Source organism: Seriola dumerili, unplaced genomic scaffold (assembly GCF_002260705.1).
Source record: "Seriola dumerili isolate Sdu_G_001 unplaced genomic scaffold, Sdu_1.0 BDQW01000322.1, whole genome shotgun sequence".
NCBI classification, from domain to species: Eukaryota; Metazoa; Chordata; class Actinopteri; order Carangiformes; family Carangidae; genus Seriola; species Seriola dumerili.
The window spans coordinates 2,974,011-3,046,099 of record NW_019174577.1 but is presented as its reverse complement, the minus strand read 5'-3'; the positions used below and the strand labels follow the sequence as shown (position 1 = coordinate 3,046,099).

Genomic DNA, 72,089 nt, shown 5'->3' with positions numbered 1-72,089 from the left:
TTATGGACCTCCATTTCACTTTCAAACAGTGTGGTTTTGTGTCTGTCCCAAAAACAGATGAGTAAAAATGAACACATCAATAAATAGTATTGTTAGCTAAATAAATAAAAAGGGAATGTATGAAGAAGTATAAAGTTGTTTATTTTGCCTTCACCTGCTCATTTTATTTTGTAACTTTTCAATTTTCCCTTTTTTTTTCTCCAATTGCTGTTTTACCTCATGTAACATTTCTCACCTCCCCAATTTGAAATCACTTATTTCAGTAATTCATATAGTTTAAAAATCTTCATGTTTTTTTTTTTTTTTTGTTGAAAGTGATCGTAATAGCAGACATGCTCTTCTCTTCACTGACAAAAGCTTGACTCTTTGTTAAGAGGCGTTTGTGTAACCCAGCGCTGCTTTCCCGCCTTTGACTCACCTGTATGCATCACACTGTGTAGGTGGCCAGTATGAATGAGCCTTTGTAATTGTAAGCCCCCTCCGAACCCTTTCCCTACTTTGCCGGGAGGACTACCGGTGCAGATACTGTCATTACAGGCACAATGGTCCATCGGAGAAACACGCTCATTGTTCGCCGTTGTATCTCCCTCATCTATCTGTTCCCCATTCGTGAAAGCAGAAAGGCTGAGAAAAGTGGTGGAGGCTGACAAAATGAAAGACGCAGAGAGAAAGACGGAGGCAGAAACGGAGATGAAGACAGGCCAAAAGATGAAAGAATGAAAGTTGGAGATAAACAGGTGCTGAAAGAGCAAAGGAAAAGTCAGGGGAGGGAGGGCAAGATGTACAGCCAGAGAAAAAGAAAGCGCCAGAAAAGGAAATGATTGACATGAAATCCTGCTGCCATTCTGCCTGGAGCCTAATTAGAACGCCATTATTGAATCGCTATAATGACGCATCATTTAGCGCGCTGTACTGCTGCTCTGACTGGTGGAGTCGCACCAGTCCAGAGCTCCATTGTTCTGTAACGCCTTTCCCACTTCCTTGTGCGGCTGTGCACCCAGACAAGGACGAGAACAAAAGCTGTGTGTGGGTGCAACTTATTATTCTGAAGGCCAATGTGCGCCTAAGATTAGGAGTCCACCCTCAGGGCTGGAAAGACCAGCTGACACGGTGTTGATAATTTCACTCCTGCTCTCCTGTGCATGGACGGAGATCTTTATGACTAAAACGTCTCGTGCTTTCCTGTTTGATTCAGTAATTCATTTTGTATGTGGACAAACTGATTTTCATACATGCATGTGCCAAAACTAGCATTAAACACATGCACACCCCAAATACACCCATTACCTTATTTTCTTTACCCACTGTAAATTACTGTTTTGGTGTTGTGGAGGGATACTGACTCTACACCTGTACAGGTCATTGTAGATATTTGGCTCAGCATTTGTTTGAACTGCTTTCAACTGATGTCTACATAACCTGTAGCTAAAATTACTGTCCCATTAATATATTCCCTTTTTTTAAATTGATTATGCATGGAAGTTTTTTTTTTTCTTCTAAAGAGTGACATATATGATTCAGCCCCCCACCTCACCCCAGTCATTTTCCTACAATCCCAAATAAACCAAAAATACTAATGACCACCATTTTATTACATGAACTAATAGCTCAGAGGCTCTGAGCTTCAAGAGCGGATGTTATAGACTCACAAGAACATGTTGGATGACGTGAGATGAACCCTTTTGAGCAGGAAGCTACACACACACACACACACACACACACACACTGTCAGTGAAATTATCAGTGAAATGAGAAATTATATTTCAGATGCATTTTCTATGGTTGAAATGACAAAGTTGAAGAGATAAGAAAAGCAGAAAGGAGCCACGATCAAACGCCACTGGAGATGTTAGACTCTCTGGCCAGCTCATACTCACAAAATATTAAAACCCCAAAAAGTTTCAGCTCTGCATTCATTATCGTTACAGTGTACATTTAGAGGATTTGAATCCTCTTCTTTCATTTCTGCTGCACGAGTATTGCACTCCGGCACAGTGCAATTATGTGATGCTCAGGAAGATTGTTACCCGGGGAACCAAAGTTTGTGGCACTCAGGCTCTTTCTGGCTCCCAGGTGGTAGAATACACTGTTAGAGATATCGGCCACTGCATACACACCATCTGTCTCTATAATTCTCATTCCTCCCCTCTGGAAGGAAAGGCAGAACTGTAAAATCGCGGCAGCTTCAAGGCTCACAGAAACAACACATTGTGGATGAGTAAGTGACTTACTCACTAATACACTGAGTTTGTACTTTGCTGTCTTTGCCTTGTTTCACCTCTTTGTCCTCCTCTTGTCTGCACTGACATTTTGTCAGTTTGGCCTATCGGTCACGTTGCCAGATACCTGAGGGTCTGTAGTCATTCCTCTAAGTCTTACGCATTACTGGCTGATGCTCATGTTAACCCTGTGGACTCCATCTGTAAAAAAAAAAAAAAGAAAAAAAAAAAGGACTTATTTATAATAACATGACTTTGTAATCGTGTGTAGAAACAAGTAGAGAAAACCAGTTGAAAACGCTGATGTGGGGCTTTCGTCCTGGGCGGCTCATTTATGTCTGGAGACCATATAACATTTTTAAAACTAAATTATTATTTTCAGTGATTTACAGACATTCAATGAAAAAAGGCACAAAACTGTTGACAGATAAATAGAATGTTGTGGATTTATTTAATGCAATTTTCTCCTGTATCTGTGTACATGAATAGTAAAACAATAGTTTTCCACCCTTGACCTGTTATATAAGATAATATGAGAGTACATTTGTACATTTTCATAGGTGCCTGTGTCATTTTAATGTGTTTTGGGTTCGTGGCGGCTTTAAACTTAGTTAAATTGACTAAATGAGCTAAGTGGAGCTCAAAGGTCTGATTACTTTTAACTATACATACGTAAAGAACTAGTTCAACATTTTTGAAAATACACTAATCTACTGTCTTGTTAAGAGTTGAATGAAATGATCAGTGCCACTCTAATTTCGGTCCACTAAATATAACGCTACAGCCAGGAGACAGTTTGCTTAGCATAGCGCAGAGACAAGAAACAGGGAAACAGCTAGCCTGTCTCTGGGCAAAGGTAACAATATCCACTTACCAGCACCTCTAAAGCTGACCAGTTAACACGTTGTATCTTGTTTGTTTTTAATCTGTACAAAAACCAAAGTGTGAAACCAGCAAGTTGTGGTTATGTGCCAGGCTATTTCTTGGCCGGGCACAGACTCCATGGCAGTCACTGCTCACAATAACTCTTTGTAGAAAGAGATATAACTTGATTCTTTCAACTTGTCAGGTTCGCTCTGGTAAAACCAAAAACAGTGCTGCTACTTTCAGTGCCAGAAGATCTCTTTGAGAGTTTGAGAGTCATAAGATTGTAGAGAGGAAATGAGAGGAGGGTTTGCTGAACGTGCAGGTTTTTGTTGTGATAAGGCTACTGTGGTTATGTGGAATTAATTGTATTAAATGTTAGTCCATGGTGTGTGGGAATTTAGGTACGTAGAAGAAGAAATGTGTTTTTGTTGTTATTTGTTTTGGTTTGGAGGATACAACATATTCTTACCATAAGAAGAATAAACTTCCTCACCTTGTTGAAAAGAGGCCTCGGTGGGTTACTTCAAATCCCTTATGAAAATTTTTTTTTTTTAAAAATGCTCAGATTAAGTTCTGAGATGTTGTGAATGGACAGATAATAGTAAAAGCTGCACGCAGAATAATAAGCAGTGTATAAGCTCCAGACAAAGCTATCTACTGCAGATGCGAAGACCAGCTTTACTCTTCTAATCAGGACTTGTGTGACCACTGGGCCAAACTCACAAAACGAGAAAAACATAATCTGCTGAAGGAAAAGAACATCAGCTAAAAGCTTGATGGCAGAGGCTTAATTGTTCTAATTACTTCAAATGTGTATGATGCCATTTGTCTACAAAGAGGAGTCACTCTCTGAGTGCTGAATTATAAGTAATTACAGACTCATGTAATTAGGTTATGAAAATACGGAAAGTAACACATAACAGTGGAAGTAAAAATGTAAGTTTCCCGTTAAAATAATTATCCGTTCTTTTTCGGTAACCGAAGTCTGAGAGCTAAGGTACAATATGCATCTATGAAGAACCAGAAGTAGTTATTTACATTAAAGTGGTTCACTCAAGAAGTGTCACAGTCTCCTCAGCCTGTAATTGTCCAGGACAGACAGGCAAAGCCGTTGTTGAGGAGTTCTTTCAGAGAGCCAGGGTATTATCTGCATTTTCTACATGCACTGCTGAATGCCATAATTACTTCTATCATATTTCAGTAGCCTGTGCAACACTCACACATGAAGAGGTTTCACTTCTCCTTGACAGCTTTGCCTTTCAATCACACACCCACCTCACATAGGCAATTACATCAATTCATTCACATACGTTCACATATACTGTAAAAGAAGACATGAATGCAAAATTTTATTCTGCAAGTGTAAAGTCAGTCCCTTGTTACTGCATCTTTTCGTCGGCTCTCTCTCACTAGAGTAGACTCAACGTTACTGCTGACCATGTTCTGAAGCGTGCCAGGCGGCCGCTGGTTCCATGGAAGTATGGTGTGATAGTTAATTAGCAGAAGCTGCTTGAAGCTGGTAATCCAAGTATCCTCCAGCACCTGAAATCTGAGCTCCCCGCAGAGGGACACAAGCAAAGATCACATAAACGAGTTATTACATTTGACTGTTCGCTATACTCCTCCTCAAACAGCAATTGTCCAATTGTAGCATAGCAACCGCAGCTATGCACGGCAGATCGAGCTTTGGATTTCTCCACACGTTGATGCAGTCTAGATTAAACACTGTTTAGAGTAAGCTGCACATGAGCATTAGCATGTCCAGCTACCTAGTTTACCAGTTAATTGTTTGGTCTATGAAACATCAGAAAACAGTGAAAAATGTTCATCCCAGTTTTCCAGGCTCCAGGAGGACGTCTTCAAAAGTCTTAGTTTGTGCATCCAACAACATCTAAACTCAAAGATATTCAAACATATGACATTATGAAATATGAACAAGGATGCAGGCTTAGCAGTCAAACAGGGTTAAATGATCTTACAGTTTGCTAAACTGTCTCTATGCTCCAATATAATTACAATGATGTTTCTTTATTTCTTTACTTCAGGTATATATAGTGAGGAAACTGACTTTTGTTTGGGAAATGTAGCAGCCTCTGCCTTTTAGCATAATGCCAGGTATGTAGTCATATATTGCATATTGAAAAACACTCTCATTTTAAAATGAGTCAGCTGGAGACCAAGTCATGGAGCTTATGTTTGCTTAATTAGCTAACTAGCTGTAGCTGATAAAATCTAACTGTGACATTTGTCATTTGCTCACTGGCTAGAAATGAAATGGCAGCTTCTGTCAATCGCTGTGTGGAAACAGGGACCTGTTGTTTCAAAAATAACTTAAGGTTTTGATGGTTAATCTGCCACCGTTATCACTGTAAACTGCATGTGCAGCGTGAGACAGTGGAAAGGTTAAGGCTTAGCAAAAGTGAAGCGGGGGGGATTAGGGAACGGTTAATGGTGTGATTGTTTGAGCAAAGGAGATCTGTGAGTTCATGAAATCCAAACACGATAAGACATTTGATCTAAGAAGCTGTCCTTTTTATATTATCTAGAAATTATAGCAAATTTACAGATTAAACACTCGGAGCAAAAGTAGTTTAAATTTCTGTAAATAAAAAAAAAAAACAAAAAACAGGTACACACAGTGTCCTCCACCATCACTCCAGATAAACCAGGTTACTCCCCTTGGATTACTACAACTAGGAGCTTTTAAGGCATTTTACAGACTGAACTGCTGCTCGAAACCAGACCAGACCAGACAGTGTATTCCCTCAGGGAGAGGAGTGGGCCACAGAGACAAAACCTCTCCAGTTTAGAAAAGCGCCAAGCTGCTGACCCAGTGTTGATCTCATATCTTGCCAGCGCCCCCCCCCAGGCTACAAAAATATATGTGTGTGTGTTTGTGTACTTTTTCATTTGATTTGGTGTCAGTGGTCAGTGACATTAATGGGATAAACAGTGTATAGTTCATTGAATGTCTGGCCGACTGGAAAGAAAGAACTTTTTTGGAAACTTTGCTGTAATGTATTTGTGTGGGAGGAGGAAGAGAAGGTGAGGGAGACTTCAGATATGCTTATGTGGTTACACAATGAATACCAGTGTGTGTGTGTGTGTGTGCGTGAGAGTGATGGGGTATCACTAAGCCCCGAGGGAGATGAGAGAGGATGATCGTCAGTCTCTCTGGTCCTTTTGATTTGTGTTCCATTAGATGAAGTGATCAGAGTGGCACCACACAGAGTGACTAAGAACAGAGAAAGAAAACGACACAAAAGGCTCTTGTGATGCACAAAGACATCACAGCAGCAGAAAGGAAATGTATTGTCCACTATATGAAAATACTTTGAGCTGTTAGGAGCAACTTAGTGGCAACAAACAAATCACTTCAGCATCAGCAAAATTATTCTGTTTTAATTCTTGAGAATTATTCAATCATTTTACCTTATCTGTCCTTTTTAAAAGGGTAAAAATAAAAACATTCCTTTGGTCATAACTGATAGACTTAATCATCTGGTGATAATGAGCGACAAGTAATCATTGCTTCATTTTAATGGGTCATGAGCCAAAAAGCAATTAGACAAAGATTTAACACCAATTAGGCTTTGAAACACTTGAGGTCTAAGCCTCTTTGTGTTGGTTTGGAATAGATATCAATGTTTTACCCCTAAAGCACCTCAGGGTCTGTCTTCAGCATACATTTGTGATTTATTTTCCTCCAGTCAGATGATACAAAAAAAAAAAATATTACTATTAGTCCCCCAGACATAAAAGTAAAGACAATTGCCGTGTGGCTGTTAGGGCCCAAAACTTATTACTTATTACTTACTTACTTTTTTGCTTTTCTGCTTTAGGTTGTGTTTTTGTGCCAGACACATTTGATTAATTTGAGTTACCTTTATGAATGGAGGTGCATTTTCTTTTTATTGTGCAAATAATTTCTGTTATTTATTTTGCTTCTTTTTGCCTCTGTGAAACACTCGGTAACATTGTGGTGAAGTGCTATGCAAATAAAGGCTGTTATTATTATTACTTTTTCAATAATATATTTTTCAATGTCATGCTGAATAGTCAGTTTTATATTGTGTCTGTATTTTACTGTTGTTAGTGTTTAATTGTGAGGCACTTTGTGATGTCTGATCTGTAAAGGTGTTATATAAATAAAATCTTCTTCACTTACTTCCAAATGGCTTTTTAAGATGAGCAACCTCTGTTAAAAGACATAGCTGTTGTCATGTGAAATCCTCACACCTCTCACATCGTCAGTCTTTATTTCTGGAAAGAACGACTGTAGTTTGATACTAATTATAAAGAAAAAAAGAGTTTCCTTGAAACAATTGCTAATTTAAAATCCAGCAAAAATAAATAAAAAAATCTTCAAAGTTCATTATTCATTTATTATTGGAAACATTAATCAACATATATGTTGAATTGCACGCTTGCTTGTAGACACATTTTACATTTATTACATTACATTTATTTTTGCATGCACAGATGACCTGCTGGCAATGATTAAAAGATTATCTAGGTTACATTAGCAATTATTTGGCAATATTCAAGTAGAAGTATAACAACTGAAAATGGTCCCTATTTTCTTCGTAATTCATACACACAAATTAGACAGGCCTTTCCAGGAAACTTCATGAAGATTATTAGGACATTATGCAGCATTACAAACCTCAGAAATCTGATCTTTGGGGATTTAGTCTTCTTCAATTTCAGTGTAATTTGATAGTAAGTTAAGAAAATCCTCCTGCTTTGGTCTTATGAAAAACAAAATGAAAAGAAGGCAGTTCCTGATAACTTTAGGGGATACAAGATTTCTCAGTGCAGCACATCTTTAAGACGCACCATGACTTCAATTATGCATGTTAAGTAATTCCAGAGCATTGGATCTTCCTTATGAGTTCAGTCTATCTGAGCTTCCTCCTCCCTGCACAGCTTTGTGGCACTGGTGTACAGTACACAGAGCTCTCGGAGAGGGATGCGATGTGTTCAGGCTGCGCCGCCGCGGGACCAAAGCAGCCTTTAGTGCTTAATGACCTGTCTGTATGGCAGAGATTTAGAGACACATACAAAAGTAGAGCCACAATAGGGGACCCGCTGCTGCAATTCATCTTCATTTTAATTGGGAACATTTTGTGTTGCTCGCTCCTCCACATTAATAAACCAAAGCCCTACAGCAGTTTCTCAAAAACTCATTAATGCACAAGACACAGTCCAAGCCAGGTGTTGCTGAGCAGAGGACACGCCAGAAAAGAGATTTTTTTTCCTGTTTATCATCTATCTATCCTTGTCTTTTCACCATTATTATCATCATTGCCATAATTTTTCTTATCCTCATTGTTTTCTACAGCTGCATTATTAGAAGTGATGCTATCTCCAACAAGCGATATCAAACAATTATAACAGAGATGAACAGTAGCACTTATTTAGATTTTATTACTGAGCCAAAAAGACTTGTTAATAGTGCTTTTTCAGTTATTTTCAGGTCTGACCATCACTCAGAGACTCCTTGTTAGACCAGATCTTGTGGGATTTATCGATGCACAGTGTTCAGACAGACTGTCTTGCCCCCTCTGAGTTGAGCCATGTGTGGGAAACGGCACACAGCGAGGGAGAGGCAGGCTACAAAGGGCCATCTGCCGCTACAAATGCTGGAGCTGTTTTGGGAAACTGAGTGGTGATTCACGCTGGCAAATTGATTCATTTCTTTTGCTGATAACCACCTTTTTTTCCTTGTGCCCATATGCTGCAATGGCTTTGAAAAGACCCGTTGAAAAACATGTCTCCCTCACCACAGTGAAAAGGTACAGGGCGGGTGCACAATAACGGCAACATCTTACAATATGCAGTGATGCAATCCAATTCAACACCACAAAGTACAGCTTCAGCAATCACCACAAGGTTAAACGTGCACCTTTCTGAATATCATAAGCTTGGCTTTGCTGCAGGGCTTTGTGTTGAGGTTCATTGTGTTCTATTTTTGCACATTAATCCTGGCTGGTTATTGTTGTGATTGCAGCTGCACGACAATCTGCGTGTGTATCTGCACATATGGAGCGTATGTTTGGTAAGTGCACTGCAGGTGTGTATCTGCTTTGAGGGACATTGATGGAAATTGAAAAGCTTTGACCGGCTCTTATCAGCAACAGTCCATAGCAACAAACCAGGCAGCAAGATGGGGTTTAAAAAGCGCACCGGCTAACCTGCCTGTGCTCTGGAGATCACACAAGCTGCTGGACTTTCCACCCGTCGCTCAGCATCCAAGGGAGCCGAGCACATGTGCTCTGAGATGGGTGGGCGGGGGCGGGGGGGGTTGATCAGTACAGCAGCGGTGGTATCTGAGGGAGAAGCTGAATGTTGGTATGTTGTTTGAAATTTACATAAACAAATCCGTCATTATTAGCAAAGGGTACCGAAGCTCGGCTTCCCACCTGTTGTTGTATCCCTTCATCTTCTTCGGCTCTGCCAAGTTTTGGTCTCACACTGTCTCAGAGGGATCAATCATTTTAAATGTCAGCCATGCAAAATTGGGTCTGTCCCAAACTGGAGCTCATTCTGTGAGTCACGGTGGCTTCCTCGAGGTAGAAACAAAACTAAGTAAAGTGAGCAAAAAAAATCTGCACAACAAAAGATTCCTTCATGTGCTCATGTGCTGCAGAGTTCCTCTCAATCTTGCATGCAGTGGGTAGAAGAACCATAATCACTCAGGAGTTGGGATTGCCCCATGAACTGCATGAATAACAAAATGCATGGAAAATGTTTAATATCTTAAGCTGGATACCTCCCTAGGTTAGCTCAGAAAACAAAATTAGCTTTTAGCATCCACTGATCTGGTCAGAGGATTTTAATAAAGTGCTGGATAGTTTTTCACAACTCGTGAGGTGTGTTGGAAAAGTGCATGAATGCATGGGGATTTTTTTATTTTTATGTCAGAAGTAAATAGCGGCCTTCTGCTTTGATCAGTGATCATGAAATGAGTTTTCATGGGAAATTGACATCACTGATGTTGGCTGCAGGAGTTTGATGAGACCGCAGTAACAAGGCAAGTTACTGACAGAGCTGCTGACAGACTGTGAGACTGAGAAGGACTGCCATGGTGCTATCACTCTCTGAGAGGTTTAGACACACACACACACACAAAGAGGCTCATACAGACAGGCACAGATGTACACACAGCTGCAAACATACTGACTCATACACTCTTTACTATGCACAGATGCACAAACATGTACACGTACACACACACACGCACACACACTTGAGAATGTCACGTCGTCTGGATGAGTCTGACAGTCACCAGGGCCACAAGATCACACTCTTCACGCTCCTGTGGTGCTCTGACAGCCACTACCAGCCACTGTGTGTGTGTGTGTGTGTGTGTGTATTACAGTGAAATTACTCAGTGACATGCTTCACTGTCTGTCTATCTGTATAATATCTATTTGATATTTGTTATGTAAATATGTGCCGTGGTGTGTTCAGAGTGTTGTTGTCAGTGCATCGTCACAGTTACTTGGATTCCCGCTCTGAGGAAACTGACTGTGAGTTTTGTTTGGAGAAACAGTTTGTTACTCACTGATGAGGAACACTTTGCGTCTGTCAGCAGGAAGATGGAATAAGACAGCTTAAACAACCGTCAACTTACTGAGTACAGCTTGGACTGCACCCACATGTTAAATATACATTTTCAGACATGGTGAAAGTTTTCTCTTCGTAAAATGTGACACCTTTGTCTACAGAGGGATTCTCACAGTCTGCTACACGTACTGGTTTATGGAAATGAGTGCGGTGTGAAACATTCCTGTGTCAATCTGACGCAAAGCCTGCAGTGTTTTATTTGCAAACTGTGGGTCACAGCGAGTGTGTGATTGCAGCCTGTGAGACCATATTTGTCTGTGTGACAGAGCCTCACAGTGCAGCGGGGAGAAAACGCATCACACAGACAGACGGGGAGACTCTCTCTGGCCATATCTGCCAGGGAAGACAAATAAAAGCAAGTAGAGGAGTATGTGTTCAAGTTTGTTTTTTAATATTAACTAGAAAAAAACCAACATATTTGCCCACTTCCTTCACCCGATTCTACACAAAAATAATTCACCCTCACCGAATGAGAGGAGGTCTCCCATTGCAGAAAAGTAACTCACTAGCAAACACGCTCTCTAGTCACAGTATGTGCTGTTGGTAAACAATATTAAAAAAAAATGCAGCTGTTAAAAATCAATCAAAAGTGTAGTAGTCATCAGTAAACGTAGAGTAACATTATACATTTGTGTTTGAAGGCATCATAAAGACGTAGCTACCACATCTGAAGACATAAAATAGCAGTGTAGAGATCAAAACACATTTTATACATTTAACAACACAGCAGCCAAAACCACACAACGGACACATTCTGAGCTAATGTTAGCTTCCCATCAAGGTCAGTTCATTTACTGAATTTCATTGTCATTTTCCACCCAACACGCACTCAACTCTCAATGACACACACAACGGTGGAACTCACGCTTCTGATCAATATTATAAAATTCCCCTCTCCACACACTGATATAAATAGGACACACAAGAAGATCACACTGCCACCTCATATTAATAGTCTTTACCCTTTACCCAGCAGAGCAGGTCGCCTGTTGGATTTTTTTTCTTTTTTTTTTTCCACCATTGTTGATTAAAGTCGCAGTGTGAATCAAGCTGTTTTCTCGTAGTCTCTGTGTCTTTATCCATGACCTTTTAAAACTTGTCAGCCACCAAGTGTGATTTGTGCCTGAATTCACGGTATTAATTTTAATGAATTGTATTAATTCGCCTATTGAGCTGGCAATTGTTAGAAGATAATGTTGGCTTTATTGCTGGAGCATTTGGAGGCAGCAGAAACAAGTTCTCGACACAGCATCGACATACCTTCACCTATTAAGTTGATATGTATACACATCCAATAGATGCGGAGCAACATTATCATTCATTTGTAGTCCTGTTTCTGGCCACCTGATGAATGTAATGTGTCTAATATTTACTCTCTGTTTAGCTCTATTTTTGGTCTCTACCAGCTTGTGAGGGAAATGTCCGGTTCTCTAGCCACTAAATGCTCCACTACGCTCACCAGTTAGTCTCTAACTGTGTCCGTCTCCTGTTTGGTGCTGGATAGTGTTGATTTTGTCAGCTATTTTTTCATTTAGTCTTAGTCTTAGCCATGTGTCAAATGTCCTTGTTAGTGTTTATAATATTTTGTCAACCTTATCCTTTTTTTTTTTCTTTTTTTTTCTCCATTGTTTTAGTTGACTAAAAGTCTGGGCGTTTAAGTCTTGTCTTAGTCAAACAAAACAGAACTATTTTAGCTTAGTTTGAGTCAATGAAAACTGACATTTAATCTTCTTTATTCTCTTTAATCTTAGTCTAATAGTCACCAGAAAAAATATCACCTTGTTTCTTTCCTAAATTCAATGTGCTCATTGTGTGCTGCCGGCAGAGGAGGCATGTACAGCACAGGAAATGGAACTGCTGCACTACGAAAATAAAGAGAGATTTTAACATTCTTATTTTTTTAAACTACATTTTAGTCTTGTCTTTTTTTTGTCAGCGATATTTCATGTTGGTACAGTCACAGTTGGTGTTTAAATGACATTTGTGCCGTCCTGTATTAGTCATGGAAAAAAAAGGTCATTGACAAACATATGTAGTCATAGTTTTCATTAATGAAATGAACACTAGTGCTGGATAGGTAGTGTATGTTGGGTTTAAAAAAAACTTTTTCGCCCAAAACAGCTGCTTGTAACGTGTGGAAACAAAGTGGTGAGAGTGAACCTTAAAGTTGCTGGCCAGAAAACCAAAACAATGAGCTGAGAGGAACTGAAGAATTGGGTGATTATTTTCTATGGCTTTGACAGTATGAGCGACCCCCTCCGCATGCAAGTAACGATATAAACCTTTTTTTTTTTTTCCCAGTATTTTAGACCTTTTCATGTTCTTATCTTTCCCCTCCTAACAGTAAGACAACAATGATGAACAGCTTAGGGACTGTTAACAGATCTGTTGGTCAGGCCTTTGCCCTTTTACTGTGCATCCATTAAAGTTTGTGGAGAAACAGGAAAGTACCAGTGCAGCAGGTTGCGAATGCAAAACAGATGCATGCCAACAACAGATGGATCCCCGAATCACCAACCTACCAAAAACATATCTGCCTCCTCGGTTCTCAGCTGCTTCACTGTACAGTTTAATTGGTTTTTGGCTATGAAAATGCCAATTCATTAGTCGAGGGGGGATTCATTTAAAAATGGAAACTATGCCATGCAAAACTCTTGAAAATAAACTGAAAATATAATTTTTTTTGAAGCACTTGGTCTCTACAACTATATCAACTTTCATCCACATCACATCCGCTGCGATTCTGTCCTTGTATCTTGGGACTCACTGCTTGTACTGGCTACCCACTCTCCTGTCACGTTCTTCTCTTTTTGAACACAAAGCCTGTCGTCTGGCCACATGTAACACAGAGAGTTGCATAATAAACCATTTAACACGGAAAGAGCGAGTGTCTGAGTGTGTGTGAACTTTTTACAGTCATGGTGGAAAACAAAGACTGGAGGTGAATGTAAGGATGGTGAATGTGAACTCAACAGGTGGTAGCTGCACAGTCCATCTATATGATAATTGATAGACGGTGCAGAGCAGATGTGTTGAACACAGATAATGTAGAAAGAAATATTGCCAGTGTGAGATAACTGTAATCAATAAGGATTTTCCTACGCTGACAGGAGCACAGTGTTTGTGAAATAGGCGAAGACTCTGGTGACATTAATCACAGAGAAAATCAAACACAATCCCTCTGGTTCAGGAGGTCTAATTATAAAGAGCGCAGTAGTTTGAAACTCATGTTTTGCCTTTTAGAGGACATAATGGAAACATTTTGTGTTCTTACAACTTGTGAGTGTAAGCATGTACTACACCTGTATATAACTGGTAGACTCAAATAAAGCACTTAAAATGTGTGTGACATAGGTGGCTTGTTCATGCATGGCCACATCTCTACTTATAAAAGTCATTACTCTGTTAATTGCAGCACAGCACTTCGTAACATCCCTGCTCCTGCTTCAATTATGGATCAGTTCAGTCACTGGATGACCCAAACACTTCTTCGTCTGAAAAAACCCCAAAACAAAACAAAAAAAAGATCAAAATGGGGGGAAAAAGCTGCTGGCTGAGAGGAATGAGGGTGATTACTGCTTTCTCAGTCTCTGATCAAAAGTCACGCAGTCTTGTTATGTCTCCCTGTAGAGTCCCCTCTTAACACTTTGATGTTATCTACTCGAGAGGAAGACAAGAGAGAGTGTGGTATTGATGGTGATAGGTGAGAGAAGAGTACAACTTTCTCCCTTCTTTCTCCACCTGCTTCTTCAGTAAGACCTGATGAAGGAGAGGAGGAGGAGGAGGAGAAGGATGTGGATATGATTGTCCAGGCTTTAGAAAAAATCCAAAGAAGTGACATTCTGGCCTTCATCAGAGCCTTCACTCAGACAAGTGAATAGTGCAGACAGAGACGAGAACACGGAGTAAAAGTTCAGATGACTCCGTAGTCCCTGAGGGACTTGAGCAACACCGTGTCCTTGACGTCGCTGAAGACCCTGCGGATATTGCTGGTGTCGGTGGCGCAGGTGAAGTGTGGGTAAAGAGTCTTCCACTCGTCCCTCTTGTCGCGGTTGATGGCCTGCTGCTCGTACAACTTGCGGATGTAGTTCTTGGCGTCCTCTGGGTCTTGCCTCTTGCCTGTTACAGAGGTGAGAAGGAGACGAGGGATGGAAGTGAACAACAAAAAGGCAAAGGCATCAAAGGGCGTTTTGATAATCGAGTGATTGTTTAAATCATTTTTCAAGCAAAAATATGAGATGATTCCTCGTTCCAGTTATTTGTCTTATATGATAGTAAATCAAGATGTCAACTTTTGTGCACTAAATCAATCAGTCGAGATAATAATAAATAGATTGACTGATAATGAAAATAATTGTTAGTTGCAGTCTTAGTTCCTAGAGAATATATACGTGGGAGGACATCAGAAATTTTTACTTTTATTTAACCAGGTATGTAGATTAGATTAGATTAGAAAAGACTAGAAAAAACTACTATATTTTCAATAAGGTAACACTTTCAGAATGCATACTTTCCGATAGAATGAAGACACAATTACAGTGAAATACAGTCAACATTCAGAAAAATCTGTGCATCTCTTACTACAATAATTTACATTTTCATTTACTCATTCGACAGACACTTTTATACACATCACAAAAGCTTCAGTGCAGCAGGAAACCTAGCGTAAGTACTAAGTAATAAGTGCAATGAGATCAGGTAAATAAGTGCACAGAAAGTCCTTTGTAAGTGCTCTTTTGGTGCACTTCTTTACTTGATCTCCTTTCACTTATTAAATAGATGCAACAGTATTATCATTCAAAATCAGAAGTGGAAAAAGCTGGAATAGGAAAAAAGTATCCCCTCTTTATTTTATATAAAATAGTGGATTCACTTTGATTCTCAATATGAACTGTAAAAGGCTCTTTTAAATCTTCTCAACACAGAGATTAAAAAAATGGTAGACAATCTTGTCATCTGAGAAAAAGTTCTGCTCTATTGTTTTCCTGCTGATGTCATTTGGTTGGATAATCAGAAGTTACTGTGCAGCTCAGGGGCACAAATTGAATAAAAAAACGATTAAAGCCAATTCTCATGAAGTTGGGGCTGATGGTCATTTTAGTGAGATTTCCTGTTTATTTTCAATTAATGCTTCCCACTTATTACTGGATAACTACCTCTGGCATGTCATCAGGGCCTTATGATGTTGTTAAAGCCAAAGCTGCAAAGCACTAAAATAATAGTCTGCTTGATTTGGATGACAAAAACTTTGGACACCATATGAAAAGGTAACAGGAACCAGAACAAGGTTTCCAATGTATTAGTGTTGCAACTAATAATTATTTGCAAATCCTTTATTTTAATTTGTCTTTCATTCTTTAAATTAATTGTTTAATCCTTGTAATGCGAAAAATTAAAAAGTTAAAACCGAAAGATATTAAATGTACAACGTAATTAAACTAGAGCTGCAGCCATAAATCGATAAGAGTAGATTATCTTGTGGCTGTGAGGAATTTTAAAGACAAAATAATCAGTGAATCTAATAAAATTGTCAGTTGCAGCCCTAAATTAATCAGAAAAATAGCAAATCCTGCACTTGAAAAGCTGGAAGCAGTGATTGTTTGTTGAGACAATTAGTTTTATGTCAATAGATTAATCATTTAATTGACTAATCCCTTCAGCGGTAGTCCAATTCAACAAGTTTATCACTCTGTCAATGTGGGCTACTTAACATCAGTAGACTTGAAGTGCGGTTACAGCAGCAGTAAGAAGGGCCACACAGTCTCCTCACAGGAGCACTGCAACATTAGCAGCAAATAGCAGCCAGTGTTAGGAGCTGCTCAGAGTTGGCATTAAGGTTAAATTGACATCAAGGAGCTTGACCCGGTGTGAGTCATTATTTTGCCCTGCTAATGCTGATGGTAAAACACAGTAGGCACAATGCAGATACACACACACACACACACACACACACACACACACACACACACACACACACACACACACACACACACACACACACACACACACACACACACACACAAATAATCACCTCCAGTCACTAATTCCCACCTTGCACACAGACACACACTTCACACATGTGCACCCGGGGGTTTGTGGGGGTTGCAGGGCTTGCGGGAAGCACAGTATCTGTCTGTGGTTGCCATGGGTAACAGAGGGAGAGAGGGTGGAGGTGGAGGATGGTGGGGACTGTTAGGGCGACGCTCAACAGCCTTTCACACCAGAGAAGCTACAGGCTGCAGCCACATCATTAAGCACACCAAGTACCTGGAAGTGACTCATTTGCAATTATGTGTGTGTGTGTGTGTGTGTGTGTGTGTGTGTGTGGAAAGGTGGGGGAGCAGAGCAAGAAAGAAAGAGGCAAACTAGAAACAAATAACACTAAAAAACTATAATAATCAGGCTTTGCAGCGATTGGGGGGGAGATGCTCCAGGGCAGAAATCACTTGGCAAATAATTTTTTTTTGGGTATGATACATTACTTCCAACAGGTTTGGTAGGATGTGATGAAATAGCCACATGCTCAAAGCAAATTGGCCAGAGGAAAACAACATCACAAGCCCTTTTTGCTCTCTGAAATGATTCTGGACACATTGTGATGAGAAAACACACCTGCAGACAACTAGCTGTCAACAATTGTGCTTGTTGATGATGGGGAGATCTGCAGCTGACCAAGCTCCGCCCCCGGACTATCCATTATATACTGTTGTCATCTCTTGTTTGGATGTTCGAACCCTCACTTTGAGCCTCACCCAAAAGTGACATGAATGTGTGTACTGAATTTTAATAGAAACCAATCCAATTTTTCTCAAGATATTTCATAAAAAAAAAAACCAAAATGTCAAACTCATGGTGGCGCTAGAGGAAAAGTTAAGGGATCACTAAAGTCATTAGGATCCATCATCTGGGAACCATGATTGGCTTTAGAGAAATTCATGACAATCCATCCACAATTTTTTGAGCTATTTCAGTCTGAAGCAAAGTGGTGGACAGACTCAACATAGCCATACCTAGCTGCTAGCAGTGCTAAAAAAAATGACTGTGAATCATAATTCCCGGAGCCCAAAGTGAAATCTTTAAATTGCTTGTTCAGTCTGACCAACAATCCAAATTCACAGTGAAAGCAGCAAATCACATTTGAGAATCTGGAACCAGAGAATTCATAATTTTTGAAGAATAATTCAGAGTCAGAATTTTGGGCCATTTTAAAAATAAAATAAAATTAAAAAAATATCACCTGAGCATGTAATGAACTAATTGGTTCACCACTAATCTGGTTTATCCAACACATACTGTTACATCAGTTCAACTTCACTATAAATTAAAACAAATACATGCACATGTATTCACAGTTTACCTGTGAAGCTGGGGAAGTATTTCTGCAGGTCAGAGGTTTGGATTTTGTCCGCCAGGATGTCAGTCTTGTTGAGGAAGAGGATGATGGAGGTGTTGAGGAACCAAGGGGAATGGATGGTGGTATAGAACAGAGCCAGACTCTCATGCATTCGGTTCTGAGGAACAGAGAGAGGGAGGGGACCGATGACATACAGGAGGCGGCAGCGGTTTGTTTTTAGATTTTGTATTAAGTTTCAATATAGAGGGAGATTTTGTTGTAGGTAAAAGAATTACACCAGCAAGTTTTTAAGAGATTGACTTCAACTTGAAGAGAGAAAAACATGAGTTCTCTGGGATGGCTTGGCAGATTCAGGTGGCTGAGGATGACGCAGAGAAGGGGGGGGGCAGTGCTTTTAAAAGAGCAGGGGGGCAGTTTATGACGGTGGTCTGGAGCAAGCGGGCCACTGTGGAGGTTAATGAATGTGTTGGCAGGCTAAAAAGTGGCTGTGAGAGATAAACGGCTTAGTGACAAGATGGGAGGGAGGAACTGGACAGAAGGCCACAGAGGGCTGGAGAGGCAGGGGAGAGAGAGGGGGGAGAGGTTTTCTTGTGCAAGAGTGAGACCTGCTGGTGGACGGATGAAACGACAGTTAGTATGAGACGCACAAGAGACGATGGATGGATGGATAGTAATCAAATAATTGAATCATTGTTGAAGGTCTACAGTAGCACAACATATATATAATGATGAAAACTATCTGAAAGGATCTGAAATTACTATTTTTGATTTTGATACTTTAATAATATTTGCTTGACAATACTGCATTGGTTTAAATTCTTCTGTTGAGTATTTGTACACTGCAGTATCGGTAGGTCAGTAAAGGTCAGGTAGAAACTAAATCCTCTTAACTTTTAGAAAAGCCTTTTTTATGAGGTCGTGGGAGGCTGGAGCCAATCCCAGCTGCCATTGGGTGAGGGCAGGGTACACCCTGGACAGTTCGCCCCAGTCTACACACACACACACACACACGCACACACACATACACCTACACAAAGCTCTTACTATGGTTTCTCTTTCCTCCAGGACCTGGTCGTACTCGCTGAGGGAGGCCAGGAAGATGAGGGAGGTGACGTTTTCAAAGCAGTGAATCCACTTCCGACGTTCTGACTTCTGACCGCCCACGTCCACGATCCTGTCCCCAGCAGAGGAAGAAGGAAAAGACCTATTTACATTTATTCATAAAGGTATAGTGTTTTCTTTTTTTTTACTGTCTATCTACCAATTAAACCGTCTCTTAGCTGGATTGGATGAGAGGGAAAATATGCTCACATCTCACAAGGATTCAAACTGGCAACCAATCAGTACATTGTTTGCCAGTATACTGTTCAAGTTAACATACATACAGTATATACAGAGCTGTAGCTAAGTCTTTAGACCAACACATTTTCTATTGGTTTGGTTATGTACTTTAGATTTGAAATGAAGCCCTAACACGCCATTAAACTTTGAGTTTGCTTACTATGTCTCAAAAGCCAGGAGGAGCACTGTTTACTACTTTGATTTCTTCAGTTTTGTATCAAAAATGTTTATCTCTTTGATTTATGACTTTTGTTGTAAACAATGAAGGTACGAAAATGTGTTTGTGAAAATTATTCAAATTAGTTTTCCCTACTTTTTTTTGAGGTAGTGTTTGAAAAGCCCACGCAGGTTGGACATATGTACGTATGACCCAACAACAAAAACGTCTTTGATTCATTCATTCATTTGTCACGTCCAGTGTGCTGGAGTAAGGAAAATGTCACTGTGTAGGTGCTTACACTCCCCCCTGTGGCTCTCATACAGCTGCTAATAAGCCTGTCTGTGAAGTAGAGTTGTACGAACTCTAATAGCGCGTATCTTTTGTGCGACATGCTTTCACACACATGCTTTCACTCTTTGTACTTATTGACCATTTTCCACAGCTCATTGTGAATCCAGAAAAAAATGTGGCGAAGTTTGATCATGACAGGACTGATTGTGAAATAAAACAAAATATTTCATACATTTGCAGAAGGTTTTTTTTTTTTACCAATAAATCCTTATTCAGTATTTTATTTTGTAACCAAAACGTCAAAATGAATCCTTTCCTCAGTTTAGGTTTTTTCATTCTGAGCTCCACCTCATATTTAAGAGTAGGTGTAATTTCATTCGGGAACACAGCGTCTCTTATAAGTGAACTTTGGTTTTCGTCTGTTCAGCTCTGTCGGAGCGTCCTCTAGTCTCAGAGAGAAACAATACCAACAGGCTCAAAATAAAACACACAGAGCGACACCTCACTTCCCGGCAGGACCTACGTTCAGACGCAATCAGAAATGTGATCCTATTGAAGACAAAGCCTCTGCAACAGTCAATAGTACTTTTTTTTTTCACAGTGCAGTCAACAGTGTCACATTAGAGGTTAGTAATCAGAGGACTGGCCACCTTAGTGTGATGGTCCTGATGGTGAAGGAGTAGTCGTGAATGCCCGTGGTGGGGAATCGAACTCGCAGCACGTCCTGTTCTGTGGGGATGTAGTCTTGGCCAGAGATGCGATCCAGATTACTCATGTAGCTGCAAGAGAGAAGGGAAGACGGGAAGAAAAAGACAGAGAGAGTTTTACAGCATGCTAGAAAGTGTTTCTGACACTAGATGAGACTTCTGGTAAAACATATTGCCTTTGTTTACATCACATCCAGCCTGGACCATGTAAAACAAACTGAAGTGACACAAGAAGTATGATGAATTAGTGATGAATAAAAACAGTGATTAAAATACATGAAGCCAGTGGTGTGAGTCCATATCACCCTGTGTACAGATGACGGCTTTATGGTTTGTGTTGATACAAGCTTTCATTAGCTAATGTTGACTGTACGTCTCTTATCATGCACACACTATGATGATTGAGCTGCTGGGTAAACACAGAACGGGAATAGAAAAGAGAGAAAACAGAGGAAGGCTGAGCCCAGGCTTTGTTCTCTGACACATCACATACTTTGAGCGTGAGGCTCACACCCACTCTGTGTTCAGTCCTTTCATGATGGTTAAACCCTGTCTGTGGGTAACTCTGCTGTGCTTGTTAAGGTTTTCACTATCAGTTTAAAAGCCAGTCTGGTGAGACTGTCTCTTAAATCAGCTGGTGGTTTCAACATGGCTTAGAAATGAATAATTACTGTGAAGAACTAGCCCCCTCCAGTGGTCTGAGTACAGAACACCAAGCGCGAGTGTTAAAGTAAGAAAGAAAAAAGTAAGGATGTGGGGTTAGTACAAAGACAACAATGAAATGCATTAAAAATGTCACTGGTTTGAAAATCTGAAAGGGGTCTGAAAAATGAAATAATTCATGGCCTTATCAAGAAATAGGTATCCTTTATTTTAAGATAATGTCAGAAAAAGCTTGTTTGCAAGAGAACATAATTAACACTTATTCATTATTAATTTATCTGTTTATTGTTTTCTTGATTAATTCTTTGGTCCATAAAATGTTGATTTTTTTTGATTTTCTGTCAATCGACTAATCAATTAATCATCTAATCCTGTCACCTCTGAGCTGATTTATCTCTAAAATCAGAACCAGTGATCACAGTGAGAGGAGCACAGGCTTGAAACAACTTGTCTAAACAGACACAGTCTTTGCCGAGTTTCCACTTGTGAGTTTTAGTACAAAGGTCAGCTGTGGTATAGGTAAACATGAAACAATATGTCGCCAACAGGTTTCCTTGTGATACATTAGCTGGCAACAAAATTGCGATGTTGTTAAAACACTTGTACCAAGTATATTTTATAGCAAATGGAAAGTTGTGTCCTAACTTTAATACAGATATTTAACTGTTGTGCTTTGTTGCAGTTCAGCCTTTTTTTATGTTCTGATTTTTGATATTACAGTAGAATGATGACACGTGTTGTTATCCCTTATGTTATCTAGCCATGCAGATAGTTTTTAAGTAAACTGGCAAGGTATCTGTTTTGTGATTAATAATGTTTAATAAGACTTTATTTGTGGTTCGAAAAGGGTTTAAAAATCACAGTTAAAAATCAATCAATCAACATCAGCACATTGCTCCAGAAACTGTTTCTTCCATGTCAGCAGTGGGACTACTTTCTACCAATGAAATAGTTCCTATAGAAACAGTTCACAGTGAGGTCTGTGGATTATTCATCAGTAACATGAACACTGTTACTGGAACGATGACTGATGCACCACAAACAAACTTCTATTCATGTCTATTTTACTGTTTATCAGTAGAAATTTCAGAGATCTGGACAAATAAACCCAAAAAATATATTTGAATCTGCTGCTTTTCTTTTGCTTTCCTTTGTCTTATAATATTGTGAATTAAATATCTTTGTGTTTTTAACTTTTGGTTGAAATAAACAACCAGTCTAAAGACATCACTTTGGGATTCTAATCCCAATTATTATCTAATCTTTTTTCATAATTTTCTGACGTTTCACAAACTGAAAGATGAATCTATGAATTGAAAATGATGACGTGATGCACTCACAAATTGTTTAATCTCAGATGTCTCTAAAGTAAAGGGTAGAGTAAATTAATACACAGTATTTAGAGGTGTGCTTTCTTCTGTTTTTGCTATGTGCTTTTCTTGCAAAATTCTGTCTACTTCCTATCACAGATTCCTGTATTGTGATATCATCTTTGGTAACTTGCTCTGACAGGGTTTCATCACGAGATACTCTCAGATTTCCAACCCTAACTCAGGATGTGGTACAGTGTAGAGAACGTCCACTACAACACAGATACTCACTATTCTGTGGAATCCAGGAGCTGGTACTCGCAGCGGCGGCTGTAACAGACCCGGATGCCCGGGTCTGCCCAGAGCCGGCGGATTGCGTCAACGTAGCCCCGTTCCAGCTGGGTGATTTGCACTGTGTTTATGTCCTGCAGCCATTTAGCAAAAATCTGAAAGACCGTAAGAGACCCAGCATATCAGAAGATTTTGTGATATACAGAAACTCAAGTGTTTGTGAAGTTTAACAACATCCGCCTTGCTCAAGGATTCAGTTTGTGTGTGTTAATGGTGATACTCCCAGCTTCTATTTATAGACTTTAATGTGGGTATTAAACTAGGTTAACTTACCCTGATGCCCGCACACCTGTGCTGGCATCTGTCTTTGTGAGTAACAGTTTGTGTTCATGTGTAACTAGGCATGTCCTTGTGTGTTTCTGCTGGTGGAGGACTGTGTGCTGTATGTGCAAGTTTACCTCGTTCTCCGGGTTGGAGTAGGGGATTTTGAGCATGGTCATAGCGCCCGTCATAGCCTTGATGGCTGTTAAGATGTTCTGGAAGATACATTTGGCAAAGGTTTTCCTCTCCTCTTCTGAGAAGCCTCGCCCGTGGATGATCCTCATCTGTCGGATGAAGGTGGTTTTTCCACTCTCCCCAGTTCCTGCACCGACAATTAGATAAAATATGAATTGCCAAAAATACTTATTTGTGGTATGATTCTATCCACAAGGCAAATCGGAGGTTAACAGCACAGCATTAAGGTCCTCAGTGTGAACCCACATGCTGACTGGGGCCTTTTTACTATTCATGTTCTATCTGTGTCTGCAAGGTTTTTCTCCACGTTTTCCATGTTCCTTCTCAATCTAAAGACATGCGGAGGAGGTGAAGTGAAAACTAAAATGCCTGTAGGTGCACGTTTGTTTGTCTTGCCTCCTACGACACGGACTGGATAGGTTGTATATAAAACAAATAACAGTGGGATTTAAAAACAGTCACTGAAAAAAAAAAATGCTGGAAGTTTTTCCATAGTAGAATCCCTGGACATTTCACAGCAGTTTAGATTCCAGTTTTTCTGCAGCTAAATGGTCTGACATACTAGCAATATTCCAGATTTAACTGTTATTAACTTTAAAAACTGATCATAAAAAATCATGGAAAAAACCTTAGAGCTGCACTAAACAATATTATTATGTTAACAATGGATCAAACAACGAACAAGGTGTCACTGACAGTAACTACCCCACAGAGAATTACTAGTCAACTCTTCAGTTGCCCTTAACTTTACAAAATATTTTACCAACTTTCAGCTCATTGTTTTGGTTAAATGCCCAGCAGCTTTAATGTTTTGTTTCAGTACCTTGTCTAAGCACCTGTTTTCAGCATAAAAGCTGTACACTAACTGCCCAGCTCTAAACAGCAGACAAACAAAGTTAATGACTACCTTGTGAACATAGTGGAGCATCTAGCGGCTAAAGATCCAGATATTTTTCTGAGGAGTTGGTGGAGACCAAAACAGACCTAAAAGGAGAGTGACTATTGGACTTCATCCTGGTAGCCAGAGACATGGTAGCCAAATGAATGCTAATGTTACTTTGCGTTTGCTGGATGTATAAATAAGCAAGTGTTTTTGAAAAGCTCACCATGACAACTTTCACTAAAGTGATGTCAATGTTTACTACTGCTCCTGCAGCCCCTAGTGGCCCAAAACCGTAATGCAGCTTTAAAGTGGCACATAAAGAATTTATATTTTTAATGTAATGAAGGGAGCACATTTTGAAACTCATAACACTGATGCGTCATCGTCATTGATAATCGTTCCACCTGTTAATTTCCTGCTATAACAAGTCAAAATGTTTTCCACGAAAAAGCTTTTATTAAACTTAAATGGAGGGACATGCTCTGAGAATAGAATTAGCTTTGTCTGTAGTCAGTTCAGAGAGGTTCTAAACCAAAACAAAAAAATGGAGGACTGATGTTTCAGAAAATGGGTCTAAAACACTTCCACCGCTATTGATTTACATGTTGATTAATCGCTCTTTAGCGCAGAAGACTGGTAGTAAGACCCAAGTTACAAAAAGCTGAATTTCATCACCATACTGAGAGTTATTACAGCATCTATTTCTGTGGTAAAGGGATGAAAAACCATCAAATTACAATAGAGGAACAAGGAGACATACGCATTTTCTATTTGCTGTTCATTTTCAGTGTGAGAAATTCAAATTCAAAGGAAGTGCCTGGTTTAGAGATAAAAAGAAAGACAAAAACTTTTTTTTGATTGCCTCATTTTGATATATTGCCCAACATTTCACAACTTCCTTTATTTTATCTATATTTCTGTATTTCACATTTTCTGGTTGTATGCGGAAACAACAGGCTGCAGAACCTACACCACTTCCAGTCGTGATGTGGTTGTTCAAGAGGACTGCCTGATGCTTTCTGGATGTGAATCATTCATTCACTCAAAATCTTTTAGGAAACTAAATCTTTGCTTTGTGTTTGTGCCGAACACTTTACTGTAATTTCTTGACACTGCTTTCAAGGAATAACATCTAATCCTCACACTGAACTGTGTTGAAGACAATACTGTAAATCTTTTATTGACAGGTCTGTTCCCGTACTCAAACATTTGTTTTCAGTAATCTTACACAGTGATAGTGAAGGAAATAAGACTGGGCAATTATTCAGTATTATTGTTTACTGTGTCTCCGTATTATTGAAGGGTTTCCCCCCCAGGAAATTGTTTATAAGAGGTGGTAAGCCTCCAGGATCCTGTTGCATTTTGTCTTGTTATTCATTAGTTTTCTGATAACAGACTACACAAAAACCACACTCATTAAATGTGTGTGCCATTTACCATGTGAAATAGTGCATCTGCTCTTTTTCAATGAATTTTTAATTTCAAGAAAGTCTATACTTTCGCAAAGTAATCTTTATTTAACCACTCCACAGATTTCATGTTATCAAACTATAGTTTTGGCAAGTTGGTAAACGCATCTATTTCGTGCATGACACGTAATTCTTGGGTAATTTTTCATGGGAAATTCAAAATAAATCAGCCAGAAGTCAGAAAAAAAAAAAGTACACCTCCGCAAGTCTGGTTCAACTTTGGGAGCAATTTCCAAACACCTGAAGGTTCCACGTTCATTTGTACAGACAACAGTACACAAGTGTAAACACCATGGGACCATGCAGGTGTCATACCGCTCAGGAAGGAGACCTGTTCTGTTCTGTGTCCTAGAGATTAACGTACTTTGGCGGGAAAAGTGCAAATCAATCCCAGATCAAAAGCAAAGGACCTTGTGGAGATGCTGGAGGAATCTGATACAAAAGTATCTATATCCACTGTAGAACAAGTCCTATATCAACATAACCTGAAAGGCTGCTCAGCAAAGAAGAGGCCACTGCTCCAAAACCGCCATAAAAAAAAAAAAAAAAAAACCAACCCAGACTACAGTTTGGAGCTGCACAAAGGGACAAAGTTCTTACTTTCTGGACAAATGTCCTGTGGTCAGATAAAACAAAAATTAAACTTTTTGGCCATAATGACCATTGTATGTTTGGTGAAAGAAGGACAAGGCTTGCGAGTCGAAGAACACCATCCCAACCGTGAAGCACGGGGGCGGCAGTGTCATGTTATGGGGGTGGGGGGCTTTGCTGGGCGAGGGACTGGTGCACTTAACAAAACAAATGGCATTATCAGGAAGGAAAATTATAAGGACATATTAAAGCAACATCACAAGACATCAGCCAAGAAGTTAATGCTGGGTTGTAATTGGGTCATCCAAGTGGACAATGACGCCAAGGATACCTCCAAAGTTGTGGCAAAATAGCTTAAGGACAACAAAGTTATGGTATTGGAGTGGCCATGACAAAGCCCTGACTTCAATCTAATTGGAAATTTGTGCGTGGAACTGAAAAGGCGTGTGCGAGCAAGGAGGCCTACAAACCTGACTCAGTCACACCAGTTCTGTCAGGAGGAAATGGACCGAGATTCCAACAATTTTGATATAATTTTAAAGGCAATGCTACCACATACTAACAAAGTGTATGTAAACTTCTGACACACTGGGAATGTGATGAAAGAAATAAAAGCTGAAATAAATCATTCTGTCTACTACTACAATTTTACATTCTTAAAATGAAGCAGTGATCTTAACATACATAAGTATATCTGACTTTGTGAAAGCATCAAAGCAAAGGCACTGCTGCTGCCGATCAGGTCTAAAGTCATTAGAGCAGCTGTACAATGGGCCTGTTTCTGGGCTGTGCATCTCCACATTGAGTACCTGTGGTTTTCAGGTATAACCAATCCTAAGATGGACCATTCTTAACATAATCACATGGTGACACATGCTTTACATAGTTTTCTTATTTGGCTGCGGGCTACCAAACAGGCCAAGCAGTTTTAATTTGTATGGTGGGTGTTTCTTATAATAGGCTATCTCCTCAGATTTCACAGTGACCCAGTGTCAGTTAGATTTCTTTCATTTGCTTAATTAATGTATTGAATATTGTTGATTGTCTGCTCTTATAGGCCTCATACTGTATGTTATCATAGAGTGACACACAGCTGTGTCTGGTTGTGTGTATGTGTGTGTGTGTATGTGTGTGTGTGTGTGTGTGTGTGTGTGTGTGTGTGTGTGTGTGTGTGTGTGTGTGGTCACGGACCCAGCAGGAGGATTTTAATTTCCCTTCTCTCCTTCTTCTTCTGCTGCTTGAGGATCCTCTTGATCTCTTTGTCCACAGCGATGGTCCTCTTCTCCTCCTCAGACAGACAGCACATGCAGGTGCGGTGGCACCACTGCCAGCAGCTGGCCATGGCCAAAACCACTGAAATGATACTGTTAATGAATAATCAGCTGTAATAAGCTGATAAGGACTGACAATAAACTCGTTGTCAAGCTGCCATGCAGTGTCCATTTGATGCCCATTAGTTTTTAGTCGTGATTTATTCTGACACACCCCTGGTCCCCTGAGAACTTTTCTTTGTAGCTAAAAACATAATCGCTGCTTTTACAGTGAAGCAAAGCTCTGCCGGATCTCAGTATCAATCCTGCAGCCCTCAGTATCTTTAAAATATTCACCTGGTTGAGTTATTTTTAATCAGTTCCGGCTGTTGTGTCAATAGAAGTTTGTTCGAGAGGAGTTTGGGAGTTACGAGAAAGCAGTAGAGCACCTTACCTCCAGTCAGTCTGTCACACTCCCTGAAAACGAGCAGGTACAGACTCTGATTGCCTTTCGCAGTCCATTTCTCACCGTGCCCCCTGTCCACAGCAACTGTGGCTGAAGCGCTGGGACAGCGTCATTAGTCCACACTCAGACGGAGTTCAAACACGTATTTATATGAATGTTTTTTCAGCTCACAACGACACAACCAGTAGCTCGGGAGAGTCCACCGCGCCTACAGAGGAATGTGCAGTCTCTGTGGTCCACTGAAAACACTGTAAGTGGAATGCACTCTGGGCGACGCTGCGGCAAGAGAGCGGCAAAGCACCGCAGCAGCGCCGGAAGTTAGGCGGCTGTGCCTATAAAATAAGAGCATGCTGTTGTTCTTTGACATAGTTCTTACCAATTTAAAAAATAAAAGAAACATGTAGATGAAGAAACTGAGTAAATTGCTGGGTTTGACTTATAAAAAAATTTAGTTGAAAATATTGCATAACCAGTGATATAATGCAGCCTTGTTAATTATATTCACAAATATAGGCTAGGCTGGCATTCTTAACAATTGTATGATGATACTTGTACTTAACCTGAGTTGTTCCTTTTTATGCTTACATTAGTACATTTATCTAACATCTATTTTGACTATGTTTATCAAATTGTAAGATGGGCTATAATGCCAACTGACTTTACTTTTAAATGAGTTACTTACTTGTAACAGAGCATTAGAAAAGAAAAGGACTCAAAGACGTCCACCGCTGAGTGTTTTCTCACTAAATTTCAAATCATGTATCTGGAACAATCATTGAAACTGTTAGGATAAAGTTAGAGTCTGTTTTTGGTTTTTGGGTCAGTGACAGAGTTTATCTCAAAAAGGGACAAAACGTTGGATAAGTTGAAGGGTTGATGTGTGTGTAAGTAAATAATGTATATCTTTACAGGAGTCAATATAAATAATAGAGAGGAAAAAAGCAATAAAGAAAAAAATTGACATCTGTAAAAACATGCTTACCACATTTTTGAAAAGGAATGTATCAAGTGATTGGGTTGAATGGAATAGGTTACAAGCCATTAAATGGTCTAAAAGCAGTCCACTCATAATTCATAAAACATTTTTATACATTTCCTTTTTAAAACACAGAGAGTCTGACTTCCATGTTTAATTCACATATTTCTTTGTTTTGTATGAGGCTGCAGCAAAACATGGTCACAAAAACAGCATTATTTTGAAGGGCCAATACCGGAAAATGACTTTATACAATTCAGTTTCGTTTGAGCAGTATGAATGAGAGCGGTGCGCTACGGATAAAGTTTCGGCTGCGGTAGAGGTTGACTGCTTCATGTTTCAGCTGAGCTCAAGTGAAATCACGGCCACAGATAAGTTCAACTGAATTACTACTAGTAGGCCTACTATTTGATAGTAAAAAATTAAAATTGTCCTTAGTGTAGGCTGTATTTGTAATCTTTATTTGTCGTTGTCAACTCAAAATATTTAGCTACCTTATGTCAGTATATTTATTGGCTACTAGAAAACATGCGAGCAATAATGAGTGTATATTATACTCTCGTGGCAAAATGTGGTAATAGAAATATCAGTTATTTTTCAGAGTGCAGCGGGTCATCCGGTTTTTATGAGCGTACAACAGGTATTTTGTCACTCCTCCCCGACTGGATGTCAGTCTTTTGTCTCAGCCGGCAGAACCGGTTTGTTCAGACTTTCATGGTCTCACATATTGAGATCACCTGAGCTCTGCATTACCATGGGAACAAGGTGAGGTGAAAGAGGTGTGTACGTATGGAGGGGTCTTGTTAGTTAATTGTATAAAGGTTTAATACAAACCTTCCTGTACAGTGTAATTACTGCATTTCACGCGATGAACAGCCCTTTACATACTTGTCAAGCGTTTTAGAAATTTTGTGTGTGTGTGTGTGTCTTTGATAGTGATATATATATATTGTACATAACACAAGCATAAATTGAAATGAATTTTTATACATGAATTTATGCGTTTTCCATTTTATGTGTGTGATGCTTTACTGTGTTTAGAGCCATATGCACATATATTTTTAAACGTATGCTCTTTAATGAATGATAAGTTATTATTACAGTATTATAGTTAGTATTTTTTCATTAATTTGATCACAATACATTCATTTTGTTCTATGAAATCAACATTGCATCACAATTGTCTTTAATGACAATATGTCAAGATGAAACTGGTGTATTGAAAAAAAGAAATTCAGAGTGGAAGCGGGAAAGAGAAGGACACAAGAAAAGTAAAGTAAGACTAGGTTAAAACATAGAAAGAAAGAAAAAGACAGAGCAGTGGGGAATCCTGCATAGTAAATGGGCGTGGACTGACTAACAGAAAATCACCTGCCACATCCTTCCAGTTACAGGGCGTTAGACATCTGCAGTGTTCACCCGCCGGCAGAGGTGACGCTGAATTATTTCTAGATGAAACCTTACAGACAGCCACAGTGGCTGTGAGACCAGAAAGGAAGAGGAGCGTGAGGAGACTTTGTCCCCTGTCACTGGCTGCTGTGGGAAACAGAGGATGATCAATAATTAATCTGACAACAGCCATCAGACATTGAGACACACAGGAGACGATGGATCGCGGCAGGCTGTGGCCTTTCATGTAAACATGACTTCAAACAACAGATTAACACACATGAAAAATACCATATGTTGTTCTGCGGTGAAGAGTTCTTGAATATTATTGTTTGGAGAATGAACAAAGAACCTTCACCTTAAAATGCCAAGTAGAGAATTTGACAAGGGGAATGAAAAATCCCCATGCTGAGCTCCCTGCACATCCTGTGTTCTTTTTAGCTCCATCTTCAACAAAAACTGTTTGACTGAACGTTACACATTTTTGTGATTTTTCCATTTGAAGTCAGACAGGTTAAGGTCAACTGTACAAGACTGCAGAAATGACATTTTTTGATTTTATTACTTAACACTATATAAAAGTTTTTTTGTTGGTCATGGCAGTTAACAGATCGTTCAAAAGAGACTGAATAAAGTTGTTAGTCACTTCAGTGGGTGGAAGCTTGTGGCATGAGTTTCCGCCCTGGGAGGTGTGGGCAGGCAGGTCAGGCTGTAATCTCATGTGTCATGTTTAAAGATTTTCCTGGTCATACCAAACATACCAACTATGCCTTTGGTGACATCTAAAGCACTTTGTTCTTTCAGGTTACAGTATGTGTCTTTGCCATTTGAGCTACAGAAGATTAACAAGAAACTAAGATAAGATCAGAAAAAGATCACAAAGCCTTTATTGATCCCACACCGGGGAAATTCTCTTGTTATAGCAGGAAAGGAGACCGAGGTAGAAGAAGTATAACAATAGAATAAAGTAGAAAAATAACAACTTGTTCATAAATAAGAAGGTATGTACATAAGCACTTGCATTTGTAGAGATGTTTACAAAGATATTTACATAACTGGCAGCCACTTAGCCAACTTTAAACTTGAATGTATTTTTTTCTTAAATCTAATCGATTTGGTTAAAGGGACTTGATCTCTGTATTTCCGGCCGCCACACCCCACAGACTAATGTACTCCATTTGAATAAATTTATGCGATTTAGGTTAGAAATGTCTTGTTTTTAAAAAAAATAAAAGGAAGAGATTCTGTTACAGGTCAAACACAGAGAGCACTTCTTTGTGTAAAAAATAGTGTTTCTATAGTGGTGTTTTATTGAACCTCACTCTTGCGACTACATCACATGTCCACAAGATGTCACTTGGCTCAACAGCATTGCCTGCTGGCTCATTCACATTACAGAGTGAAAGAGTTGTAATGTTATTACCACTGGGATGATGATGGCAGTGAACACCTAAGAAATAATATGCTTTTTGCTTGGTCACCATCATAATCATCATCATCGTCATCCTATGCCTTATTCTCAGTGCAATAGTAAAGTTGACTGAAATCACTGGAGTGATGGAAAGCTACATCAGTGCACAGTTTTGAGGTACTTGGACTTGATTGTTTCCATTTTTTGCTACTTCACCATTCCACTTCGCTATATTCATTTGTCATCTGTCAGCATTGGAAGATTAAGATTTTATACACAAAATATGATGCAATCTTACAGATTAAACTTCCAGTATATAATATAGTAAAAATTTGGCTTCACCTTCACCAGCAACATTAAAATGCTGCTTTATGTTAATGGCTCAATAATGATTAGAATTTTTGAAATGGAGTGGCCAAGTTGGGGCTGAGTGTTGTATTATGAAGTTGGCAATTCTTTTTTTTTATTTTTGCATTTTTTTGTTTCTTGAATTTAGTTAGACACCCAAAGTTCCTGCCGTGCAGAGAGGCCACAAATTGGCCACCCTTTTCGATTGGATCGATGTAATATGTGACATAATATAATGTCCCATACAGAAATGTAATATATGACATATATGCCCCTTTATCAAGACAGATGTTGCCATATATATATATATTATTATCACATATATAAATCCTCTGGATATATGAAGATATAAGTATCAAACATATGTGAAATACCCATAGTAAAATGCAAGTTTATCAAAACAAAATACTTACATACTTATATACATATATGTAAATATATTGTTTTACATCATATGTATATATATGGAAATTCAATACATGTACATATATTACATTTGTGTATGGGGTATATAATGATGCTTTTGCCGCTTAATGCCCATTTTACTGACAATACTTTGGTACTTTCAGGTAAATAACATTTTGAATGCAGGACCCTTATTTTTAACAGAGTAGTTTTACATTGTGGTATTACTGTTTTTACTCATGTAAAGGGTCTGAATACTTCCACTGTATATGGATCAAAACATGGATGAATATTTTTTCACAAATTGAACACAAAGTGCATTTCCCAAACTGATTTTATAATCCTCCAAATTATTACGTAATTAAAGCTTAACCACATCAAAACACATTATGCTGAGCTTATCAAGCATGATGCATCATAACAGACCAAACTACCCAACAGTATAATAAAGTAGCTGAAATGAGATGAAATAAATCACCAATAAAAATGATTTTATACAATAAACATAAAAATGTTACCCACTAAAAGGATTATCATGCACAATTATCATTTTTACTTTTGACATTTGAGCACATTTTGCTGATAACAGTATTTTTTACTTAAAATGTTTTACTCAAAACCAGACAAAAGTTAACTGAGGTTACACAGCTACACCCAGGTGCTACATGAACAAGGGTCATGACATCTGTGAAAAAGGGGAACAACTGTTAAATACTGTAAGTGATGGGCACAGTGTTTCTTTTACTCGATCCTGCATCGTACGTGTCACATTACAAAGTAAATAAGAGACTTTCTGTTTTGTTATACCAGCTGGAAAACATGAGACACTTTACCCCTATCATCCATATAGCAAGTAGACACCCTTTGGGTGTGTTTTGCTAATTTTGGGCAAGAAATGTTGTGACAACCGTTGTGTTTCTGACATAAAAAAAATCAGATCTATTGAGTAAAAGTACTAATACTACAATATAAAAATATCCAATTACAGGTGCATGACATGGATGTCCTAAAAGTACATAAGTGTTATTATCTAAAAGTAGCAACTAATTCCATAGAAATTGTTGCTTGTGAGTGACACATATTATTTCTGATGCACAAATGTGTTCATACCATTATTGTGTATCCCGTAGCTGTGGCTGGTTTGAGCAATTATACAAACTCTGGTATTGAAGTCTACATGTTCCCTCCATATAGTCACAAGATGAATCCAAGGGTAGTGAGATGAAACTGGGGCAGGAATGAATGAGAAAGTAATTTATATGACGCGAAATTTTTTCATTTTAGGGCTTTTCTTGAATCATTTCTGTTATTATAAAATTTTAAATAAATTTTACCTCTCTGGGCCTCAAAGGTTATTTAAAGGAAACCAACTGATAAGTTTGGATGGGAAATATGGTGGAAATGACAAGAACTCGTAGACATCTGAAACATGACAAGGACACACAACTAAACACCGCTTTTTAGAGAAGCGAGTTTGGGACAGAAAGGTCGCTGGTCGAGGACCTACACCAGCAGGAAGACATGTGGTCGGGGGGAGTGAATGAACAGCGCTTTCCCCTCCCTCAACATCTGTGGTGGAAGTGCTCTCGAGCAGAGCAGGCGGATGGGTTAAATGCAGAGGTCAAGTTTCTTGTGTGTGTAAACATACTTGGAAAAATAAAAGATGAACTTAATCCTGCTGTCAAAAAAATGTAGTTGAGTAAAAAGTATGATATTTCCATCTGAAATGTGGTGTATTAGATGTATAAAGCAGCACAAAATGGAAATAATAAAGTACCAGTACCAGTACCTCAAAACTGACAAAGCCTTTTTTTTTCACAAGCCAAACAGGTTGGAAACCATTGGTTTAAAGCTTATTGTAAATTAAGTCATTTTAATGTAAAATCTTAATCTGAAAAGTAACTATTGTAGGCCTTACCATAACTGTCAGATGTAGAGGAGTAAGAAGTGGAGATTTCCCTCTGAAATGTAGTGGAGTAGAGATATAAAGTCATATCATAAAATGGAAAAAACCAAATAAAGAACGGCCTACTTTAAATTGTAGGCTACTTAAGCACAGCACTAGAATAAATGTAGGCTACTTAGTTTCTTTCCACCACTGCTTGTTTGCCTAGTTTCAGGTGTGAACTTGAGAAGCTCTTGCAGGCAGCAGCAGAGACGAAGAAAAACAAGCAGCTCTGGAGACAGTCAGGATGAGCGTACAGTGAGGGGATGTGCAGGTCTTTGACAGGAGATGGGCGTTGCCCGTCCAGTCAAATGTCAGCAGCTTTCGCCGACACGCCTCCAAAAGGAAGACTTCAGCTCAAGCAAACTTGGGAGGTTAACCATCCAGGAAACGTCCCTCCTCAAACGCCTACAAGCTCTGTTTTCATTCGCTCTGCTTCCGTCAATCAATTCTATTCCAAGCGACGTCAGCAGCAGCGCCACACCGGGGCTGAGGAGTGGGTGACGAGGAGCGGTCACCACCACCAGGAAAAAATACCAGGAGCCATAAAATGCACGGACTACAGGGGTCCATTTGACTGTCAGTAAGACGTTTTCGTACTTTGAGGGTTTGGTCCTGGCGAGGTCTTTGGAGAACTCGAGTTTAATGCGATGGAGGTCCTCTGTCAGGCCGAGCTTTCTGGTTTTTAGCCAGTCGGCTGCAAATCCAGGGATGCCTAGCTGAGCTAACCTAGCCAGCTAACAATTAGCCTGTCCATTTAGCTATCCTGGTCACTGGAGCCTCGGTCTGCGAGAGGATACCTGCTCTGAGGACAATTGTGAAGCGGTAGTTTCATTGCGGCTGTTACAAGGCTTATTGTTCGTCGATTGCTGCAGACGCTGGGAAAGCCTTTCTGTTTGTTTAGTGGATGGACAGTTTGACGGGCGCTCATTGTCACTGCGCGGGCGTACGGTGTTGGTTTCGGGGCGGCTAGGCTTGCGCTCGGCCGGGCAACCAGCGGAGGGATTGTACAAATGTGGCAGTGGCAGCCAATTGTGTCCCGCTGTCTCTGGGACCGAAGTTGGTAGCTTAAAATTAAAAACCGTATTTTCGATGAGTGTTATTCTCACGGGATATCTAGCTACGCGGGAAAGGGATTAAAAAGTGTTGGCACGCTGAAAATTCATCAACTTGTCACAATAGCTTGGTTGTAACATTAGCTGCGTTTAGCTTATAAACTAATATTAGCTTTCTTGAAAGAACATCAAATAAAATGGTTATTTACACCTTCGCTATTAATCTAAGATGTTTGCAGACGTGTTGCATTGCAAATTTTCTGTGATCAGCTGTCAGTCCTTGTAGCCTAAGGATTTACACAAGACTTTGACTAAGCTGTCAAATATTTGACACTTGACAGCAGTTTTACCATCAACAAGGAAGGCCAGATTCTGCTACAAGCCTATCAAGCTCGGTTATCAGTGTCTGGAAATAACTTGCTGTAAAACGGACTGTTGCTCAGAGTGGGTTTATTTATTTGATACTTTGTGTGAGGTGTAGCCCGGCGCCCCTTGTCAGACGGGCTTTTCAGCTCATGCGGTGATGACTTTAGACTCCATGATGGCTTGTTGCCTGAGTGAGGAGGCGAAGGAGTCCAAACGAATCAACGCTGAGATCGAGAAACAACTCCGACGAGACAAGAGAGATGCAAGAAGGGAGCTGAAGCTTCTTCTGCTGGGTAAGCCTGCATGGTTTGTAAAGGTTTCACATACTGTCTGAGGCTGGCATGGCTGGAGACTAGTACTTGATCTCTACCTCTGACAGACACACACACGCACGCAAAGCTAGCTTTGATTGTACTGTATAGACTTCACATGCAAAACACTGCACCCACAATTGCCCAAGACCCATTGCCCTGATCACCACAGGATTTGCCTGTGATGTGATAAGGGAAATCAAGATGTGGTTCAGGTGCTGTTTCCAGCCCAATGGGAGCTAGTAGTGGAAGAGCTAAGAGCACCCATGAATTTAAATACGCTTCTTAAGATATATATACATTTGAGTGTATAAAATTTACCCAACCATTCTACATATATGTGCTGGGTTTCCTCAAAGCTACCATAGCTGTCAATCTTTGGTCACAGAATTTAACAGGAGAGATTATTATTATGCCTTTGCTGCAACTCACAGTACACAAATATAATGTGTTTTTTATGGCTTGAGTAGTCTCTTGCTGTAAATGAAGACTTTCGTTAAAGGTCACAGAAATCTGTGTTGTGTCCTCTGAATTTAAAAGTGTTGATATTTGTTTGTTGTGAGTAAAAACCATTTGTTTTATTCTGAATTATGTAAATTGTAAAGTGTGACTTTGGTTAAGAAACGCCATTCACAACCAGCTGTTAGCAGTTCCCACTTATTAACACCTTTCCTTTAGTTGTGTTCCACTTTCCTGTAGTTTTATCTGCCTGTAAAACATGGCTTAAATGATGAACAAGAGTTGGTTTTTAATTAAGTCTGCTACAAGGGGGACAGTGCTCTCTTGGAGTCTGGTCTAGAGAGGGCCTCCACTGAGGTGGCCTACTCTGGGAAATAACTGTTCTCCAGATAATAGGCTGTGCCATTCACAGTCTAATTTTCATGTTTATGGAAGAGTAGCGGAGCCATTGAGCATTTTTTTTATTTAATATTACAATGACAGAAAAGGCTGTTCTTTTGTGAATTGCACGCTACAGTGAGCTAAAAATTTAGGTTTAGCTACAGAACAGTGTCACTAGGATTGGCAGGGATTCAATATCATGCTAAATGACACTTCAGCAACTCTGTGGTTTGTTGTCACAGGTGACCGAATTCACACTTCCTGGTTTTAAGGATGATCTCACCTATAGCTTCCAACACTGTAAGAAGAAGCAGCTTACAATAAATGACTGTTTTTTGTCTCTGTTCTGAAACAGTTCCTATTTATGGGTTGTACTATCTCTGCCAGAACCTCAGGGGAGCTGCACTTGTTGAATGCTGATAGAATGATTATTGTTATAGCTTTAGTGTCAATGATATAAAATGTTTTATTAGCAAGTAGACTAGTGGATGCATATTTATCTCAGAATATGACCAGAATAGCTTTCCAGAAAGATCCATTGAGAAACCCTCTAGCTACAATAAAATAGTCAAGTAGATGCCTGTAGAACAACAACTAGTCTGGCGGTGGGATAGAACAAAACAAGATCTCCATTCACGCTTCATGCATTTTGGATGGATTCGACAGCATGAGAGGGATCTCTTCAAGATGCAAACTTCCAACTTTAATTACATCAGTAAGTGATATGTGGGAGCTGAAATGACAAATAAATGCCTCAGAAATGAGCTGTCATTCTCCCCCTCTTATTAAAGCAACAGGAAGAAAGTGGTCATCGTCATACAGAAGATGTAATAAAACTTGTTTATCTGATGCTAGCTTGTGAGTATGAACAAAATATTTGTCTCACTTGTAATTCACAAATGCGTCTTATCAGTGAGGTTTTTTTAGTTAATGGATAGTTGCTGGCTATATAGCTAGGCTGTATTGTAATTAAACTGCCAAAGTGCGCAGGTCATTTTTATTTTGGAGTTTGTGGCATTTACCAAACAGCTTCAGGTGCTCTCAGGACCCTCTGGAATGGAGTGAGACAAACCATAATTTACATGTAGTGAAATGATGGTGAAAAATGCCAATCACAATTTCCCAAATCCCATGGTGACATTTGCACAGATCTGTTTTATTCGACCAACACTCCAAACCCGAAAGATATTCAGTTCCCTATCATAAAAGACCAGAAAACCAGAAAAGTTTGGCAAAAAAAAATGGCTCAAATCAAATAATGGATTATCAAAATAGTTGGAGATTAATTTTAAGTCAATCAGCTTATAGTTGCAGATCTACTCAAATCATATTTGGATTTCCAGACATAAGACACTTGAAATGACAATTTGAAATGGGGCCTTTTGATTAGAGGATTGTTAGTTACTTCTACTGTCGAGCTGATACTGGATTTTTGAGGCCCATACCAATATTGCTTGAGATTAATCACATTTGAGTGGTGAATCAGTGGCCCCCTTTACACAGAATGTTGGACGTGGGAATGTTGCACCTTTATTCTGCCACAAAGAATAAAATTATGAAGATGGAAAGGGGGGAGGGGTGCACGCGCATTGTTGTTCCGCTTTTAAGCCGGCAGCGGAGGTAGGAAGTAATAGTCTTATTGTCATCTATGATCCGGGATGGTGGGACAGACAGCGATGCTGTCACTGGCATGTTATCTAAAATCACACATTGGCATGGCAATGTACTGGCTTTGTTTGGTTCAGTGTAAACAAGCCAAGGCTACATACTGAGGGGTCTTTTTTAATGGCAATAGAGTGGGATCTCTATTTAAAAGGGGCTGGTTGGACTGGGTTTTGAATATTGCTAACCACCAATGTCTGAGTCTCCAAGACCTCAATTAGGCATTGTCAGTTTGAGTAGAGTTGTCCAGCTATATCTATGCAAAGTAACAAATATGAAATAACAGGTATCAAACGGTCGGGAATCTGTTGATATTTTTTTGTGTATTATGACGTCTCTGTCGACGCACTGCTTCTCCGCTTATGGAATTAAAGGTTCCAAGTCTTTTGGCCTTGCTTGTGTGTTAATGGTTGGCATCACACAAAAGGCATCTGTTGGTTCAGTTGGCCAACATATTGCCAAACATTGATTAGAATATAAAAGTGTTGTTGGCAGAGAAACATTGTTATTGTCCTGCTTTTCCTGCTCACAGATGAGATGCTGTAAATGTGACTCATTGAATGAGATGGATTTGGAAGAGATCCCTTTTCTGTCCTCGCAACCCAAATTTTTTGATGAAAATGTTAAAGCACTAATTGCAGAAGCCATTTTTTGTTTTAAAATGTGGTGGGAGTTAGCTGTCACATTATTTAGGCTTGTGTCAAAAGGATGTAAACACTGTCTAGCTACAGAGTGAGTTATAGTGCGCTCTGGTTGTCTCACTTTATTTGGAACTCATTATGGACCTCTTTGATTCTGTTACAGGCCTTCACACTTGATGTAGCTTTTTATTGTGTTTTTGGCTGCATATGTCTCAGGCTTAAGTCTTTTAAATGCAGTGGCTTATGACTTCTTAAATTCAGTGTTGATTTTATATTTTTATCACTTTGGGGAAAAAAACTTTGGCAAAGTTTTTGTTGTTTGCTTACCAGTGTTGCTGGTAGATCATAAAACACTATAGCTGTAACCAAATATATCAGTTTTCAGCTTGAAATAGTCAAGCTTGGTATTGCTCTGACTCACATTAGTTGATTATGCTGTTCTGAACTACGTAAGAAGCTCAAAAACTTTTTATTTAAATGTAGTGGTTATACTGTAGTTGTTTGAAGTTTGGTTTGAAGCAGTGTGAAATGCTTCTATGCTATCTATAAGGAGCATTGGTGGTTTTGTCTGATGTTTTAAGCAGCTGCATTTATTCCAGCTGTTTATCAGCAACAGGCTAGCTTTTCTCGATGGTGTGGTTAGCTAATGCAATGGTAGTCATGCAGGCTGAGGAAGAGTCAGGGTCAGAGGAGTGCTCTGCCTTCTGCTCTGTAGCTAATGAAAGCCACAAGTAATTAAATGTCTACAGCCGGAGCCCAGGGAGCTGCAGTAACGACACCAGTTTGTGAGCTTTCTGGAGTAAATAGGAGCGGAACAGTTACAGTCATTTGCATATATTTTTTAAAGTGCTGATGTCAACTTTTACATTATTTTCACTAACCAAAATTATCAGATGAACACTGAAGAATGTAGAGTATCTGATGATGAGTTAGCTTCCTGTTCACTAGCAAGGGTCAGACAGTTATCAGAAATAAGCCTCATTTCCCTTGATCTTGAATTTGATCATTTACTATAAAAATCGCCTTTTTCTTTATGACAAAATATTCGCATATTTTTGTGATATATTTTTCTCAGGACTATGATGTACTAACTTATATATTTTATATTATAGCAAGAAATTTAACCACATATCAATGAGAGGTTTTTGTTTTGTGTAAACAAATTGAGCTGGTATGTTGTAACAACTATAAAGATATGTCATAAAAGTACCTTGTTAAAATGAGAACAAAGGATAGTATTTGAGACAGAAAGTTTATGTTACGCATTGTAGAAGTGTGCAAACAGTGACTTGTGACAGTGAGACACTTCTATGTAGATCTACTGTTGACTGAAGGTTAAGTCAATTATATGGATGGAAAAACCTGTAAAACGTGTACTAATGTGTACTGATGCACTGCTCCACAAGTGTGACATATTTTTTTTCTAATGTTTATATGGTAAAACGTGTTTCATAGCAGGCAAATCAGGAACATTTGACTAACTCCTTAAACACAAATACACCAATCAGCAACAACATTAAAACAGGTAACCAGTTACCTGTTTTAATGTTGTGCCTGATTTGTGTATATTATTGTTCTAAAACTGTCTTGATTAATGCATTTTACAAGCTTTATAAGAGGAGGTGCCACCTCTCCCTGCTTCTTACTAAATCCAAAACTGTATGTTCAGCATTGTGTATGTTTGAGGCCCAATCGCTGACAAATTAATGATTGTCTCATAATTTTATATTCTTAAAGGTCAAATCTTAGGTAACCAGACAAATGTAGTCTGCAGCAGGAGAGGTATGTTGCCTTATGTCAAATAAAGACCACCTTTTGCAAATGTCGGAGGATTTATAACAAAAACACAAACTCCAACATTCCCTCTCTTTTAGCTCTACAAACTCCAGAGAGGAAAATTCTGGCTGTTTTGCTGCTAAATGTTCCACTGTATTCACCAGCAATTCACTAACCTTGCCTGTCTGCTGTTTGGTTTTGAGCAGGTAGTGTACAGTGGGGTTTGACACTGAGAACAGTAAGAGTGAATGAAAATAGTGAAATTGCAGGTTAGACAGCTGAACCATGAGCAGAAAGATGCTACAAAGCTCTTTTAGAGCTGAGGAGAAGCGCGGAGTCAGGTGATAGGAACTGTTGGTTCAACTGTGGGAATTGGCAACCCACCCCTTTCATATGCAAGTTGTCACATGGCCCAATTTTAATATAAAAAATATTCAATACAATATTCAATACGCTTGAATGTAACAATAAAAAAAAAAAAAGGTCTACTCTTGTAACTACCCTATGATAGACGGCAACCTGTTAAGGGTGTGCAGGGTACAATGCCCAATGTCAGCTGGATATGGCTCCAGGATAATGATAAGCGGTATGTGTAATGGATGGATGGATGGATGGATGGATGGATGGATCTCATAACTAAGCTTTTGCTCTCAGTCAGATCTCAGTCAGATTTGCTTCATATTCGAGATTCAAGATACAAATATATAGGAATTTGAGTCATTTTTTATAAATACAGCATACCTTTTCCAATGAATTTTTTATTTCATCAAGTGCATAGAAAAATAGTTTAAGGAAGGATGGTGGTTGCACAACTCTGCAGCAACCACCTAAGAAAAATATGAAGCTTGGAGCAAAAATAGAATCTAAAACTTTGATCTAATTTTGTCATTCACCCTCTCAAACATAGCTACCTGGATTCAGTTTCTTCTCGTGTACTGGCTGCTTGTGTGGGCAGTAAACACGGCGTTCGTCATGTGAAAGCTCCCCATGAGGAACAGTAGAAAAAGAGGGCACCTAGCAGCGGTTATGAGCCAGATTCAAATCCACGACATCAGGAGCACATTCTGTACACCTGAATGAGCTAAGGCACTAGGCACAGGATATTTACTTGAACTCGTAATTGAAATGGGAGTCAGGATACAGTATATACACACACGCACACACACTGAGCACACACTTCATCTGTCAATGTGCACACCGCTCAAACAGGTTGGTAGTTTCTGGGTTAATGAGTGTTTGTTTTTTGGCAACACCCAAGGATGTCTCATGCATGGAGCCTACCTACGCCTATTATGGTTTCTTTTAGTAAGTCTTACAGTAAGCCAAACAGATAAGCCCTCTATTAGCCATATTTATTTGGATCCCTGTTAGCTGCTGCCAAGGTAACGACAGCCATGGCTGGCTTCTGTAGAAATAACAAAATTTCAGACAATACAGATGAACAACCCACACACACAGTGTTAAAATAACCCAAAAGAGATTTGTGAGAGCCTGTGTACGTACAGTAGCATCATGGGTCATCATTAGGGCTGCCCTGTGCTATCCCAGCTATCCTCACAGGCACAATAGCAATGCTGAAGGCAGAGTTGGCAGATGCCTTCCTGTATCCTTACTCCCACAGCTGTATGTCTACCAGCACTGACTGACTCTCAGCCAAGGTTGATAATGCTAATCATCACCCACGTGAGCTTATTACCCAGAAATCTCAAATTGCTAGACTCGTACAGCCTGGCCTGGCTCTCTGGTGTGACCAAAACAACTAAGTGCCAGTTATTTTAGCCAATATCATATTGTTTATATTGAAATACTTTCTGTTCTGTTCCACCTTGCAGTAAATTGTGTCTAAACAGATCAAACCCTTTCAACCAGTTATCCTGCCTGTACGTCACGGCTATCAGTGGGATACTGAATACATTTTCATTACTCTGCTTAATAAATTACAGCCAGGACATCTATTTATTTCTTGACCCAATGTAACTTGTGTGGCACCTTTTTCCAGTCAACAGGAAGCATTGCCAGCCATTGGTGGTCTAACATTGCATTGATTGTGTTGGGCATCAGGTGTTTATAGTTGTCATCCAGTGTATTGTTGAAATTACTAGTTCGTTAAAAGTTAAGTCAATTAAAAGAAAATGAATCAGTGATAATAAATAGATTATTATTGTTATTATTATTATTATTATTATTATTATTATTATTATTATTATTATTATTAAGTGTAAAAAAAAGAAATACTATTTGCTTGTTTTCAGCAGCTGAAATTTTAGGATTTGCTGCTTTTCACTGTGTCATATCAATCTGAGGGGAATAGATTAGGTTTTTTCTGTTGATAAGACAAAATAAACTAAAAAACTAAACTGAAAAAAAAATGAATAGACTGTTAAAATAATCAGTTGCAGCCCTAATTTGATCTTAGTTTAGCCTTTTACCAGAGAGTAATGATATAATCTTTTAGTAAACTTGTGCTGAAAAAGGCTCTTAATGGCTTCGTAGCTGTGTTTTATCTCAAGTCTACACTTGCTTCTTTACATAGTTTACGTCAATTCTGACCATTTATAGATACAGTGCAAAAAAAAAGTGTAAGTATGTGGGTATGTCAGGATCATAAGACAGTTGCCTATGCTAACGTTGTACCCCTCTTTCGCACTGGAAACCCAGGATATTGCTGAGTTCAGTTATCTGTGTGTGACAACAAGCAGTCGCATTGTGAGAGTTCCATCCTAATATATCGCAATAAATACCTTCATTAAGTTTATAATGCTCAGTTTTAAAACATTATAGTCATTTTGGAGGCTACAATGTGTGGTGCGGTTTAATTGTTCAGCATTTCACTGAGAAGTGTCTCAATTTTTTTTTTAATGTTTTTTTCCTCACACTATATCAATGGGTGTTCCATGCTGTGAAACATACTGTGGATGAATACAGAAATGGATGAGATGGACACAGAAAGGCTTTTATTACCTATTTTCATCTTTTTATTTACTTTTTAGAAATTAAAGTGATTGAACTAATTTGTCATGCCCCATTGGTATTGATAATAATTATGACGTAATGTATACATGACAGTCAGAATAGAGCCCATGATCCTTGCTCTGATATTAAAGAAATATGTGTTAGTCCAGTTTGCCTCTGTGGTGTAAATATACCAGCACTGTGTCAGCCGTGCCAACCATCTCTTTTTTCAGAGGTATACATATGCAATCCTAAGCTCCAGTGTCTGGTAGATGAAAAAATTGAGTTTCACAGTGTGGTACGAAGGCAAGGCAGGTAGGTGTTTGTAGTTCTGCACTGTTTGTCTGGCGGCTCTGTTGGTTGAGCAAACTGATGTTGACACACCCAGAGTTTCGGCAGTTATGTGGCAGTCAGGTCTGTGAAAGACTGCCCAGTCCTTCTCATGTCACTGCCTGTCTGGCTTGTTATTGCTGACACATATGGCCCTGTTAAAACCTTCTCATATTTTTTAATGTCTTGATTCATTTCTGAGCTTTATGTATTTAAAATAATGTTAATTATTTTAAATAAAAAGTAGATGACTGGTACAGTTATGAAAATGACTAAATTGTTGAATTTCAGTTTCACTTTGTTGACTTACTCTGAGACATACTAACCACCTGATCTTAACCACGTGTGAATGATTATATGTATAAGTTGTAGCACTTGTTTTATCAGTTCAGTCACTGTGTGTATTAGTGTTTGTACACGCGTACATATGAAAATGAACCAGGTCTAGATACCTAAAGACAAAAAGCTTCAATGTTCTTTTGCATATTTACACAGCAACACATCAATGGTGGGCAAGTTCCCAACTAAGTGAGGTTGAAGACAGATCACAATTATTTGAGGGTTTGAAAACTGAAAAACCTGTGTCCAGTGGGAAATACTGCTGTTCCAGTACAAAAAGCATTTTGATTAAATGGGAACCAAAATAGGCAAAATGATTAAATTGACATCCAAGTCCTTTAGAAGGAAAAGTATGCCAGGAATTTTCTCAAAACTGGAATAGAGATCCTGTGCTTGCTGCCCCCTCTTTCTCTGTCTCTTTTTTCATTCTTTCTCTCATAGATCTAGATGTGCTCTTACAGTTCGCCTGCTCAGTGCAGACATGTTTCAAACACCCAAATGCAGCACAGGAGAGACCTGGATCCTCATCACTCCTACCTATTCCCTCTAGTCTTCCTCTTATTAAGAAGGCATGTGAAAAATGATGGTCATTCAGACTGTCTTTGAAGTGAGTAGATGAAGATGTAGCTGTAAATGTTACAACATGGACAGTTAGCTGGAGGAATGGTCTGGCCTGGTAGATGTTGGTGTTTGTGCCTGGTGCCCACTAGTCCATCCATTTCTTTTCTATAGATGGGCCAAAAATAAGTAGCAGATTCAGGATATTTTACAGCTGCAAAATGCGTCTGTTTTTAACAGACTGGTGCCAGCATTTTCTCAGGTGTGTGATTTTGCTCTTGCAACTCACCTGCTGCAAAATATTGTAAACAGCCCTTTTCTCAGCAGGAGAAATGGACCACTAAAAATGAGAAGCCTGCAACACCATACTAGAGCTGTGTAATAAATGTCTGCTTTGTGAAGGCATATATATACAGGAGCACCTAACATTGTAATGCAATCCAGGAACTTTCATTCAATACAATTCAATACAAAAGAACTGCAAATTACTAATAGCCATGTTTGAATATCATGCTTGTCAAAAATGTAATATTAATTTGTGTTTATAAGAAGAAAGTGAAGATGTAGCAGTTTTGATGTTATGTCAAAGACTTCTATGTATTGTGTTGCAGCCCTGGCCCATCCTAGAGGTGATAGTGACTGTAGCATCCAAGTAAAGTAGGGCTCAGACTCAAGAGTTTTAAACTCCTAACCAATTTTGAAATCGGTTTGTATCACGCACGTAAGAAGAAACTTCACAGATGTTCTGATCTTTGATTTCAAACATGCACACACTGCAGGATTTGAAAATAATGTCACATCACACACTACTATACACACTACACGGCTGTTATAAAGATTGTCATGCCACAGGGAGCAATGCACCACCACATGTGATCTCATCTCACGTGATCTCATCGGGAAAAGGATGTAAACAAAATAGAGACTGTAATGTTAGTAGTACTGTGCAGTGAGGAAAAAAGGAAAAAAACAAACCTAAATGAGTCACATTATCAGATAATCTGGGCCAAACATTGGTACCCAGACCAGATTTATCCTTCGATTGTCAGGAGGGAAGAATCAGGGATAAATTGGCCTAAAACTCCTGTAGTCTGAGCCATCACTGATACTGGCATTATGCCATCAGTCAGCCAGCCAGTCTTGTCAGACAGTAAAGTTAGCAAATAGTGTTTTTAGTCAGGAAATGGATGTCAGGAACTAAGTATCCCCAGGATCTAAAAGTCCCTTGTGTACATTTGTGTTGCCACCACATCTCAAGAACCACAATTATTAAGCAAATTAGACAGTCAGTGGTTTAGCAATGGTTTAGGTGTTCATGAAGCATTTATGGTGTGGTTTGTGACTCAAGGTTGTGCAAGCGTGATGTTTGAATTAAGGAAACCAGCTGTAGTTGAATGGGTTGTTGAAAACACAGTAAAACAGTATAGACTAGCGAGGATCTGCTCAGTGTTTTTCGCGTACCTTATTACACTGAATCAAACATGCCGACAGGTAACAAGTTAAAGGAAAGATCAGAATAAATGAACGGAGATCATAACAAATCGTTATGCTTCCATACAGGGTATGAGGAGGCCCTTTTATAGTGTCATGCTCATGAAAATAAGAATCATACTCTGGCCTTCGTAGTCACCCAATTGAACACCCATTGGAGATTTTTAACTCTTAATAGAAGACTAATTATAGTTTTTAAATAAATCCAGTGGAACAAAAAGTACAGTTGTGTGGTTTAGAGCCATGAAGTAACAAAAAAGCAAATACTCGAGTAAACCACTCCAGAATTGTACTGAAGTACAATACTTAAGTAAATGTATCTGGTTACTTTCCACCAATGCCTCATATTGATACAGTTGTTGTGTGCTTGCTATCAGAATAAATGCTATAAACAAACTGCAGCAATCGTGAACCTTGTTTGCCCAGTCAGTGACGCTCAGTATGACAAGGTTAACCCCAATATGCAGAAACTATGACCCAGGAACTAAACCTAGAACTTGGCTCTTCTGGTCAAAATAGAGCTTAGGTTCTAAAAAATGTTATTGGAAAAGTTCCTGCGGGCAAAACAGGCCTCTAGACAGTCATTCAGTCATTTAGTTCCGTACAGTCAGACAGGCCTTCAGCAAGCCTTTCCCAACACTGAGCTCAAGTGGACATAGCTTCCTGTTTGATGTGCTTGGGGAAGTTTTAAGGAATCATTTACTCAGCGCGCCCCTCTCCCCCACTCTGTCACACTTTGCACCTCCTTCCTTTCCCTCTTGTCTGCTTGACTCCCTTTTGTTCTTTCCCTTTCAACGTGGATGCCAAACTCTGCTTCAAGTTATTACTCTTCATGTAAACCGGAGCTGAAATGTCTGCTGTGGCCTCCAGCTGGCCTGAACCGATGAAACAGATCTGTTTCAACTATTTTCTCCTGTTCTTTGTGAGTTAATGGTTATTTAGCAGAATGACTAATACCCTGGTCAGTGCATGATGTGGCCAGAGTGACACGGTTCTGCCTCGGTTAACGGTCACGGCTGTGTGATTATTGGGCTTCTCCTCACTTTGCTGTGTTGGGGATTTCAAAATGGCTCAAGGTCTCTGATAAGCCTGTGTTGGTTCTCTGTGCTCTAAAGTTGTGAAGTCTCTACTTTATCAGCTAATTCTTACATGACTTTTGGCCTCATTTTATTTGTTTTGTATATGAATCTTAATAAGGAGGTGAGGCCTGTAGGGACCACCTCTTCTTGCTATTAGGAAAAGCAGAGATGGCTAGCTGTGTTTGTAATTTGAGACATGATGTACAATGTTGCCCAATGATGTTTATTTCAGAATGACATAACCTTTTCTTCAGGGATTATCTCAAATTATAGACTACAAATTTGTAACAGAAAGCTTACGTTTCAAACTGCAGTGACAACATGGAGTTTAAAAGAGAATTTACCAAGCAGTGAGTTCTATGAAAAGATCCGATTGGATTGCATTATGGGAATTGTAGGAGCTAGTGCTTTTAGAAGTTGCTTCTATTTGATTTAGTTCCTTTTTTAAAATTTTGTGCTATTACATTTCTGAACTAGATAATTACGCAATATGTTTTTAATATTGATACATGCCTTATAAAAAAAAATGGAAAAATGCTTTCATTTTAGCTTTCAGTACTTTTACTAGGGCAAATAATAGCCATAATAATTTGAATCATCTGTCGACTAATTACCTAATTGTAACTGAACATATAATGAACTGAACATATAATGCTGAAGCTTAAATACGACTGAATTTATAGCACTGAAATATTTTACTTTTAAAACCGTCTTATCTGAATATATGTGGTCTTAATTCCCTTCTTTGAAATGATCAGTAATCCATTTCAAGTTGTGCAATTTCAAAATTCAGATTGAAAGTTCAAGAGGTCAATATTCAGAGGAGAAGAAGATGCATGAGATTCAAATCTTTATTTGTGTTGCTTCCATAACTTTGTAATTCCCTTCGCCCGAGAGGAGAATAGTGGCTGAGGATGTTGTAGGATTAAAAAATTGCACGCTATAGTTGCATGTTTGGCTGGGCTCTGTGGAGACGTACTGAAGCCTATCAGCTGGGCCCATCAGCTGGTGTTTTGTGCCATGTATTTATGAGTCCAGAGCAGGAGTTGCCATGGGAACTACCATTACCCCTCAGGAGTAGCTCCAGTGAATGTACAGTAGCTTGTCCATGAGAAGTGCTTCTGCTGGGTTTTCCAGTTAGGCAGAGGAACAATGAGATCTGTTGAATTAAGCTGATCATGTCTGCAAGACAAGCCCCTCTCCTCTGTTTGTGTGTCTGCTTGGAAAATTCAAATACACACAAATACGCACACACACGTACACAATTAGCCCACAAACTTGATGTCTCTATCCCATGTCTACTCCTTCCATTCTCTGCTTGTCAGTTTTAAACTTACCTCTATCTACTCTGGACACTGAGTGAGGAAAAGGAAAGCAGAGAAAATATATTTAGTATTTTTCTTTTTCCTTACTCCGTTCCTCACATCCTAGTAACACCCCTCCCTTCTGTTCAGCTCTTTAGTCAATGAGAAAGTGAACTCTCCAGTGCTATTTCTTGACAACTGCTATTTATGTCCCTCTGTCAAAGACGTACTTTGTCTGAAGGGGAAACTCCAATGTTGCCTGACCTGCTCTCCACAGTGAAAGATCCTGTCTGGTTAGAGGGCAAGCAGCGCTCAGGGCGCTCCTTCACTGTACACTCAACTGTGCTCTTCAGTCAGTGACAGTCAAACTTGACTCTAGTCATCCTTGGAAGACATTTCAGCTACTTTGCCTTGGGAATACCAGCTGTACTTTATAACACAAAGCACATTCCATTATCTAATCAGCCACTACAGTTCTTCCCAGACAGTGTGGCTGTAAACATTATCAGTGTCACTAGTACGCTAAGCTGAGAGTTGTGGCATTGAGTGAAATATCAATTGGCCTGCCAAAATTTTATTTATTTGTCCAATACTTTTTTATACATTATGACTAAATATCTTCAGCTGTACTTTGTGTTTTAGCAAATGACAACATGCTGACTCACTAAACTAAGTTGGTGAACATGGTAAAAAGCACTGCTGTGCCTCACAGTCCCGCTAGAATGGCTGTTGACTCTTTGTCTTGTTTCACCTCCCAGCGAGGAGCTTGAGTAGTGGGGTGAGATTCATGTTATTGATCCTGTGTTTTAGTATCACCTACTGTTAAGGAGACGCATATTAAGCCCCTCGAGGACACTTTAGTTACTTGTTACACTTTGTAATGTACACAGCTCTGTTTATACTCCACTGGATCTGTGTTTGTGTTTCCACACCAACAATCCGTGCAGACCCTCATGGACATGGACAAAATTTACTCCATGAGCACTAGGAATGTGTGCGATTAGTTGACTAGATGATTAAATCATTTCTTTCATTCAGATTTATTGTTTCCCTTCAGAAGCTGTGATCCCACTTGTTCTGAAAACATAGTACAGCTCACCTTGGCAATTTTGACTGTTAAATAAGTGTTTTCTTACTTTCGGACCAGTCAGCTAGTCAAAATTTAAATTTCCATTCAACAGGGAAACTAGTCATCAGGAACATCCCTAATGAGGACACTCACAGCTGTACAGATGCAGAAACTATGATTTGTGTTTTGGTGTGCACTTGTTTGTTAATTAACCTGTCATTTGCATGAAATTGTTCTTCAGGCTGCAGTCTTTTGGTCTGTGGGAGTAATACATTGATGCTGAAAAAAAACAGACACAAAAACAGGCCATGCAAAATCATCATTCTTAAAGTCTGTCCATCACCTCTGAGCATATCTTCTCCATATCAGTTTTTTTTATTGATCAAACTACACACATCACTGACATCTCTATGGGTTCCATAAACCTGTGATTGGCATGTGTCATTTTAAAAAAAAAAAAATGTATCAACTAAAGAGTTATATGATAAATAGAAAAAGTATAATAACTAATTGTCAGTTGCAGCCCTAGTTTAGATCAGTAGAACAAAGACATGTGAAAGGTAGAGACCAGAGAGTGTACTGTGGCTGAAACTGCAGTGACTCAGACATGAATGTTGGGAGAAGTGAGATGGAGAGATGAGCGGTGGAGAGCTCGAGTAGGGTTGTAGAGAATAGGTGGTGAAATGGGGGTGGAAGAGAGGAGGATTGTTCTGGAGAGAGCTGCAGAGTGAAACTAGAGGTTGAGTTTGGGTTACCTGCCTTGTCTTCTGAATGTTCCTCTGTGGTTGATGACCACAGTATAAAAAATTCTGATGCCTTCATCCTGACTCTGGCATCTCCTAAGCCTAGAGTGGTAGTTTGCTCACAGAATATGCCCATATAAAGATACAGATCCTGCAGTGGAAGCTCTCGTGGAGAAGTTAGTGTGTGTTAGAGGGATCTGTGGGGCTCAGTGTGTCTCTGTCTCAGCATGTGCAAGTTTTCTTCCCTATGACTTGGTCTTTCCGTGTGCTTTATGCACATGTGCATATGCATGGTCACTGTGATACAAAATTGGAGGAGTGAACTCAGTTTACCCAACTCTTTGTTGAGCTGAGGTGAGCCATGCAGCCCTCATCTGGTTACTCTGGGCTGCTCCACTTACCCAGACTGTCAGTCAGGCCTCTGTGGTAACCACGGCCAAAACAATGCAGTGCACATCTCAGGACACTAGAACCAAGATGACAAGAGACTTTTTGACTTGCAGGACAATGGCTAGACCACAATTAGACCCAGACAAACATTTGTCATATATATTTTAGGCTTTTAGTCTAAATTCTTATCTAGAGTCACTTACACCAAATTATGCAACGCTCACATTGCTTGATCATCAGAATTTCGGACGCCATTCTGCCTCAAAGTGCCCCAGTGTAGTAACAATAAAACAAAAACTTGAGGATACATTTTTTCTCATTTGTGTAAATACACATACAGAAAATGGGAACATTTTACTGTTTTCATGGTCATCAAAGGTAATTTCACAGTGAGTGAACCAGGACCTGAGACCATGTGAAAACATGACCAGTTCAGCTGAGCAGCCTGTATGGGTAAAACACAGAGACTGGGGTTAGTATTGAGGTCTGGACTATTGCCTGGGGGCATGATGGTGTGGATTCCTTCACAGTCTTGTGTATCAGCACCAGGGTGTAGGTGGAGAGACAAGGTCAGCCTGTTGCATGGACAGGCCAGTTTATTACCACAGAAATAAGTTATATTAAAAGGCCACAATTTGTCTTTTTTATTTTATTTTGCTTAGTTTGCTCTTAGAGCAGCAGAAGCACTACATGATTATATGATACATTTGATTGTATTTTTAATTCATTCTCAGGTGGAGGTGGGATGCAGCTTGCCTTTATTATTATGCTATTGTGGTATTATGGTATTGACCCATTTTTCAAACAAATGTTATTTTCATTACTTGTTCATTCCAAGCACAGTTTGCCTCATTTAGCAGGTTTCACATTATATCTATATTTTTTTATTCTATGTATTTATATTATATCTTTATCTGCACACAAGAATTATCACCACATCTCATTTTAGTTTTTACTGTAGGTGACTATAATGTTGTATTTTGTTCCTGGGGCTTGGCAAAAGTGGGAAGAGAACTTGTAACTTTTCACCCTATCAGCAATGTAGCATATCTAATTCTGACCACTAACCTTGTATGTCTTTGTCTCTTCCTTTCAGGTACTGGAGAGAGTGGCAAGAGCACTTTCATCAAGCAGATGAGAATAATCCATGGGTCAGGCTACACAGACGAAGACAAGAAGGGCTTTACCAAACTGGTGTACCAGAACATCTTCACCTCCATGCAGGCCATGATCCGCGCAACTGAGACCCTCAAGATCCCGTACAAGTATGAACAGAATAAGGTGTGTACTGTCAAGTGCTGGGGTGAAAATGTTAATGCGTGATCAGTTAATGAAACATAGGTACATCCAAATACTTTCTAGTTTGTGAGGCATGTGTACATTGGTTAGAGACCCAAACTTATTTTCTCCATCAACTCCTTCGTATGAGTAATGGGATCGTACAAGAACAAACTATTTGTAAGATGATGTCATATAGTTTTGTGCACAAACCAGGATTTTGCAACATTTGTTTTAGAATCTGAGGTCAGTTAGAGCGCTGTTTGTTTAGACACGTCACGTTTTTGACTCTCAAAGGAGCACTTTGAAGTAAACAGCTGTTGCTAACATGGGCTATGTAGCAACGGCAAAAACTACATAAAATACATATTGGTCCTTTTTAACGCTTCAATAATAAAGTAACACCTAAAGATATTTTATTTTAATCAATGCTTAGTGTGTAATAGTATTTTTAACCACTGACATGGTTAAACAGGAACTCCAATTTTACACATCAAAGTCTGTCCCCATACAATTGAATCTGGTCTCAGACTTAAGACTTTTGGACCCGACTGTATGTGAAAAGAGGATGTGTAAAGCTTTGAAGGTTTGCGCAAAATCTGATAAATTACCTCAAGTGATGTCACTTAAGTCAGCGTGGGTTGGAGCATGAGGCTAAATTAGCTGCTGCTAGAATAAAACACCCGATTCTGGAACCCATTTGTGGATAGTTTAGGTGCCAGGAAACAGAATGTGTGGAATGAAAAGGGTGATATGTCTGATTCTGCTTATTAATTTGATCTTTTTTTTTTCTTTTTGTCCATTGTGAGACTGACACTGTCATATATCAAATCAGAGGAGTACTCTTTTACTCGATTTACTCAGATTAAATGATTTCACTTTAACCAAACAAGAGTCCTCTCAGTAATGTAAGAGCTGTCATGATGCACGATGATAAATGGTGGCCGTTAAGCTATGTTTCACTATGTTGTGGGTGGGTTGGGTGAATCAGTTACTACTTTCATTTACGTTTCAGCCTTTCAGTTGAATGACTTGAATTGTAATTGGTGAGAAGTTTTTGTGTCTTCCTCATGGTGACAAATGACTTCATTCAAGCAACAGAGGCCACTCTGTGTCTTAGTGTGAATTCTCAGTCGGTCTCCTATGAAATGCCGGGCTACTGTCAGCATGGCCAATAATCACTGTGCCTGACTGCTCAGTCCAACACTTGTGTGTCCAGTTTATCTCATGCAAACCACATTTAAATTGGTCATAAATCTGGTAGTAAAATAAGATGTAAAGTAAATTGAACTGTTCTTCTCCAGTGAAATATAGCCAGTGAGAATTTACCATTATATCTAAATGAAAAGGACATTTTAAAAGTGGGGATGTACACTTAATTGAATGTAGCACTACAGAGGTTGCGATTGTGTTCACTACATGAATATATTCCTCAGGATTTTGAAAATCAAACACTTGGGGATTTGGAGATATGTTGTATTTGGACAGCATTACATGTGGATTTCATTTCACATAAAATCCAAAAGCACTGTGTCCAAATGCTGTTGTTCAAAGTTTTCTCTTTTGCTTTGTTACTTTTCTCTTAGAATAATGCCCAGGTGGTGCGCGAGGTGGACGTCGAGAAGGTGTCATCATTCGATCAGCCGTACATCGGCGCGATAAAGATGCTGTGGGCTGATCCTGGCATCCAGGAGGCCTATGATCGCAGGAGAGAGTACCAGCTCTCCGACTCAACCAAATAGTACGTCTGCAATGAATGACTGGTTATTTAGTTTATGTGTAGAAATGGCGAATTAGTCTCAAACTTTTTTTTAGTAGTTTTCTGACTGTTACACTCAAGCAGAGGAAGGGAAGCGAGTTCTTGCAGATGGGGAGAGCCAGGAAAAAGAGGTAGTGTTGGCAGGTTTATAAACGAATCATAATAATATCACAGAAACCTTCATCAGTCCATTTCAGACTAATGTGGCTCTTTAAAAGGAAAAATGAAAAGACTGAAAGAATTCAACTTTATGCATAGAAGTATTTGTGTATTTTTTATGAGCTCCTGCTGCCTGTATGCATGTTTATTTTGTAATTGTATGTTTTTGACAGAGAGCAATTGTTTGGGTGTCTGTACTTATCATATAAATGTGTGCAGTTTGCCTACATGTGCATCTCTGTCATATGTTCCCTCCCCCTCCACAGTTACCTTAGTGATTTAGAACGAATAGCAACACTGGGGTACGTGCCCACTCAGCAGGATGTGCTACGGGTTCGAGTACCCACCACCGGCATCATTGAGTACCCATTTGACCTGCAGAATATTGTTTTCAGGTACTGGCGTCAAGTGCTGCCGATGATGTCACTGGCTGGCTAGCTGCTTGACAGTTGGTCAGTCAGTTGGAAACCGTCGATGCCGCTATGTCCATCTACCCTGTGCTGCACAGCAGGGCTCAGCACTTTAACACATCCCTGATGGTGCACTCTCAAAGACTGGCCTCAAAAACAGGCCCCAGCCCTCCTGTCAACACTCACTAGAAAGGCAGTTTTATTTTCACCCGGACAGTCAAAGTTGGCCTCTTCGTGCTAAATCATCAAGTTAAAGGTTCCTGCTTCCCTTAAACATGCAAACCTTCACAATGAGCACTTTGAGGGGGAGCAGAGGGTTGTTTTTGTCTTTGAGAGCTTCCATCAAGGATGAAGCTAAATTTCTAAGAGAAAATTTGTGGGGTGATGGTACTAAATGGCACCTAATCCCCTCATAACTCTTGGGAAAGTCTTTTGTTACATCTGGACTGTTCCACTTGCTTTTGGAGGGGGTGTGCTGTATCTGCTGTTATGCTTCACTTTCTCTTTCCTCCCTATGTCTTTTGTTGTCTTTCCTGTCTCTAGCTATCTAAGTGATCTGGATCGTATTGCTGAACCATCCTATCTACCGACCCAACAAGATGTGCTTAGGGTTCGAATCCCAACCACTGGGATCATAGAATACCCTTTCGACTTGCAAAGCATCATTTTCAGGTAGAAGAAGAACTACACTATTTTTACTAATCCCAGTTTTTCATTCATTTAAAAATCCAAAAGGCTCTCTGAAGTCTGAATCAACATGTTTCTGTGTTTCCTACAACGTGTTATGCCCCCATCTGTGCATTTAAACCCAATGTCTAATTATGTCTCCAATCTATTTTGATATTTACAGTTCATTCAATGTGTATTATTGCAGTAGATTCTACCAAAGCTGAAATGATTAGTCAATTAGATTATCAACAGAAAATCTGTTTTGATAATTGATTAGTCGTTTAAAGTTATAAATCTTAAGATTTAAGTTCAGGTTGATTTTTGCGACACCCATGGTTACCATGGTAACAACAAGTGTGGTTTAGTACTAATGCAGAACATTCCCTGAGCATCTACTTTGTCAGAAACACAACAGAGGAGTAACTGGTGTATTCGTTTACAGCACAGCCAAACAATTTTGGTGTGTTGATAAAGAATTACAACCATGATCTGATTTCATGCTGCGCACAGTGCAGTGTGTTTTCCACACATTTGTTACATTTCTGAGAAGATGGAGGTGTACAGCCTTTCACCTGCAGTTCATCATCTAACAGCTCACTGTGGCTGCTCCTTCTTGTTCTGCTACTGCCTTGTAAAAATATATCATATATCAATAATAATCATCCCCCTGAAAAAATAATTGCTGAAAATGACCATTGTATTGTTTTGTAGATGCCTGTGAAATTTCTTAACAATAAAAGCCTCCCTATTTTTTAACCAGTAGCATGCTTTTAATGTGAAGCTGCAGCAGTATAATGTTCTGTTTGCATTAGCAATAATTTAATACAGCTTTGTTATTAAGAGAGTGAACAGCGAGGTCATTGTCAAAAAAAATAAAAATTGCACCAGATTAAAAGCATGCATTGTGTCCTATGAATCCGTCATGCATAGGCGGGCAGTCTGAATCCCAAAAAAAAGCAGTTCAAGCAGAAATTCCAAGCAAACATTCAGGAGTTACAGTCTTAATGTTTTTTTTTTTTGGGGGGGGGGGGGGGGGGGGTGTTGGCTTATGTGATAGTGGACCATCTTTGGGTTTTGGACTTCCAGTGGGATAAAAAAGCACCATGATCACTTTGAGCAATTTTGATCGGCATTTTTAACTATTTTCTGACAATTTATAGATCAGACAATTAATCCAGAAAATAATCGGCAGATTAATTGATAATGAAATTTTTTTTATTGTAGCCCTAGTTTCTATATGTATCTACATTATCACTCAACTTCAGTCTGTTATTTGGCACGATAAAAACAGGCCTTGATAATGAGTAATTGTATATGGATGCTTCATAAAGATTCCCAAGCTTAAAAGGTTGGGAACATGCAAACCTAGAAACTAAAATGCTCATAAAAGGCAGTATTTGTATGTGATAGTCCCAGCTTTTCTGTGTTGCCCAGAGACACATAGCGACAGGATTTGGCACAGAGACAGTCGTAGGACCTGCCATCAATACGCAGAGCCCTTCCCTTCTTCCTTCTCTTGCAAAAAAGAGAGAAGATGAGGAGATAGAGATGGACCCATGGAACAAGAGTGATTACAGAAGAGTGCAAATCAATAGGAAGCCATCATGTCAGCCCCCTCCTACGCTTGGCAAGGCTAGAAATAACTCTGCTTGCAATGACGTTGTGCTGAAGAGGTTCCCAGCTGCCCTGCTGCAGCTAGCCGATAGGCTCTACTCTGCTTGGTTGGGTTGTGCTGCTGAGGGTGAATCACTACATCCTCTCAATGACATCAATTTTGTGTTAAGAGACCAAAAATCCAAATATGTACTGGGAGTGAATGTGAGGTGTCAGGCTTTATCGAAAGAAGAGCATGATTATTGAGGTTTCTCAATTTCGTGATTTGTGTATGTGTTGTCATATTCTTGTATTTAAACATGGAGCACACTTGATGCAGGACGAGAAGTCCCCCAGCCCAATATGTGGATAGTAACAAGCACATGTGGGATTAAACCACTTCTGCTTGCAGCTGACAGGGCCGTAGCCGCAACAAGGAAGCCTTTCATAGACAAACATCTCCATTAGGCTTGCTTCCTTCTCTTTTAATTGGCTTTTGAAGTCACAGAAAATGTCATTTCACTTGGCTTATCCAGCATAGGAGAGCTTATCGTACTAAGTAGGTCACTCATCCTTGCTAGAGGAAAAAAAGGAGGTCGTCTGATGTGAAGGAGTTTTATTTTAGGCCGGCTCTTCTAGAGGACTCCATTTATCAATGCCTTCCCTCCTTCTGGCAGACTTACTGACTGAGTTCACCTTTGTGACGTGTGATCAAACTTCCACTGTGTAGTTGTAGAGTGATATTGAGTACTTAGTGAAGTTATCTGTGGAATTGAAACTTAAACTCACATAACTGATGAGTAGTCAGAATTTTTTCAGTTTCTTTATTTTTATTTTCTGTCGCAGTTTAATTAGTTTAAATGGATAAACCAATCAACCAATTTAATATCATTAATGTCCATGCGCTTGTTTTAGTAATTCAAGGATAAAACTCAGTTGATCAAGGTCTTTAGCCACAGAATCAAACCTGTATAGCATGCCTTACAAGCCTTTGTTTTATTTTCTTGCATTCTTCAGTGCTTCTTCCCTCATTTCCCAACTCTTTTACATTCCTTTTTCCTCCAACCATTCCTTTTGTCCTCCTCCAACCTTTATCTATTGCTCCACTTATTAATCCCTCACATTTAGAAACCTTTTATTGGCACTTCTAAACATGGTAATATTTAGCAGATTTACTTTATCTCTTACGTGGACTCTCCAGCATCTGCTTTGAGTAGAGGGGAGAGAAGGATGGCATTGTTTGTACACACACATACACTTCCTTGTAGTTATTTTGGTTCACCTAAGGGAAGCTTTGCTCTGTCCTCTCTGTGATTCACGCTGCAGATTCTCTGTTCACGTTTTTTCTCTTTTATATTCTCAGTGCAAAAAGGGTGTTTGGCTTGAACTACACTAGACTCTTTAGATATTATATTGAAGTAATCTTCTGTCTGTCAGACCACAATTGCCCTGAAAATATATTGACTGGCCACGACTGGAAGCTTAGTGTAACTGAAAATAAAGAAATTTAAGTGAAATTTTTGCAAAGTGAGTGTGTCTTTGCACTGATAAATTTTCTTCTGGAAAATCACTCTTCTGTACTGAAGTGACTCAGATCCTTGGCTTGTTCCTGTATGAATCACTTCAGGGTTTCCTCTGTAGTGGCTCTGTTGCAAACTTTAAAACAATTAAAATTAAATGTAATGTTTGATTTAGATTTGGGACATTTTTACATGATATTCTGTGGTTCAAGTTTAATTTGTTTGACACCCATGTTAGTTCCAAAGATTTAGCAAAAGTTAAATCTTTGTTATGATGATTAAAATGCATGCTCATCTTTTAACTTAACTTCTAAATTGATTAAGTGCTAATTGTAATTTCTCTTTCTTGTCTTTTTATGTGATTCTTTTTGGCCAACCGTTTGGCGGCCCTCCATCTCATCTCATCATGTTCCAATCAGGATGGTGGATGTTGGGGGTCAGAGGTCAGAGAGGAGGAAGTGGATCCACTGCTTTGAGAACGTCACTTCCATCATGTTCCTGGTGGCGCTCAGTGAGTACGACCAGGTCCTGGTGGAGTCAGACAATGAGGTGAGACAGAGACACGGAAATAACTGTGATTTCAGAATTGTTGAGTGCGTACACAACATTCAGCACATTCATACCAAGGCTTCAAGTCTAGATGTATTCACCTTCTTGAACAGCGTGCTGAATTTCTTCCTGCTGAAACTGGATATTCAAACTTGATTCGCCTGGACACGTTCACAGTTAAACAGTTGAAAGCAGCTGTATTCAGCAATAAAGCAACCTACAATAAACTCACTTAATGCTACCTGCCAAGCACGAAGGCAAAGTTAGTAAGTAGTTGGTGAACGTAGTGGAGCATTTACTTTCTAAAGAGCCTGATATTTCCATCAAGAGTTGAGAGACCAAAACAGAGCTAAAAGAAAAGTGAATGTTAGCCTTGAATTCATCAGGTGGCCGGTAAACACATCTCCAAATAGAAATAAAGGAATACAACCTCAGCTGTCCTGCCGGTTTGTGGTTAACGGCAACTTTTATGCAATGAAAATGTAATTTTACAATTTCTGTATTCTAGTGAACGACTAAATATCACAGTCACTAAAAAAACATTTTTTATTAGAGCAAATCAGTAGGTCAGCACCACTGATGCTGCCCCTGCAAACACAAACACACAGTAATGTATCGAAGAGTCTCTCACAACAATCAGAATAGAGGTCCTCTTTCAGTTTACTCCACAGATACTTTGTTTGCCCATGTCGTCGGCTCTGTCTCCTCTGACTGTTGAGATAGAATTATCGCTAATAGAGCTAATGAGATCAGCCCCTGCATGCCCTCTGCTCCTCTCCTGACAACAAACCCTTTCTCTGACCTGGTCATAACTGGGTTTCATAAACCAGGCCCAGCTGCCAGCTTGACTCACTGTATCTGCTGTACATCACTACAGCTTCATAGTCGACATTTTACCAGGGTTGATATTTGTCCACTCAGTTTGTTGATTACACACGCATATACTGTACCTCATCTGCACTGGGCCTGCTCAGGTGCGATGCCTTATTGAACACACAAGGACAGGAATATGTTTTCATTCTTTTCAGGTTGTCATTTATTTGCTTTTCATGCTTGTGATGTGTATATGGTCACACATATAACATATGACACCATTGTTAAACTCTGTTTCTTAACGGTTGATGGCTGAGACAAGGCTAGTCACCGTTCAGGCTTCACAGTCTGCTGAGATTATCCTTTCGTGGTGACAGGCTCAAGACCAAGACTTTGACCAGTCAGAGCCTGATGAGATTGTTTTCAAACATCTTTGATTTCAGCGGGTCAAGTCTGGCCAGGATGATATTACAACTTGCCAAGACGAAACCGCAGGAGTGATGCTGGCAAGGAGTTTAAATCAGGAAGAGGAAGAAGCGTCATGTTTAACAGCAGTTCTCAGCTTTAAGTAGTTTACCAGGCTTCCAACTCCACTTGTTTCACTTTTTATGTTTGCTGGACAGTTTTGTTGAAGCAACAAATCTTACATTAGGAACAGGACTGGAGCAGTTAACATAAAGGGAAACGTGTCATGTGATTCTTGAGTCTTGGTTTCTCTTCTGTTACTGCAACACCATGTATTCACCACAATGCTGTATTCCAGCTGCCACACCATGCCATTCAGTTATATCCATCACTAAGCTAATGTTTGTGTGTCAAAAAAGCACTTTGTCTGACAAACGTAAAAACACAGTATCTGATATAACCTGAGTTTTATTTTTATTTATTTATTTATTTATATATATATATTTTTTTTTTTCCCCCTATGCCCTATGAAGGTTTAAATGAAAAAATGAGCATGTTAGCTTTACTAACTGGCTATTGATTGATCACAGCTAAGTGATGCTAGCAATGTAAGCAACCAATAATAAGATAAAGTAAAGTATCATATAAAAGCAGGTTTAGCTGCTTTTTTGTTTTGGTTGGCATTTGTCTTTGAAGAGAAACTCAATGTTGGTTTCACTTGGCTGCATTTTTATTATCCCTGGTTGTATTTTTGCTGCTGTCTGGATTGTTGCTTGTTTATTTTTTAATGAACTTCTAGTATGGCAGCAATTCAAAGACCCCCGTGCCCCTCCACCCAAAACAGAAGTCGACCAAAAAACGGCCCATGGTTAAGTTTTAGTGGAAATCACTCAGGCTCTGCTTGTTCTGTTATTAGCTCTATTCAGCTGCATCTGCAAAGTTTCATCTAATACAGATACAGATAGACAGCAAACAAAGTCAAGGTTATGCCTGCAACATTTTTGCATTCATAGACTCAGCACCAGTAATGTAACTGGCAGACGTGCACCAAACACAGACACACAAAACACTCCTCAGTTTTGAGGCTGCTAATTGAGTGTTAGCCCAGAGTTCTTTAGAAGTTATCCTTGAAATCAAATGCACACCTTGTAATAAGTTATGTAATATGAATATTAATATATATTCTGTACATGAAATAATAAAACCCCTGTTTTAATAATTGCATTTACAATGAAGAGTGAAGCACGCAGAATTTGAAAAGTCTTGTATTCTGAATGTAATCTAACCTTGTGTTTCTTTTCTTGTCCCTACCCCTGTCCTCCTCGGCCCGTGTCAGAATCGTATGGAGGAGAGTAAAGCTCTGTTCAGGACCATCATCACATATCCCTGGTTCCAAAACTCCTCTGTCATCCTCTTCCTCAACAAGAAGGACCTGCTGGAGGAGAAGATCATGTATTCTCACTTGGTTGACTACTTCCCAGAGTTTGACGGTAATTTGATTATCCTTGATTATTTTTTTTAATCTTTAGTTCATTAATAGCTCTTAATAGCATTATAGATTTCATGTAGTCTCCATGTCCCTGAATAGTTGTGTATTATAGGACCGTGCTGTTAGCTGAGTCTCAGAAGTGAATTCAATTTAATTATCCATACAGGTGAGAAGTTGAGACATCGGTCAAACCCTGGCTCTAATGCTGTGGCTGTGTTTTCTTTGCATGTTTTTCTTTGTTTGTTCTTGTCCCCAGACAGACCCTTTTTTTTTTTTTTTTTTAATGGCCCTATGCCATTTTCAAGATTAAGCTTGCTGGTTTTTGTCATAACATTGAAAGTGGCTGTGTCCCAACACTGTCAGCATCAACATCTGCACACACACTTTTTTCACTCTCAATCTCTAACTTTATCTATGCAAGGTCCTGTCACTTATATTTTTGCTTGTAGAGCGACATCTTCTGGTTATAATGTTGTACTACAATGTAACCTGACATTCAGCTTGAAGTGTGACTGAACACAGCAGTTCTCAGTTCTTCTTTTTGGCTTTCGACCATATAAAATAAAAGCAATACCTACTCACCCCTTCATCATAGTCATATCTAGAATCAGCACACGTCATCCAGAAGAATTTTTTTTCCTGTTTAATCATAAGGATGCTCATATTTGAACCCGTACTGGGAAATGCAATTACAATTACATAATGTTAATTTGACACTAAACAACAATAAAGGCTCAATGATGCTAATACGATGCCCCGTAAAAGCTAAAAGTAGTGGTCTATTCTTCTCCTAGGTCCCCAGCGAGACGCTCAGGCGGGTCGAGAGTTCATCTTGAAGATGTTTGTGGACTTGAACCCAGACAGTGACAAGATCATCTACTCCCATTTCACATGCGCCACCGACACGGAGAACATCCGTTTCGTCTTTGCAGCGGTCAAAGACACCATCCTGCAGCTCAACCTCAAAGAGTACAACCTGGTGTGAAGGAGAAACGGAAAGAGAGGGAGAGAGGGAGAGAGAGATAGCAAGCAAGAGACCTGCAGCCCCACACACACACACACACACACACACACACACACACACACACACACACACACACACACACACACACACACACAATGCAGAGTCCATTTGTAGAAACACACATCTGCATGGAACATGCTGCTGCTCAAAGAAATAAGCATTGCTTAACACTTTATCTGACCAACAATAGCCATGTTCTGTCCTTCATTCAGCCCCTCAGTTGTTGGTTTGCCCTTTTTTTTTTTTTTTTTTTTTTTTTTTTTTTTTAAATAATTTGTTTTGTGGTTCTATTAATTGCTTTTCTTGCACAAACACACATGAAACACACTCAAACACTCCCTCCATTTGTCCCCCTCTATTTGGGGCTTTGGTCTGCTCCAGGGCACTTTTTGGTTCTCTTTCAGCCCTTGGCGTGGCGCACATTTTTTCTTTCTTTCCACTACTTTATCACCAGTGCTTGTGTGTACGAGGTGGGTAGAGGGCCTTCTCTGGGTAGAGTAAGTTTTCACGGACAAAGGGCTCTCTCCCCTTCTTCCTATTTAACTCATGCATGCTATACACTACAGAATGAGGCCAGGCTGCAGATCTTGGACTGTGCTCATCTGCAAAGGGTAACTAATGATGATGATAGAAATATATTATCAGGCAGTGCTGGTGTGCAGTGAGGTACTTGGTTCCCCGTGGGTCTTGAATTGTGCATTTTTATTTGCTAACCTTACCCCAAACCAGAGCACAGGAGCTCTGTTGAATGTAAATAAAGTTTTCATGCTGCTCACACAGAGTGAGGGCTAGACAGAGATGACTATTAAGTTCTCTGTAGACTTTAAATATTAATTACTATATTAATTACATGGTTACTATTGTTCTCCAGTTAAAATTGAAGATGATTACACAAAGAAATGCAACGCTCCGGAAAGAGTCACAACATGTTCCTTATACACTGCCCCTCATTTTAAACTGCTAACATACATCGTGAAACAAAAAATTAAGAGACAACACTTGTAGTATTCACATATTTTATATCAACTTCGCCAAATTCAAAACACATACGTTTGTTGTGTAAATATAATTACGTTGCCAATATCCTGTTCATCCCTTAAGTGGTTCAGATACTAACAAAACATATTTGGGAACTGGTATTGCCAAAAGTAAGTGCGAATTTTCTCTCATGGTAGATCATTCAGATGTTGATGGCATAACAACTCACTTTGTGTGGCATTTCTTTTATGTGGACAGTTGTCTGAAACACACATGTATTGGTACTGTGATTTATTTTCTTTGTTTCCTTCGATGGTGAGAATAATCTTCCTGTGCACAACGTGTGAATGATGATACCAGATTAGTACGGTGCAATAGTCAGTTGTAGATGAAATAAAGCTTTTGCGCTGCCAGTTAGCTTCACGTTGGTCTTGATCATCCAAATTTCTTCTCTCTGTAATCTCTTTTTTTTTTTTTTTTTTGTATGTCTAATTTATCAATCAGATCTACATATTGTTGACACAGTAAATGAGACTTCCTCCCTAGTTTCAGCGCAAAATTTTTCCAACCAAGGAGATGGGAGGAGATTTTATACTGCTGTAAAATATCAAAACTATTTTATGGACAAGTGGTCTATCTTTCTAATGATAATTCATGTATTTAGTTGTGGCAGTTCTGTTTTGAAATGCTTGACAATGGAAAAACATGTCAGGTTTGTGCTTTATGCAAATAGGAAAATGAAAACAGACAAAAACTTAGTTGTTAAATATTTACTGTTCAAGGATGCTTGCATTTTTTTTTTTTTTTTGTAATTTCGAAGGATATGTGTTGGCTCTGGTACCAATCCCATATCGTGTCTCTTGCCTGATAGTTGTTTAAATATTCCATTAAGCTGAAAGTTGATAGATGGCTATTTTTGTCTTCACAATGTAATTCAGGTAAGTTTTCATAACTTTTTCATCACAAGGGCTACTACTAGCAGCTTTGGTAGAAATGAAAGGTCTCTGTGGATGGCATAGAGCAAAAGGTGAAATTAATCAACGAGGGGTGGGAGGGGAGTGTGTCGACATCCTTTTGAGGGTGATGGCCGCAGGTTAAGTGAGGGAGGAATGCAGCAGTCTGCAGAAGCCTACATGATATTCCCGAGGGAAGTCTGGTGGCTGTTTGGCTCTTTGTTCGCTTTCTTTTTGCCTTTTAGAGAAGGAGAATGGCTAATGTCAAAAGAAGCGGGGTTTCCCAAGGTGCAAAAGAACATTTTTAGATTTTTAGTGTCCGAGTTATCGCACCTAAACATCCTTTTTGCTCGTCTCATGACTTGTGTGCTGATCTTCTTGGCTTTACAATCATTTCTGCTATGTATTTCTGCATATTTGGCTTATCTTTTCATTGGTAGTGTTTCCACGATTGACTTTGGCATTCCCCCGTGTTGGAGTCAGAAAAAAAGGGAGTGCTGGGACATTTTGACTTTTTGTGCACATTTAATAAACTGGGTCGGATGAACATAAAAAAAATGATCACTTATCTTTAATTGTTTGCCAAAAGGTTAACACATCAAATTTTCTTGTGAATTTTCTATAGAACATACGTGTGTTCTACCTGCTTAGCCTTGATTTTATCTAGATGTACCCTGTGAGAGTAATCCTTGCAACTCTTGCACATGTGTACATTGTGTTGGTAAAGCTGTTGTCTTGTACATATAGACTTGGTTTATTATGAAACACTTAATGAAGGAGGGACATGCATAATTATGCTAAGTGCCACATTTTTTTTATAAGTTGAAAGGTGTTAAAAGGCTCTGGCTTTGTCAAAGCAAGTTTAGTCTGGCTCTGATCTTGTTTATTCAGCTTGTATTGGTAAAGGGTTTATCTTTGGTGCTTCAGCCAACATTTAAAAGCCTTTCCTTGAGCAGTTTTTCCCATTTTTAGGGTGAAGCTTTGCACACTCACACGCTAGCAGAGGTTAATATTGTTGGTGCCACAATTCAGCACACTTCAGTTTGAAATTAGGAGCTCATGTATTTTGATGTGAATGAATAAACTATCCGACAGACTTTATCTGAGTTTTGAAAGGAATATTGTGTTCTGCTTCACTGCTGGGAAAACACGGTAACACTATCGTGTGTTTTTTAAAAACTCTCAGCTTGGCTTTCAGGGAGCACAGTCCATTCCCCTGAACTGTAGCTGACCACCTTAAGAGCAGATGTGTGGCCCCTTAAACTTTATTCTCATGTAGATGATTTATTGTCTGGCGAATTAACTTGAATGGGCTACAGTGAGGATGATGAACAAAATGAAGGTGACTGCTCCAGGACCAGAGTCGGCATGATGACGCACTTCTATAAAAACTTTGTTGCATCAGTTTTCACTTTCTAACAATATTTTTGGACTTCATGCCTTGTCTGGTTATAACAGCACCAGAATCCACACAGAAAAAGTCACATGGCTACACTACCAGTGATTAGAGCCAGAGCAGAGCTGGGTCAGTTATATAAAATCCTTTCCATTGATCTGTAGTGTATTCACTTTATCTCCATAGAATGCAAGTTGGAGAAAGTTTGTACGACAATCTAGTACAAAACACTGTGCCAAGCAAAATCAATCCGCAAAAGAAAAGATATAAAAAATTAAACGTTTGTAGTAACTTGACCCAAATCTGTGGTAAAATTATTTAAACTTTTGTTAATCCACTTTTACAGAATGGTTTTGTTTTTTCAAATGAAGCTTGTGTGTGAAGCCTCAGTATTAATGTATTTATTGAAACACTCGCCAAGTGAAGGTACTGAAATGGCCATTATAATATTTTGGTGGTTATAATAACAAGTGAGTGAATATGCTGTGTGTTTACATGTCCGCCATTCTCCACTCTGTTTTTTTCCCCCCTTACTTGATTGGACTGTGTATTCTTTCCCTGGGTCGAAGGCACTGAAACTGCACCACTGCAATGGGCCTGCATTCATGCAACTTAGATGTCCATTCAAGCGCGCTCGTTGGTACTCTAAGCTGTGTGTGTGTGTGTGTGTGTGTGTCTGTCTGTCTGTCTGTCTGTCTGTCTGTCTGTCTGTCTGTCTGTCTGTCTGTCTGTCTGTCTGTGTGTGTACACTTTTGATGGCTATTGCTTATGCTTGAGATCCATTCTGGTTAGAAGGATGGACATCAGTGATATTAAAAGCTATCTTTGCATCTTTTTTTTTTTTTCTTTTGTAAGGTTGACACACCTTAACACGTGTATTTAGGACCACTTAAGATGACTTTTTTAAAAGAGTTAAAATAAACTTTGTGTAGTGGTGTACAAATTGAAAGTAATGTATTTTTGTTTGATTTTTTTCTTCTTTTTTTAAGTATACCAAATGTAAATTATGTACAATGAGTGTGCCAATCCCCTTTCTTTGTAAAGCCAGACTCTTAACAAGTGCCAATGTTGTGAAAAATCAGAGGGCCTGTGAATTTCATGGTCCAGTTTTTAAAACAAATAAACACTAAGTATGTGATTAATTAACGAAAGAAAGGACAATTTTATTCTATATTTAAGATTAATAATGAACTGCTGTTTTTAAGATAAATGTCATTTTAACTGCATGTGTTTGTCAGGTTGGGGAGGGAGTGGGTGGGTGAGATACTGTATTCATGCAACACCCTCATGAAAAGGGTTCTAATGGTTATTGATTTACAGTATTTTAGCCATATTTCTCTTTTGTATGTTTCATTTCAACCACTGTTGCCTGAACCTCATTCAAACATGAAAATGATTTTCATAGCCTTCTCCTTTAAATGTTTTAAATTGGAATAAAATATGTTCCTATACTCTCTCATTGCATCCTTGTACATTTCCTTTGGAGTGGAATAGTTTTCTTACAGATTGTGATTAATGGTCCATACCACCTTTTATGCCCATTAATAGAAAGCATGTATACTTCATATTGCTGCCAAAATTTTTCAGAGCATAACTGTTTTTCTTACCTTTCAATGAGCTGCTGGTTTGCCTTGGTACTACATTTAATGGAAATGAATTTAGACTCTGGAGCAACTCAATTCTCAAAAAAAAATGTATTACTTTAAAGATGGGTCACATTAGGTTAACTCCAAATAGCATTTGTCAGGTTTTTGTAAGAGATCTGGCTCTAATTTGTAAAAGAGTTTTCAAAGCAAGATGAAATGACCAACAGAGCTCCATACAAGCAGGATCATTTTTGTGCAAATTACAGGTGTATTATACAAAAATGTATATTCAGCCATCTTCAGCATCATGGCAAAATATGTAAAACTGCATCAACAACTACACCTTTAGCCCTGAAGACACTGAAATCATGTCCTTGGTGATATTTCTAGGAATTGGGGGGATATCGTGACATAAGGGGAGTTTATTTCTACAATTATACACATATTACATGTGTTTGTTTTTAAAACCTTATTCTGATAACATTTTAATGCTAAATATCTTACAACATGATTGAAATGAATTTCATACCTGGTAGCACAGAGAAGACTTTGAAACAAAAAACATTTGGCCCATAATGTATGGTAATTAAATTTATAGCAAATATAGTCCAACAGTTAAATGAATAATCATCATCATCTATAGTGTCACTTTGTCATTTGCTACATTGTTATTGTAATGATATATTATAAAGATATTGATTAAAGTGACTTTTAATACTCAATAAATAAATAAAATGCAATTTGGTAGGTGGCCAGTCCAAAGTTTGGGTGTAGTTACCAATTTGTCTAAAATCCTTGCTCAGACCAAATACGGATACGACTGATGCAGGTGCTGATAAATACTTCTAACTGGCAAACTAAAAAAACACAAACAGTCTGCAACTGTGCTTTAGTTAGACTTTTTTACAGAGCAGCATGTAGTTTTGTCTAAAGGTTCTCACAATCATTTTGACAGAGCTGACCGTAGTCTTCTACAGCCATAAACTGTGAAAAGGGGCTCGTATTAGTGGGATTACTTTAATGTCTTTATGGGACGTGGTTTCTGTGAGATAAGAGGAGGCTGGGGTGAAGTTATGGCTGCCAGTGCACTCCTCCTCTGACTGTGAGGCTGTGCGGTGACCTGTCCACAGGAGGCGCTAGCAGCTCAGACATCAGCCGGCTGACGGGGTAGATATGCGGTGTGTAGATCTGCGCGGCACCGCGGCGCTCACCGCTCATCTACCCGCCGTGTTTCTGTGTGGGGCGTTCAGCTAAGCAGCGTCGTGCCTACCTACCAGCTCCAGGAATGGACTGACTTTCTGGCTTCACCAACACTAACAACCTCACTCTGTTTCTCCAGGACTGCACTGTTCAAGGGATAAACGTTCAGAGTCTGGGAAAATTTCAATTTGAAGTTGTTGTTTTTTTACCGTATGGGCGACAACACAGATTATTTGTTGCCACTGGGATTCAGTTGAGACGAACCCGCAGACATTTTGTTATTTCTGAGAATTAGACTGTTTTTTTTCATCTTACTTTCTCATCAGTACAGTCGCAGCTGGCTGAGGAGCGCAAACTGAAAGCTTTGAAGGGCCAGCAGAAGACGAAGGAAGAAACCATTACCATCCGCCAGCTAGCTTCATCCTAAACACCGCTGTGTTCATAACGTTATTAATTTACCCGCGTTTAGCTCGCATCGCTGCCGCTGCCGCTGGTGCGTTGAGGCGGAAAGCTCGCAAAAGCGATGAATCATTTTGACGGACAGCTTTTGAAGAATTAGCTAGCTTAGCCAGTGAGGAACCAGCACTGATTGTGGTTTCCTGATCACAGTCACTGTAAATACGGGGTCGGGACAGGCACAGCCGAATGGTCTTGCATCACCCAGACAAGACACCGACTCTTCTACCTCGCTAACGGCGGCAAAGTGCATCACTTATATACAGCTTAAATTTTTTTTTAGGGGGGGTCGCTAGCTACCGTTAGCTACTCACCCTGCTAACGCTGGACAGCTCCTGTTTAAGGCTGGGCTAGCTTTGGACAAAGGACCAACGCAAGGAAAAAATATAAACACGGGGTACACTGTTAATCGTGTTTGGGAAGGAGAGCAACAAACAAGGAACTGACATGATGTTTCCACAATCAAGACACTCAGTAAGTGGCTTTTAATGTGACATTTACTATGAAATAGGTGCTTTCTCCAGCTGATTTATCAAATGAGGTTATTTAAGCAGGGAAATTACGCATGCAACTTGTATTTTGACAGTATGTTGAAATTCAGACAGAGTCATCATGAAATGTTGGGGCTTTTTGGACAGAAGTAGCTGACGTTGGTTTATAAACGCAGTGTTTAGTTCTGGTAAGTTCTGCAGTAGTGTCTGTAGTGATCATGACATAGAGAGAAAGCATTTTTGTTTTGGCTTGACACTGTCCCAACTTTTCCCAGATGATGCCATTGAAATCATCCTCCAAATCAAACAGCTCTAATGAATACTGTCCTATCTCACAACCAACTGATTTTTACACCCCTGTGTCAGTTTAGTTTCAGTTTGCCGCATTCTCCAAAATGCCAAAACCAGATATGTACTAGCTGTAGTCCTGCTTATAACATTTCTCATAAAGGGAAACAAAATTGAAGTGGTGTTGTTATGTCATCACGTGAAGCACTCACAATACACTGTACACTATTCTGTGCAGGTGGGTGTCTTTATGACTGGAAAAGGCACACATCTCTGTTCCCCTAAATCTCAAGTTTCCATGGTAACAGAAACTCAGTTCAGGGCATGCATTCATCACTGATGAGGGCTCACAGCCCATTGGTCATACATTTATGTTTAGTGACTGGCAGCCAAGGACTCAAATTGAATTGTTTACATTTTTTGCTTGTACCCAGGCTTAAAATGACAAATGAAGTCAACTCCATCATGCACGGTCCCATAAGAAACTGAAATGTGGTGACCTTCTTGTATTTAAACCTGCTAGTTTTGGTTGACATTTCACTTTTCTCCTGCAAAGGCAAATATAACAAAGAGGTATTTGTGTAAGTGTGGCGTAGGTAAACACAACAGCAAGAAAGCTGTTATGTTGCCAGGGACTGTGCCCTCGTTTTTTCCCTGGCAACGTCTTGTCGCCACCACTAGTTCTTTTACTGCTGAAAGGGGAAGAGTTGTTTGCTGAAGCTAGAACCTGAATGTCTTTTGTGACATGAATGGTTTGCCCTTTGGCAGTCAGTCTGTGTGGCAGCCTGATTGTGCTGCGCTGTGGTGCTGCTGCTGATGTGAGCCAGCTGATGTGTGGGAGCAGGATGTGAGGATTTGGAAACCTCTGGTCACAGCCTGGCTTGTCAAAAGAGTAAAATCCTGGCTTAGCGGTGCATCCCACAAGTTTAACTCAAGTGTTTTGAAACTGGTTATCTAAAAGGATGTGTTTATTTGGACAACTCCAACTGCAAATCCAAAAGCCCACTACAGTTTTGGTTGCGTTCTCCTAATGACTGTCCTCGATCAATTATCTATTATTGAATAAAATCTTATGGTGAAGACCCATTGAATGCAGTGCAATGCCAAGATGGCACTTATTCAATATTCTATGCGATGTGAATTTTTTCCCTCAGAAAGCACTGTGGAATAACAGTCAATGTGAGACTATTGTAATGCAAAATATAAAGGAGGGGTTGAAAATTGAAAAAAATTCAATTGCCGTGGTGGAAAAGGAAGTTTAGTCTTTACCAGTGTGGTTAAATGTGTATGTTGAGGAGAAGATCATTATTGTAGTTTGTCTGATCCCTCTCTTCTATGTCCTTTGCTTTCAAATTTGAGATACAAACAAGAAGCACTGGTTGGCATGTCACATAAATGATTAGTAGAATCATAGGTTTCTTATTAACTAATGAACAAGCTACTCGCTAGTTTGCAAATACATAGTTACAGCTTTCAGTGAAAAGAGATGAAGACGAAGTTCCATGATTTTCTGGCCTCCAGTGAGTCTCCACCATGTAGCCTTTAAAGAGGAAACATTTATTTAGCTCATATAGTGTAGCTGCAATTTTTTAAGTATCCTAAATTTAAGTCACAGACTGTTGTCCAGTTTTTGGTTCAAAGTAGAGATGCACATTTTTAATTGTGCTCATGCAACGCTTACGA

General features: G+C 39.3%; 3 protein-coding genes across 9 annotated transcripts in view; 2 read left to right on the top strand and 1 right to left on the bottom strand.

Moving 5' to 3' along the window:
* Window positions 1-12,300: 12,300 nt before the first annotated feature.
* On the bottom strand, window positions 12,301-28,207 carry LOC111232216 (guanine nucleotide-binding protein subunit alpha-11-like). Of its 3 annotated transcripts, none has more exons than XM_022759627.1 (8): window positions 27,994-28,207; window positions 27,486-27,647; window positions 23,294-23,478; window positions 22,836-22,990; window positions 20,515-20,643; window positions 19,117-19,246; window positions 18,076-18,229; window positions 12,301-14,837 (listed from the first exon to the last, which is right to left on the bottom strand). In XM_022759627.1, the coding sequence occupies exons 2-8, from the start codon at window positions 27,634-27,636 to the stop codon at window positions 14,632-14,634; spliced, it is 1,110 nt and encodes a 369-aa protein (XP_022615348.1). In that variant the 5' UTR covers window positions 27,637-27,647; window positions 27,994-28,207; the 3' UTR covers window positions 12,301-14,631. The 3 variants fall into 3 exon arrangements, with proteins under 3 accessions (XP_022615348.1, XP_022615347.1, XP_022615346.1); XM_022759626.1 differs by having other exon boundaries at window positions 27,486-27,658; window positions 27,999-28,207; XM_022759625.1 differs by having other exon boundaries at window positions 27,999-28,207.
* A 6,803-nt stretch (window positions 28,208-35,010) lies between these two features.
* On the top strand, window positions 35,011-63,033 carry LOC111232198 (guanine nucleotide-binding protein G(q) subunit alpha). 4 transcript variants are annotated; one of them, XM_022759601.1, is made up of 8 exons: window positions 35,012-36,198; window positions 52,487-52,671; window positions 54,255-54,409; window positions 54,853-54,981; window positions 55,540-55,668; window positions 59,198-59,327; window positions 61,882-62,035; window positions 62,829-63,033. In XM_022759601.1, exons 1-8 carry the CDS (start codon window positions 36,063-36,065, stop codon window positions 63,017-63,019), a joined length of 1,209 nt encoding a protein of 402 aa, XP_022615322.1. In that variant the 5' UTR covers window positions 35,012-36,062; the 3' UTR covers window positions 63,020-63,033. The 4 variants fall into 4 exon arrangements, with proteins under 4 accessions (XP_022615321.1, XP_022615322.1, XP_022615319.1 ...); XM_022759600.1 differs by lacking the exon at window positions 54,853-54,981 and having other exon boundaries at window positions 35,011-35,063; XM_022759598.1 differs by lacking the exon at window positions 54,853-54,981.
* Window positions 63,034-69,995: 6,962 nt separating this feature from the next.
* The window catches only part of aes (amino-terminal enhancer of split), a 36,284-nt gene continuing 34,190 nt past the window's right edge, over window positions 69,996-72,089 (top strand). For both annotated transcript variants that reach the window (XM_022759611.1, XM_022759610.1), the window contains exon 1: window positions 69,996-70,101. In XM_022759611.1, coding sequence (XP_022615332.1) covers window positions 70,075-70,101 — 27 coding nt within the window. In that variant the 5' untranslated portion in view covers window positions 69,996-70,074. The remainder of the gene's footprint in view (window positions 70,102-72,089) is intronic.

Bases quoted from the DNA above. Each gene is read 5' to 3' on its own strand.
- LOC111232216 (XM_022759627.1), bottom strand. From the start codon at position 27,636: ATGGCCAGCTGCTGGCAGTGGTGCCACCGCACCTGCATGTGCTGTCTG. The intron at 23,479-27,485 runs GTCCGTGACCAC...TTGTCGGTGCAG, and splicing joins AATTAAAATCCTCCTGCTGG to GAACTGGGGAGAGTGGAAAA. The intron at 18,230-19,116 runs GTAAGAGCTTTG...TCTGTTCCTCAG, and splicing joins TGGAGGAAAGAGAAACCATA to AACCGAATGCATGAGAGTCT.
- LOC111232198 (XM_022759601.1), top strand. From the start codon at position 36,063: ATGACTTTAGACTCCATGATGGCTTGTTGCCTGAGTGAGGAGGCGAAG. The intron at 36,199-52,486 runs GTAAGCCTGCAT...TCTTCCTTTCAG, and splicing joins GCTGAAGCTTCTTCTGCTGG to GTACTGGAGAGAGTGGCAAG. The intron at 54,410-54,852 runs GTACGTCTGCAA...CCCCCTCCACAG, and splicing joins CTCTCCGACTCAACCAAATA to TTACCTTAGTGATTTAGAAC.